A 69,526-nucleotide genomic window follows, 5' to 3' on the forward strand; every position below is an offset into this window, starting at 1 on the left:
CATGGGCAGGGAAACCTCCCAGATGTGAGGATAATATGAGATGTTATTATAGTGATATGACAATAGATGTGAGGAAAATAGAAATATCAGAGTCAGTTTAAACTGCAGTCCACATGCAGCACATCTTTTTAAACACCCACTGAGGGTGCAGTAACAGTGCAGCACTGCAAAGTCCTTCAAGTGGAGAAGAGCATCCTGTGGCAACGTCCCCCCTGCCATGGATTACCTGGGGCTCAAAGCCCATGTCGAACATCCTGTCGGCTTCATCCAGCACAACGTACGTGACCCTGCGCAGGTTCGTCACCCGGCCTGGGAAAGGAGAGGAGAAAACACATGGGAAACAAAATCAAACGGAAATCTAGTTTCCCTCAGGAATATTTTTTTAAATGTTACATAGTCTCACTATCTTCTAACACAGACATTAATTAATCTCTTTAAAAATTCACTAAATGTGAATTTTAACGTTCACACTTTAATCACACGTACATTCTGGGAAATGTGTAAGTATGCACAAGGCCCTTTTATTTTGTCAAACTCTTCTCTTGCATACCATCATAGGGCCAGAAGAACCTGTAAAATTCAGAAAACTGCCCTCGCCAAAACACATCATAAAACTAAGACTGAGCTGAAGCAAGGAGCCACATCAGCCAGTATCTGACAGCGGCACCTAGGAAAGAACATATTAGAGATTACAGCGCATGTGTGGAAGGCAAAGCCCACTGCTAACTGCTGCAGCCTCAGAAAATTCCTTCATACACATTCTGCAATGCCTCCTTGGAGCCAGGAGTGACCACTGGGGCATAACCACACCAGTTCTATGTCACTGCTAATAAATGCACAAAACAGGGTGAGCAGTTGTTTCAAAATTAATATATAAAGATTAAAACCTACCCAGTAACTACTGAATTTAAAATCAAGAACCACCCCAAACTCTGGGACAGCTGGAAATAAAATAAGCAAGTTGTGGATCTGTGACTACTTTGAAATGATGATGGACAGGATAATTATCACCCTTCCCAAACAAACAGCCAAGAGATTCCCTTTCATGAGGAGGATTTAACTCAAGGACTTAAGAATCATATTGTGGAACGATATAAAGGCACCAGTTCCACACAACTGTGCAGTGACACTGTCAAATGCTCTCAGAACAGAACAGACTTGTCACATTTCCTACAACTATCACTCAGACTGTGCCTGTCAAACTACAGCAGAATTTGGTCCTCTCAGCTTCAGCAAATTGTAGCTGAATCCTCAAATTATCATACAGACATTTAGCACTGCATTTTTTAAGGCATGGAGTTCATACTTAAGGAATAAAATAAGTATTTCCTAAAATCTACATATCTATTTAACATCTTAACACTTCCATCCCCAAATAATAACTTTGTAAAATTACTTGGGAACAGCATTAATGTACCTACCTTTGACGATTTAAGTCTTGGAAGCCCAGTTCTATATGTCTTGAAGGTACTTTTTCCACAGAAGTTAAATAATGTCAACAGTTTAGTAGAGGTTTTGATGTGGAATAATAATAAAACTTTATCTAATAAGCATGCAATGGTTACACTAGGACAAAACCTCTTAAAGCTGCAGTGGCTCAGTTTAATCAACCTGAATATCTGATACAAGGTCAGTCCTCTCACTTTTGGGCAGGTACTCAGGGAGGGCTTCTTTGTTTTTAAAGCCAACAGATAAAGGCAGAGCCAGATGCTCTGATGGAAAAGTGGGAAACTGCTGAGCTACACTGAGACAAATAATGGATCAAAGGGCAGACAGAATAACCAACTGTTACACAACCTTTACCTAAACGACTTCTAGTTAAAAATTTGGACCAGCACATTTTAAGTTTAGCAATGATAAATATTCTCAGAAACTCTTCAAGAATGTGGTATTTCCTGTCCTCCCAGAAAAGTCAAACCAATAATGCTTAAACCTATGATTAGTGCTATATATTCTCAACAACTAGGCAGTGCAGCCTGAAGAGATATAAGAAAATTTCATAAGACCATTTATCAAAATACATGATCTTTTGAATTTGTTAGAATTACACAAAAAATACAAAAAAATTCTCCATAGGAAAAGGTTTTCTACTCACCATTGTTAGCTGCTAACATGTCAATCATACGTCCAGGTGTGCAAACAATAATTTCAGCACCTCTTTTGAGTTCAGCTATCTGATTTTAAAACACAGTAAACAAACCATTAATTTTTTGCTTTGTGATCTGTTCTCATTTTTTCAAACATGTATCACCTTGCCAAAAAGAAAACAACCAAGACTGTAACACAGCTGCCCTACTAATGTGAATTATGTGAAGGTTTTACTTTGCACTTTCTTTAAGTCTTTGGAAAATTTTGCTTCCCAGAAGAGTCACCTCTGACAACCTGAGTTACCACCAGAATTGTTATAATGGGGATGTGACTTCTACACAGGTAAGGGCCTGAAAGAAATGTCATCTGTTCTATCAGGGACAAGTGGTAGTAAAAACACCCTGTTCCATCACACTCCTGTTGTTCCCATAGACAGGTGGGGGTGTGGAAACCCTCACATTAATCTCTAAGTTACTCTAAGAATAATGCAATAAACCAAAGATACCATTTTCTGGCTTTTGTTACCTTTAGGGGAACTCTCAGAAAAACAGCTTCTCAATGACTTCCAAACTATCACACCCCACTAACTGCTCAACCACTTCCCTGCTCAATACAGACATGAAAGCAAACAGTCTGAAACTTTAAGGATCATATCTGAGAACTCTGAAGCTCAGTATGTTTAAGGTTAATTCACTTGCAAATGCTTCAGCTTTTGCCTTACTACCATTCACAACAAAATAATCCACAATGAAGGCTGCAAATAGGACAAGGGGGCACAGGGGCTCAAGTTCTTTCCAGAGAGAGTGCTCAGACATTGGAATGGGCTGCCCAGAGAGGGGGTGGATTCCCCATCCCTGGAGGTTTTTCAACTGAGCTTGGCCGTGGCACTGAGTGCCATGATCTGGTAAAGGGACTGGAGTTGGACCAAGGGTTGGACTTGATGATCTCAGAGGTCTTTTCCAACCCAGTCCATTCTGTGATTCTGTGGATGTGGCACTGAGGGAGAATCCACCACATCTTGATCCAACCCTACTGTGATCACCAGCCCAGGGCACGGAGTGCCCTGGGCTGGTGATCACAGTAGGGTTGGATCAAGGGTTGGACTTGATGATCTCAGAGGTCTCTTCCAACCCAATAAATTCTATGATTCTATGAAATATACTGGATTTATGGAAAAGAACAAGACCCTAAATTCAGTGCAAAAGTAACATTAACCGCTAAAGTCCAAGAACTCTGACAAGGAAGGCAGGTGTTTTGTGTACCTGTTCACTGATTCCTGTTCCTCCATAAACACAGACAACTCGAAGCCCAAGGGTCTTTGAGAATTTCTTGCACTCCTTGGTAATCTGCAAAGCCAACTCACGAGTGGGGGTCATAATGACAGCTGAAACCCAAAGCAAAGAGCTGTTACAATTTACACAATAAAAGTGAATCCTTTGTAATGGTGTTTACAGCCATTTCCTTCCTATTTTTGAGAATGTAATTGACAGAAAAAAACCAATCGAGACAGTAAGAGGATGGGGTGGAAATCTGGTCCAAGTGTGACAATCAAGGGAGGTTTGCAGATCCATGGACATGGGAGTGCTCTTGAAACATCAGCACAGTGATCATTAACTAAAATAAGCCAGTCATTAATGGACATCAGTAAGTATTTCTCCCTATAACCAAGAGGAGAACTGAAGACCATCTAAAGCATACACTTGACGTTATATTTATTTAAATACTGACTTTGGAAGTAAAATCTTTGTACCTATGGGACCTTCTCCTTCTTCTAATGCTCTCTGATCCATAATGTGTCTGAACATGGGCAACAGAAATGCAATGGTTTTCCCACTTCCTGTTTTAGCAATGCCAATCAAATCCCGTCCGTTCATGATTGCTGGGATAGCCTGGGTCTGGATGGGAGTGGGCTTTTCATAGCCATGTCTTAAAGAAAGGGAAAAAAGAGATTTTAAGAACAAAATAGAATTTGACAGATGTGAATCACAAAATCATGCAAAAATATTTTTTTGCATATCCATATTTACATATATATACACACATATCAGTGCCATTCAAAAAATACAGATTAAAATGAGCAGCAAAACTATGACATAAATGGCAGAGAATATTTAATAACAGTTCAACACTCAGTGATAAACACTCTGATGACAGTACATGTAACATCTACAAACGTGGACATGTGGCATTCTGCAACAAAGGAAAGGTTCTTCTCATGAATGTGGAGCACAGTGAGCAAAATAAAACATAACACAGTTCATAAAGTGCCTGCTTACTTTTTGAGGGCAGTGAGAATCTTCATGGAAATGCCACACTGTACCCAGGTCTTTATTGGCTTGGGGCAGCCTTTTCCCTTGACTGTAATTCCCTCCAGCTCCAGCCTGTACACATTCACCTCTGAAACAGAGTTTGCAGCACAGTCACACTTGACACTTCTCTACTACCTTGATCAAAAAACTCCTGCTTTGTCCTTTAACATGAAATACTAATTTTATCACCACCAGAAAAATAGTTTTTTGCCTGATACATGTAAATACAGAAGGTGGGTGGAAAGGACTCAGGTAAATTTTCCTCCAATTAAAGGATTATAGATAAGAAGTTATTAACAACAGTGATGCAACTGATTCAGTATTTTTCTGTGTCAAGTTGCTCCAAATGTTCTCTATATGCCAAAACCATCTGCTGCTCCTTTGCACATTCAAATCCACCACTGTTTTCTTTAACCCTACCCAGGGTGTTCTGGTATTTGCCTTTACCTTCCTGAGTCATTTTAGCCAGTTCTGGTACTTCAACATAGAAGTTTTTCCTGAAAGGTTCATATTCAATCTTCCCATGATCCACTGGTTCCAGCAGCTTCCTCTGCTTGGTCTGGTAGCCAGTCAGGGCAGTCTGGAGGTCAACCTCCTCCTCCTCTGAGGAATACTGTGGGGATCACAGTTTGGGTGTACATCAGTAAGAATTAATAGTTTTCATTTCTATTTAAACTTTACACAGCAGCAAGAGGTATCCTCACTGCACTGCCAGTGCCCACACCCTGAACTCTGCAGCCCACACACCCCTCAGGAAGCACAAAGAGGGTCACTGTGTTCTCACAGCAGAAATACAGGACATTTCTATTACCTCCATTGCATCTTGGTCATTCTCCATGAGCTCCCCTTTCTTCTTCTCTGACTCCACAGCTGCCTTTTTGGTTGTCACCACAGTTACCACCTTGGTAACAGTTGGTCCAGACTTCTGCAGAACAGGTAAGAAAAATTACTGCATTTTACACAAAACACGCTCTATAAAATACACAGAATATTTGTACTTCTGAAGGCATCATGCTGAGCTTTTTTCTCCATTTCCTTAGCAGAATAATGCTCGATGAAACAACCTTCACAAAAACACCAGGAGATGAAATTTAAGGCAAACAGGCGTTAAGTGGATTCTCACTTCTTGCTTTTTTGCATTTCCCCCCATTTTTCCCAAGCCATTTTACTATTAAAACACAAAGTTATCTTTGTCTTTTAAAAATAAGAACTTTTATATGTGATTTTACCTTTTCACTTCCACCTCCACCTTTCACACTTGTCATATTGAACTTCTTGACCTCTTCTTTTACTTCTTCCATATAAGCATCCAATGGATCTAATTCCTCATCTACAGCCTCATTGCCTTCTTTTTCTCCTTCTGCAGTTTCCTCTTCATCATCTGATATGAGCAAGAAAGATGAGGATACAACACAGGCAAAGTGCCCACATGTGCCAAAATATCTGTCTACCCAAATAATTAGTTCAGTGTTATTACTATATAATTTTTCCTCACACAAATCTCTCCAGTTGTTTACTCAAAAATGTATCTTAAACCATCTGAAGCCACAACCAGATTTAGGCTTTGTTATTTTATAGTTTACATTCTGAAGAGTAATTTAATAAAGATAATGTAATAAAAATATTTTAGGAACTAAAGTATTCTAAGTGCTATATGTAAAAATTTAAATACCATCATCATCTTCCAAACTCCACTTTTTCCCCTGTTTCATCTCTTCAATTTCCTTTTTCAGCTCCCCGATGTTTTCCATCGCCTTCTTGCGTTGTTCTTCCCTCCACTTCTCCACTCTTTCTTTTCGTTTCCTCATTTCTTCTTCAAGTTTGTTCTGATCAAAATTCTGCAATGAAACCCAACCAAACAGTGAAAATTAATGGCCATTGGCTTCAGCCTGTGCTTCCTCAATCAAATACAACCATTTCAGGAGCATGTTGTAGCAGACTGGACACCCACAAACTCCCTGGTTTAAATTCTTTATCTTCTAAATTCATAAGTGTTACAGGTCTCTACCTCAGTGGCCACGGCATTTGTGGTGGCATCTTTATCCTTCTCTTCTTCTTTGTCATCTTTGTCTTTTTTCTTTTCTTTGGAAACTTCTACACCTTCTGTCTTTTCTTTAGATCTTGATCTGAAAGGGAAGGGCAAAGGTTTCTCAGGACATTCCAGGTTTTCTCAGGGGGAGGATACACTGTGCTGGACAGAAACAGAATTAGGAACAACCTGTACAGGTTTATGTTTTCAAACCCCTCAAAAAACACACAGGCAACCTTTGCATGTCAGGGAATTATTTCCTCCAACTACCAGAAATTGCAATTCATGTGCCTTGACTCTGTTCTTCTCATTTCTTCATTTCCAGAACACTGGAACGACTCATATGCCATTGGTTCTGCAGTTTATTTTACACCTCCTTGAAGTCAGCATTTAGAAAGGAGATACTGGAATGTTCCTGTTTGTGGAATTTCTAGAGAAAGGTAAAGGGATCTGGGATCTTGCACAGAAGTGTGAACACCCCCTGAGCCCACAGTGCTGAGAGACAGAAACACCCCTCCCTGGGAAAAGCTACTCATGTAATGCAAACGTAACATGCAGACTTGCACTGAGTACAAAACTCATTTATCACAGGTTTTAGTGTCCTTTCTTGCTTCCAATTTAAAAGAAAAAATGCATCTAAACCTCCTATGTGCTAACAAGAAATGTAAAAATAACATTAGCCAATTACATCTCTTTATGTCTTTTTCTTTGGGCTGTTCTAATACAAAACACACACTTACTCCAAAAGGCTTGTGATTCCAACCTCTCACTGTTTCTGGGGTGCCATCAACCTGCTCATTCTGTGCACAGACTGCTGGTACCACTCACGGACCTCCCGCTCACTCTGCAGCACAGCGGGATTGTAACGCTGCTTGCAATTATGTCTGAAGACTCCACTAGGATACACTTATAAGAACACAACCTGCAGTTTCCACACATTTCTGAAGTCAAGAACACAAGAATACCTGTTCTCTGCTTTCCTGTTCTTGCTTGGACTGGAGGACCGAGACCGTCTCCCTCTGCTCCTGCTCCTGGAGCGCCTCCTCTCCCTGCTCCGGGATCGCCTCCTCTCCCGGCTCCGCTCCCTTTCCCGGCTCCGGGAACGCCTGACAGGGAACAAATGTGTATTTACTTGGCATGTGATCGTGGTACAATGTCAGAACAGGGTAAAAGGAATCCACCAATCATCAGAAAGGAGGTTGTACCCAGGTGGGGACTGGTCTCCTCTCTCAGGCAACCAACAGTAGAACAAGAGGGGCTGAAGCTCTGCCAGGGGAGGTTTAGGTCGGATATCAGGAAGAAATTCCTTACAGAGGGAGTGGTCAGGCATTGGAACGGGCTGCCCAGAGAGGGGGTGGATTCTCCAACCCTGGAGTAATCAAAGTGGGGTTGGATTAGGGGCTGGACTTGATGATCTCGGAGGTCTCTTCCAACCCAGCTGATTCTGTGATTCTGCAATCAAGACCACCAAGACCCTACAAACTCCAGCACCAGCAGCCAGAAATGACTAATAAGCACAAAGCCTCAAGCACAGTGGAATCCATCACAGACATCAGCAAAGGGACTAACGAGGGTGGAGGAACATCCACATTCAGCCCACACGCGTTTCCATCCGCTCCCCCTGAAGGGATGTCCTACCTTTGGCGCTTCCTGTCCCGCGACCGAGACCTCCTCTTGTCCCTGCTGCGGGACCTCTCGCGCCGGCGGTCCCGGTCCCTGCTCCTGGAGCGCCTGTCCTCGCGCTTGCCCCGCTTGTCCGACGGGGAGCGGCTGCGGGAGCGGCTGCCGGAGCGCCCGCGGGACGCGGAGCGCTTGCGATAGTGCCTGGGTGGGTGACAGAGTCACGACACAGAGAACGTGAGCACAACAACCACTGCAGTCAGAGGGCACTGGGCATGGTCAGTGAACAAGCAAAAAATAATTGCTTATCTTAATTTCCTGAACTTTTGAAATTTCTCAACATTTGCAATCATCTCGTCAAACTGATTAACATACACACATTCCCAATGATGCTGAAATTAGAGGGATTATTTGGCCATACTTTTATTTTACAGTACTACTATAAATAGGCCCATCTGAGAACACCAGAACACCAAGAGCAATTTTCTATTCAGAAATCAACTGATTTCCATTGTATAGAGGAAAGGCTGAAGGCTCTTTGAAGCTCCCTCTAAATCTGTCAAACAAACAAACTGCTCTTTGTTGCTTTTTCTACAATGTAGAATGTTTGTCCAGGTAAGGATTTCCCAAGTGCTCCATGGGCAAGCTGTCTAACTGGAATTAAGGAAACACAACCCCCTGAGGATGTGACACTCTGTGGCCAATGCCTTTAGCACACTGACATCAAAAGAAATGCTGTACTATCATCAAGCACCACGGCAGAAGGTGAAGAAGCCAGCAAGGCTGGAGGGGTGTGATGGAGATGGGTGTGATGGAGATGATGGGTGTGATGGAGATGATGGGTGTGATGGGGATGATGGGTGTGATGGGGATGATGGGTGTGATGGAGATGGGTGTGATGGAGATGATGGGTGTGATGGGGAGGGGTGTGATGGGGATGATGGGTGTGATGGGGATGATGGGTGTGATGGGGATGATGGGTGTGATGGAGATGATGGGTGTGATGGAGATGGGGATGGGTGTGATGGAGATGGGGAGGGGTGTGATGGAGATGGGGATGATGGGTGTGATGGAGATGATGGGTGTGATGGAGATGATGGGTGTGATGGAGATGATGGGTGTGATGGAGATGATGGGTGTGATGGGGATGATGGGTGTGATGGAGATGATGGGTGTGATGGAGATGATGGGTGTGATGGGGATGATGGGTGTGATGGGGATGATGGGTGTGATGGGGATGATGGGTGTGATGGAGATGATGGGTGTGATGGGGATGATGGGTGTGATGGGGATGATGGGTGTGATGGAATTGGGTGTCTCCCTCTCCCCTCACTGATGCTCTGTTATCCCAACCACACCACAGGACAGAGCAGGGCTAGGAATCTTCTGGGCAACTCTTCAGCTGAGTGTACAGGTCACAGATGGACCTTGACTGTGACCATCTCCTCTCCCTGCAATTCCTGATTTTTGGCCACCTTGCCATAATAATTGCCTTGTTTACCCTCCTGTGTCCCAGGACCCTCAGCCCTTTCTCCTGACAGGCCCAGCACTCTGGCTTGGGAAAACAGGAAGGAGCAGAAAAGGCAGGACTTTAAGCCCCCCAACTCCTTTCCCTTTCATCACCACCACACTGAGCTCTATTTAAACAGTTCAGCACTGAAAATAACAGTTTATTTCAGTGCATTTATATTCAGCCTATACAATGCAGTGTATTTTGGTACCATGTGCACTTGGTGCCCACACGGTGCCCACACGGAGCCCGCCAGGGGTGCAGCCCAGGGCAAGGACCATCTGTCAGCACCGAGATTTCTGCTTCTTTCCCACCTCTGCCACTAAATGCCAAGGGATCTGCTCCACACTTCATCCCCTTCTAATATTTTAGCTTTAGAGAACTAACTTTTCGTTTATTTTTCCCTCTACAGTGTGCAATAAAAAGAGATGATTTCAGGCTGCAGAACCCCCAGACTGATGAACGTTTCTTTGCACACACAGCCCCCACCCATCTCCACCCACCATTCACTTTCACCCTGTGCAGTCAATACATTCCTTCACTTTTAAAACCTTTTTACGAGTTAAAATAGAAAATAATGCAAGTCTAAAAACACTGTTTACATTATTTTTAGCCCAAACAGTAAATCCTTGTCATTATCAGCCGAGCAGCTGCACTGGGACAGGCAAAGGAGTCCTGCAGGCTGGAGTGGCCTCCGAGTTCAGTTCGGGAGGTTCCAACAGTGCCCTGTCCCACCCACCGCTGCCCAGCTCGGTTGGAGCCAATTAGATGGACCTGCGGGAGCGCCCAGCTCTGCACGGAATCGCTAATTCGAGTCCAAAGTGGTTGATAAAATTCCAACTCATCCGCCCGCCTGGGTGTAACTCCCGTTGCGGACCCGGGGGCTGCAGCGCCCGCTCTGCTGTTCAAACCCGCTGGTTTGCCGGACCAGGGACAGCCCGGGAGGCGGCGGCAGCCCCGGGACAGCGGCGCGGGCGCTCCGGGGCGGGCACGGCGCCCAGGGGGGCTCACACCGCGGCCAGGGGCACGGCCCCGGCCACGCTGCTGCCCCAGCTCCGGGAGCGCCCGAGCAGCGCCCGGCCCCAGCCCCAGCCCCGGGCCTGCCCCCAGCCCCGCCGCGGGCCCGGCCCCGCCGCGCCGCCCCCGCCGCGCTCTGTCCCCGCCGCCCCGTTCCCTCCGTCCCCTCCCCGCGGTGCCCGCCCGGCCCGGCCCTTACCGGGACTCGCGGCCCATGGCGGTGGCAGCAGCGATCCCGCTACAAGGCGGCCGCCATTCCGCGCCCGCTCGGCGATCCCCCGGGAGCGCCGCCCCTTCCGGCCGCGCCCGCCGCAGCGCCCCCCGGCGGCCCGGAGGACTCACCGCCCGCAGGGTCCGGGCGGGTCTAACGGGACACGAGTCTGGAAATTCACCTTACACAGAAACAAGAACGGAACAGGGGAGGCAAGAACGGCATTAAAGGGGGTCACTTCTTGGCCAAAGGGCCTTCCCTGATGGCCATTTCTCCATCACGGTCTCACCAAGCCCCGCCCCTGCCGGAGCTGAGCAGAGTCACTTTCCATCATTAAACATTCATTGCTTTTCCAGGTTTGGTACACGGTGTTTTTGCATTTTATTGTTATCAGGTTTGGGCATATAAATAGAGAATCAGAACACGTGTAGGTTTTGAACAAACTCATTATTTACATGTATCAACCTTAATTTAAATGACCTTAACTTCAATTTGCTGAAATTCCTGTCTAATATAAACAAATAGCCCTAAGTCAGAATCCTCTGCAGCCCTGCACACCTGGAACAGAATACTCACTGTAACACACTCAGTTAAAAAAAACCCGAAAATGGTCAAATCAAGACACAAAATCTTGTTTTCGGATACATACAAACATGTATCTAATTTAGGAGTCACAAATGAGGCACCAGAATTAACAGGACAGAATGGGCAGGAAGCAGGGCCAGTTACTTTGGAGAGGGATCATCAAACAATTCTGCTCCCTAAGGAAGTTCTGCAGAGACCAAGTTAAATAAGTGCCCTGTTATACTAAGAAAAGGCATCAGCCTGGATCACCTGCAAGTCCAGATTCTAAACAGAAAACTACAAGAGGAAAACACTACTCAATTTAGCTTCAATAGATATTCTTAGAAATTATTGGAATGACATTTCCTTCCTCTCACTCTGCAAAATTCATAAGACATTGAAACAAAACGTTTCCCTTTCAAGTGTTACAAACACCAGAGCAAAGACCTGATGCTGCAGGTTGGGTGCCAATATACACAATTTCTCCCCCATGAGATGAAAACATAAAGACAAGGCATCAGAAAGCACAGGAATGAGCTGCACCAGGGTTAGGTCGCTGGAAACTCATCAACAGATGAGATTAATTTTGTTTCTTCTTACTTTTTGATTAATGACCTTTGTAAGCACCGGGACTTTCTTGCTGTTGGTGTTGCCTGGCTCAATAACCATCACATGAAATGAATCACAATCACAACAAACCATGTACAGCAAGGCAAGGATCAGCACAACAAAGTGGGAAGTTTCACCAACACTCTCCAGAAGCAGCTACTTGGTCCAACACTCTGAATTGGAACATGTGAACAGAGCACGGGGCTTTGTTTTATTCAGAGCTTTCTTTAAGAAATGGGAACACCACAAAACGAGCAGGTCTTGTTAGATATGGTCATACAGGATATACACACACGGTGCTGCTGAAGGGAACTCTCCTCTTGTTCCCCATGAAAAGAACAAAGGCAGCTTCGTAAATATTTATGGAGGAGGCTGAGAAGGGCACCATTAACAAATAAATCATCCACTGACACTTGCCCCCTACTCTTCACATGGTATTTAAATAAACTGAACCAACACAACTGGCAGCCTGGGACCCTGCTCTTCCTTTCCCAAAATGTCTGCATTTAAGGCTCTTTTCAAGCATTTGAACAGGTAGGAATTCTAAGGAAGGTTTAGACCTGTCTGCACAGTCAGACGTTAAAGGAACAGTCCGGAAAGGTTTATGTGGCTGCTGTGTGGGACTCCACAGCCATCACGGGGCTTCAGAGCCAAAAACCAAGGCAAGTTCATGGCAGAAGATGAAAGTAAAGAAATAGACACAGAGGTCTGTGAAAACATCTCCCATTTTGCTGTAGGTGTCCATGGAGCGGCTGATCACCTCCGCAGGGATCCCAGAGAGCAGCAGGGCAGCAGTCAGCACCGTGGTCTTCACCTTCTTCTCACTCTGAAGGGGCAAAAAACACAGGATCCTGTCAGTCCCTCTAACCCAGTTCTGCTTTACATGTCCCCAGGATGTGCCAATTTCCCACATTCCCAATTCCCTGCTAAGGGCAGCTGGTTGGGTTCATTTCCCACATTCCCAATTCCCTGCTAAGGGCAGCTGGTTGGGTTCATTTCCCACATTCCCAATTCCCTGCTCAGGGCAGCTGGTTGGGTTCATTACCCACATTCCCAATTCCCTGCTAAGGGCAGCTGGTTGGGTTCATTTCCCACATTCCCAATTCCTTGCTAAGGGCAGCTGGTTGGGTTCATTTCCCACATTCCCAATTCCTCGCTAAGGGCAGCTGGTTGGGTTCATTTCCCACATTCCCAATTCCCTGCTAAGGGCAGCTGGTTGGGTTGATTTCCCACATTCCCAATTCCCTGCTAAGGGCAGCTGGTTGGGTTGATTTCCCACATTCCCAATTCCCTGCTAAGGGCAGCTGGTTGGGTTGATTTCCCACATTCCCAATTCCCTGCTAAGGGCAGCTGGTTGGGTTGATTTCCCACATTCCCAATTCCCTGCTAAGGGCAGCTGGTTGGGTTGATTTCCCACATTCCCAATTCCCTGCTAAGGGCAGCTGGTTGGGTTGATTTCCCACATTCCCAATTCCCTGCTAAGGGAGCTGGTTGGGTTGATTTCCCACATTCCCAATTCCCTGCTAAGGGCAGCTGGTTGGGTTGATTTCCCACATTCCCAATTCCCTGCTAAGGGCAGCTGGTTGGGTTGAGTCTCTCCAGACAGGATTCCCAGCCCTTATCCCAGACACGGATTCCTGCTGGGCTGGACCCCCTGGAGCTGAGCAAATAAAATTCATCCCAGCTACTCTGCTGAGGCTGGGGCTGAGCAGCTGCTCCTGCAGCAGGGGGAGGATTCCCAGACAGGGCAATCCGGGTGTCACAAGCCAGGCCTGGCATCTCCACTGGATTAATCTCATTACACTAAGTGGCAGAAACTACAATCACAGAATGGTTTGGGTTGGAAGGGACCTTAAAGCCCATCCAGCCCCACCCTCTGCCATGGGCAGGGACCCTCCCACCAAGCCCCATAAATACTGATAGTTTTCTAACAAAAATTATTTAGAATTGAAAACTGTTTCTATTTTAGTACAAATTCATTTGGAAGTTTTATCCTCTGTGCTCAGAAATGCCCCAAAACCTTTTGAAAGCTGTTCCACCCTTAGGATGAGGAATCCCAGGCTGGGAAAGGTGACAGGGGCTAAAAACTCTGGTGATTTGACCACACTTGCTGGATATCTTCATTTAACACAATCTAAATGAAGCTTTCAAGAATATTTCTAAATTTCATGAGAGGAAAATGAAGGATTACAAACAGATTGACCTGACCCAAGTAAGTGCAGTCAAGGCATGTTGAAATGTGAAAATTCTGAAACTGAAGAGCTGATTTTAAACACAGCAGAAACAAGATCAAGAAGAGCAGAGGAGCTGGTGCAAATCTAAGGCTAATTCTGCTGGTTTGTGCTGTGACATATCAGCTTAGAATGACTATCAGGATACACTTAACTACAAAAGCACTGCTGATTTATTCTGATTTTCTACAGGTGATGTATTATTCCTTCTAAAATGCAAATTTTCCCTTTTAACTATGGATTGAACATCATTCAATCCCACTTGGCACCACAGACCTGACAAACTCATCAGCCTAACAAACACCTCAGCACAATTACCTGATGTAAATACATCAAGCAAGTGATAGAGCAAATCTGGCTAATAAGCAGCAAGTTTCACACACAAATTAATGTCTCATTTCAAGCTGCCACTCAAACTGGTACCAGCAATGCAAAGCAGAGCCCTTAAAACCCACGTTCTGCCTCATTTTTTAGCAAAGACTCCCAAATTTCCTCCAGATCTCACATGTAGAGGAGCTGCTGACAGAGCAAACAGTAACCAGAGAAGAGCATGGTCTGGAAAAAAGCAAATTTCCTGGAGAACTACCTGGATTTGCTGGTCAGGTGCTTTTAATGAGGCTACAGCTAAACAAGCTGCTAGTCCAGGTTTTCACAACAACCTTAAAAAAGATTTGGACTAAATCTGCAAAGATTAAAAATTAAACTATCAGTTTAAACCCAACTCTACATTTAAAACAAGAGAATACTCCACATGCATTGGTCCTAAAACAAGACAGTCTAAACAAAAGTTTAAATTTCTGCAAATTAATCTAATTCTGAAAAAAATATATTACCTTTGGAAAGTACTTGGACAGTCCCATGTAAGCAAGTTGTAGAGTAAGAAATGGTGCAAATATTGACTGAAGGAACAGAAAAGAATATACAAAAATTAACTTGGGTCAGAAGGAACAGCTAAGAAATACAGAAATTTAATGCTTCCTAAGACATGACAGAAAATGAGCAGGTAAAAATTCATTTGTGGAACACAGCAAGAGTATTCTTGAACACTACAAACCTAAGTAGACAAGTTATGTGTGAAAAATAAGGTTCTGCCCTGTTTGAAGCCCCAAACCCTGACTGACATCACAGCAGTGTGTGGAACTGAGCCCAGGGATCCAGGAGTGGCAGGTTGTACCTCACACCTTGTGCTGTTCTGGAAAGAACCAGCAATGCTGAGATCTGCTTTCCTCAGACTGATAAATGAGTGGGATCTACTTACCTTGGGAGAACTATCACTGTTCCTGGAATCACTCAATGGTTGGTGCTGGAAGGGACCTTAGAGATCATCCCATCCCACCCCCTGCCATGGGCAGGGACACCTCCCACTGTCCCAGGTTGCTCCAAGCCCTGTCCAACCTGGCCTGGGACACTCCCAGGTGTGAGGAGTCTACTCTTACTCTATTGTTGTTTTGTACACCCCAAGCTGAAGGAGCAGGTGACTCCCATGCTCACAAAGATGGGAAGAAACCTGCAGGGGACTTAAGCTACAACAACCATTCCAGTGCATCTGCCCCTCAAACACTGTGGACCAAACCTGTGCTGCTCTCAGGGCTTACACAGTGGCTGTGTGGAAACCACACACAGAATGGATTGGGTTGGAAGAGACCTCTGAGATCAGCAAGTCCAACTCTTGATCCAACCCCACTGTGATCACCAGCCCAGGGCACTCTGTGCCCTGGGCTGGTGATCACAGTAGGGTTGGATCAAGATGTGGTGGATTCTCACTCAAGTGCCACATCCAGTCTCCTCTTGAACACCTCCAGGGATGGAGAATCCACCCATTCCATGCCTGAGCACTCTCTCTGCAAAGAATATTTTTCTGCTCTCCAACTTCAATTTCCCCTGGCAAAGCTTGAGCCCATCGTGCCCCCTTGTCCTATTGCTGAGTGCCTGGGAGAAGAGACCAACCCCCACCTGGCCAGAACTTCCCTTCAGGCAGTTCCAGACAGTGCTGAGGTCACCTCTGAGCCTCCTCTTCTCCAGGCTGAACACCCCCAGCTCCCTCAGCCTCTCCCCACAGCACTTGTGCTCCAGTCCCTTCTCCAGCCTTGTTGCTCTTCTCAGACTTGACTTCAGCCCCAGACAAAGGGGATTTCACCCTAAATTTGCACCACCCAGCACAGCAGAGCAGGAGCTGCCCCTGAACTCACCAGATACTTGCACACAAAAGCCCTGACGGCGACTGCAAGCAGAGCACACCCCACCAATCTGAAGATACGGAAAGAATCAAACTCCTCCCCGGCATTCCCGTTCTCCTGGCTCGGCTTCTCACTCATCAGCTGGTTCCTCAACTTCAGGGCTTCATCAAACCTGGCCAAGTACTGCTCCAACCTGGGGGGCCTCGGGGCAGCCTCGGGATGGGGCAGATCCCCCCTGTGCCGGGGGACACCCTCGGGGGTTGTGCCAAACAAGTCCTGGTCCCCCCGGAGCTCTGCCAGGCTGGCCGAGTGCTCGGCGGGGCCGGGAACGCCACACACGGAGTCCCCCAGCACGATGCGCTTGGACACGCAGGGAAGGGACACAGAGCTGGCCTTGTCCTGCTCGAGCTGCAGCTTTGGCTCGGTGTGACCATCATCATCTGAGGGAGAGAATAAAGAGAACACAGGGTCAGGCATGGCTTGATCCACCACGTCTTGATCCAACCCCACTGTGATCAACAGCCCAGGGCACGGAGTGATCACAGTAGGGTTGGATCAAGGGTTGGTTTGCTGATCTCAGAGATCTCTTCCAATCCAACTGAGAAGAGAAGAGCAACGAGGCTGGAGAAGGCACTGGATGTGGCTCTGAGTCTCCTCTTAAACACCTCCAGGGACAGAGAATCCAACATGTCTTGATCCAACCCCACTGTGATCACCAGCCCAGGGCACGGAGCCAAGGGGCATCACCGCAGCGTGAGACAGCCCAGCTCGAAGCCCAGGAGAAGGGCTGGGAGTGCGGGGGAGGCTCATCCCTGCTCAGCCATCCCGGTGCGGGGCCAGGCCCGCCGTGCGGGGACAGCGCGGGCCCGGCCCTGGGGCACACAGCGGGTCCCCCCGCAGGCCGTGCCGCTCCCGGAGCGTCCCTGCTCGGGCCGGCGTCGCTGCGGGACCCGCGGGGCCTGTCCCCGCCATCCACCGCCCTCACGGCGCGGGGACCCCGCAGCCCTCCCGCGGCCCCGCTCACCCTTGCCGGCCGCGGGGCGGTGGAAGCCCATGATGCGGTTGATGCGCTCCTCCGAGTTCATGAGCAGCTTCCTGCGGCGCAGCTCGGCGCGGCGCTGGGACGCCGAGAGCGGCCCGGTCGGGGTGTCTGCCCCGCCGTCCGCCATGGCCGCACCGCGGCCCCCCAGCCCGCCGCGCGCAGGCGCCGCCGCTCCGCCCGCTGAAGGGGGCGCCGCCATTTTGAGTGAGGGCGAGAGGGCGGGGAGGCGCGCTGGGAGAGCGCCCCGGCCCCGTGCGCTGTAACGGCGCGGCGCCCGCACTAAACATGGCGGGCCCGGCCTCGGAAGTGGCGTCACGGCGGGGAGAGGACGGGAAGGGGTGATGGCGGCGCTGACGGGTGATGGTGAAGGGACCAGGCTGGGAACAAACGGGGGCACAAACACGGCCGTGAGGGGCACAAATACACCTGGGAGGGGCACAAACACGGCCGGGAGGGGCACAAACACGGCCGGGAGGGGCACAAACACGGCCGGGAGGGGCACAAACACGGCCGGGAGGGGCACAAACACACACACAGAGACCTGTGATAGCAACAACGCTTCCAAATAACTGCTAAGAAGCTTTTTATCTTTTTAGCAGCAAAGGTGTTTATCGACAGCCCTGGAGGCAAAGGCAGTTCATACTGGGCAAAAACCTGTGTAAAATAAGCCATTTATACAGCCCTGAGTTTATAGTTACACTTTCTAGTTTCCATATTAATGACTGGGTGAAATCTTGGGTGGAGCTTTTTTGTTTGGAATTTGGGTGGTGCTCTCCTGCCTTCACCCCTCGGCTGCTCTTGAAGCATCTTCATCACTGTTGGACTTTGCCTTTTCTTTGTTCAATGACATGACCTGTCAAACTTGTAAAACCTTGGCTGTAACTCTCCCAAATCTTGCATCTTTGCTATTTCATCCCATTGAAGTGTCTGACTTACCCTAATTTATGACTCCCAATCCACGGCACGCTGGTCTGGAAGTGCCAGGCAGGACCAGAACAAAGTGGCTCCAGCACCTCACGCTGCATTTCATGGATTTGCTGTGCAAAAAAAAAATCACTTTGCAAAGCAGGATTAGAAATTTCACAAAATTCGGATTTTCACACAGAATCCCAAACTATTCTGAGCTGGAAGGACCCACAAGGACCAGCAAGTCCAACTCCTCAGTCAGTGGCCCACACAGGGGATTGACCCATGACCTTGGTGTTATTACAGCCAAGTTTAACCAACTCAGCTAATTAATCTCAGGGTCATTTTTTCCCCCTTTTTCTCTTTCAACCCACCCCCCAGCCCCAAACCTGCCCCAAGGACAAGGTGATGTTTACTGAGCAAAACCCCAGTGCTGACCAGTCCAACCAGTGTTCCCACAGTGCCCAGTAACAATTCTGCACTCAGAAATGGTTCTGAGGGCCAAGCTCAGCCAAACTCCCCCACCATGAACCAGAAGCAAAAAACTGGCAAGTGCAAAATGGAATGGCTTTTACAAAAAGGTGCTGAAAGAATGGGATGTTAAATGGAGATACAGGATCAGCTGCAATAAAACTGCTCCCCATCTTGGAATGCTGAATTCCAACCATCACTGGCAGCTGGCTCTGAGACCAGCTTGGTTATACACACATGGCATTTATCTCAGCTGCTCAAACACATTATTCTGTTTTGATTGATAAGAAAGGAGTGATGGACTTGCCTGAGTTCTTTCAATTAATTTTATTGAGTAGCCAAATTTGATAAATTAGCACAGATAAAATAAGCATTTGCATGTGTTACAAATGACTTTTTACAGGAATAAAACAGTGAAAATTACAAACTGTAAAAAGGAGGACAAGTAAATCCTGTCTCAAATTCAGAAGGGGGAAGATTTATAACTTCATCCTGAAGATCAAATGTTTTGAGTTCAGAAAACAAAGATTTAATTTTACAATATTATACACTACTTTACAAAATTAAATTTACTATCAGGATTACATCCATCATAGTAAACATAACCTTAAAATCACATTTAATGGTCCCTTAACAGCCATTCTGCATCTTTGATTAAAGAATTAATTCTACATAAAAGTGACTCATTCTGGTTATTGCAACACAGTCTGTGTGGACTTGGACTCAAATATATTAAATTAAAGACAATAATGAAGCAAAGAAAAATGGATGGTAACAATGTTGGCTGAACACCAATGTGTCAAATAGAGAAATAGCTTAAAAAAAGGGTTCAATTAGAAAACCAGACACATCTGCCACCCCCTGCAGTGGTGGGTTGTCTTGCTGAGATCTCAGCACCAGAGAGAGCCACTCCTGCAGCTCATCTTCAGTGTCCTCAGTGTTCAGTTGTGTGTGACAATGAGCCATCCCAGGCAGTGTGTGTGTTCCTGTGCTGCCCTTACAGCAGGACAAGTGACCCAGCAGCCCTTCCCCACTGCCAGGGAATACACCAGGAATGCAGAATTCCTCCCAGAGGGTTCATCTGCCTCCTTTACCGTGTTCTGCTCTGTAGAAACTCAGGGGGTCTAATGCAAAGTTGTTAATTGCCACAAGGACAGACACAAAGCCATTAGTCTGGTGGAGATAAAGCAATGAGGCATCTCCAACATTTATGTTTCTTTTAAAAAAAATAAGGGATAAGTAGCAAAACACACTCAGGAACAAACAGACTTTGGGTGGGCTGTTGGATGCAAGGATGGTTTTCAACATCTGAGTGATATTATACCCAAAATACCAAGTTTCATTCAGAACCCATCCAAGTGCAGAGGTTCCATTTATGATTTAAATGAAGAGACCCCTTTCCCCTCTGGAAAAAAAAAATCAGACTGTCAAAACTTAAAAAACCTCTTCACTATGACTAGAAACTGTGCAATTCTCTGAAAAGCTGTTCAAGTAAATACACTCCTGTTTGCCACAGAGGCAGCAGACAGGGAAGCTTAAACTGGTTCTGTAATAGGCTTTTCATGCTCTTTTAGCCATTGTTGGGAACTTCAGCTTCTTGTGCTCAAGCAACAAGAACAATTTCCCCCCAGGAACTCCTCCTCTGAAATAAGGCAACTCCTGACAGACAATCCTGTGCAGCCACAGCCTGGAATGGCAGCAAATGGTCACCCCAGTGTTGCCCCCAGTGACATTTGTGTCACCAAAGTGAACCAAGCACAGCACGTTTGACCACTCACAAGTGTTTTACCTCTTCAAGTTACTTGCCCCTAAGGAAGGAGGTTTTGCAAGACCTTCAAGTTTACCTTATTAAACAAAAAGGCTCACCAGGATTTCTCCATCTGCAGCACTCCTGTGGGCACAGGGATACAGTGACTTTAAATCTCTTTCTGTTGGCAGCTATCAATGACAGCTTAACCTTCAAAACACAACAGTTACCAATACACTGCTATAAAGTTATTTAAATACTTTTTGTATATAAATTTTCACTTCAAGTCTGATGGCAGCTTCAATCTGACATTCTGGCAGGATCTGAGGGTATATTTAAAGCTTTTATTTGGTGCACACTGGCTTTGCACCTGGGCTCATTACACAGCTGCAGTAAAAAAACCCTTTTTTGAAAACTTCAGCCATGTTTGTAACAACACACAAATCTTCAACTGCAATATAATAATTTTGTTCTTGGAAAAATAATTTCCAATTTTAACACCAGAATAGTCAATGTTGTCTCTAAACCTTCAGCCTGAAGTGCTGCCATAAAACACACCAGAGCTGAGGGGCCCAACATTCAGTTAATGTAAACAAGAGCCAAAGTCTACTGAACATAAACCAAATCTGAGATAACCCTCCTTGCCCTTCCCCTCCCTCACCATTCACAGACTGAAATTAAAACTATTCCTTTCACTGAAAAAAGCTTTTTTTTCCTACCTACATCTACTCCTGCTGCTCACTCAGCCACCTCATGTAGGGCCCCCTCCTCCCCAGTGTTTTAAATTAGAATACTGACTTATGAAAAGCTTTACAAATCCAGCCATCTCTGCAGGCTAAGCTTACCTTGAGTCCTATCAGCCATAATCCAATCCAAGCACTGGATTCTACACTTCACAAGGATTTGTTCACTTCACAATGAACACTCATTTCATTGCTACTTTAAGCATGAAGGTGAACATTGAGATGCTCTTTCTGCAATCACTGGATGCACTTAGAAAGAATCTCCCTGCAAATCATGATCAGTATTGTGAGGTTTTATATCTAGCAGCAAAAAAAAAAAGGCAAAAAGTTACAGAAATATACATTTTGAACAACAAAGAACTCTTTATTTTACAAAATGTATTTCACCTTTTCAGTATTGCCTTTGTAAATGTACTTCATGCTGCAACTACTTACAGTAAAAACACCATTTGCAGCAAATTAAAGGTGCTCAACCAGTTCCAACAGTTTGATTTTTTTAAGGTACAATATCACGTAGTTGCACATTTGATTCTCAGGTGTGGTCCTTTATTTGCTTTAGTTCGTTGAAATCACAGTGAGAACTTCTCATCAACTGCCCCAGGCCACAGATTTAATGAAGATATTACAAGCACAATCATTCTCTACTGCAAAATCTTTCCTTAAAGAAGTCAGCCAAAGGCCAGTGTTTCATTTATTCACTTGCTGCTGTATATGGAGGAGGAATTCATAGTATGATAAGGCTGATTCTGTTCTGTCTTCGATCATATTTTGCAGAAAACTTGATTTCAATGGACTCTCATCCCTTAAAAATGAAAATATAAGTGTTTGAGTGAAATAAACATTTGCCAAGAGCTACAGTGCAATACATTAATAAAGTTACAGGTTAAGTGGCAAGACATTTTAAGGGCATATGAGAAGAGGATCTCAAAGAACCCTTAACAGTGATTAAACCCAGTAATTGCACTTACCAGCATTTACTTCATTTGTATGACATTAACTAAAGAATGCTCTGAGACATTTTGGTCTTTTTTAGTCTGGGGAAATTCTAATTTGAGACAATTCACAACAAGTTGTCAAATCTGCCAAGCACAGCACACACCACCAGTAAAACTTCCACTCAGGAAGTTCAGTGTATGTATCCAAATATGTATTGTCAGCAGGTTCCTAAAGAAGCACAAGGACTGTTAAAAACCACTTACTTTATTATATAGAGTATGGGGAAGAAAGGTCTCTGTTCCCTCAGCCAGGAAATGAAAGCTCGTGTCCTGATGGATTCTGCAGTTTCAAGTTCTGGGAGATGGGTCTAAAATGCAAAGGGTCTCATTAATACAAACAGGGTATTTTTCAGAAAAACAGTAGGTGAACACTTAAAACTAATTAGGCATAAAGAAACCCAGACAGAAAGGTTTTGTGATGTACAGTTTTAGTCTTGTCATCTTTGAAAGGGCCTGAAACAGTCAAGAGCATTAAACTGCTACAGCAATTAGCTATTAAATGGTGATGACTGAGCTGTGACTGATGCCTGTTTTACTGCAGAGACTAAAGGATTTCCCACCAACCTCTGTGCTCACTATTTGTAAGTATTTTTAGTCTGCTCCCACAGGTCTGAGAAACTGTCAGTCTCTCCTTACTGTGTTTCCATGAGAATCTATTTTATAAAGCTTTAGAGGGGAAAAACTCAGAGTTAATAGGAATTATTTATTTCCTTGAATCTGGATTTACACAACTAAAGGGCCAACCTTTGAGTAGTGGCATTTTAGTTCTCATGACAACATTCTGGCAGCACTGGTGGACAGCAAAGCAAGCACATACCATGTTCTGTGGTATTGAGCCATAATTTGGAACTCCAAGGACTTGGCTGATAAAACCCTGCCCACAGTTCTTCCCAATCCACAGAAACATCACCTGAAAGATAAACATCATCAACAACAACATTAATGCAATGCAAAACACACCTCAGCAGTCCCCTACATATTATGAGTTCTCAAGAAGGAAATCTGGATAGTTTTTAGTCTCCACACACTTACAGAGCCAGCATCCATAAGGTAAGCACCATCCCTGCTCAGCTTCTCCACTGACAGCTGCAGAAGGGGTGGCTGAGGTATCGTTCTGTCACTTATGTTGAGAGCCCCCTGAGAGAAGCAAGAAGGAAAACAGCAGTTCACATCTTGATGCAGTAAAACAAACAGAAGGTTAAATAAGAGCAGGATGTATTACACTGAACACTGAAGCTGGACCCTTTTTCTCAGTTCAGCTCAAGTCATACTTCATAATTTACTAATAAATGCCAGTGTTTTGTTTAGAGAGGGTGCATTTCACCAACTTCATCTTAGCTAATTAGTTCTAGAACTGGAATATTTGATATGTACGAAATATGTGATTTCTAAAGTTATTCAGGGTTTTACATAAACATTCACTGTTTATAGAACTGCTTGACCTTTTAAAATAAACTGCAGAGGGACAAAAAGTTCAAGCATGTCTTTTTGTACATGTGATTTATGGTGCAAGATAATGACAAAAGGCAAAGAGTGAAATAAGTTAGAAAAAACCCTTGCCCATCCATCCCAAGGCAGAGAAGCTTCTGTCCAGAATTCACCCATCCAGCCCCAAGTAACAAATCCATAAATGCAACAGAATAGGAAACATTACATTTTAGCTATGCAGCTTTAATGTGGAAAACTTGAGAGATTTTTAACACAAATTTGTTTTCACATCCTACAAATCTTTGCAATCAAACACATCATGTAGCAGTGCAAAGACTCACCTCATCTGTGAGATTATCGACTCTGTACAGGCTGGGATGTGTCATGAGCATGAGGTAAACAAGGGGCTGGTTTTTCACTTGACACATGGTGAAGATTCGTTCATCCAGACGAGTGTTCGTCCCAGTTTGAAATGCTTTCTGCAAACAATCAGCTATTTAGTTTAACCCCTCCAGCAAAGCAAGAGAAGCTGAATTTCACACACCATCTATTGGTTATTTCTAACTTAAGGCTCAGAGATGTGCTGTAAGTATTTTCTCACAGTGTTTCACTGCTGCTGTTTTATTTCTCCATAGTTATTGCCGGTGTTTCACACACACACACACCATACAAGTCTGAGTGTTCCCATCTCTGGGTTCTGGAATTAACCATGACCTGGCACCACCAACCCTGTCTAGTGAGCTCTGCAGCTGAGATGCAAGCACCCTGCAATGTGTCTCTTTAACATACACCCCAAAAATGCTACTTGATAGAATTTAAAAGAATATTGGAGCATGTTACAATTGGCTTCAGTGTTCAGAATCTTAGGTCTGGATTGACAAGAGATAGCCCTGGCTTGCTGGGGCAAAAAAACACCTATAAATTAAACAGGGGCTCACTCCTCCCACTTGATTGGGTCTAATACTTATAAAGTCTTTTACATGAACAAGCTTGGTGTGAACTTGCTGGTTAATTCCTAACAAAGAGGTGCAATTCCAAAAATACTCTCTAGAAGAGAAAGTCAGTTCGTTCAACACTTCTAGTATGAGTTCACAGAAATTCCATTAAAAATACATTGAGAAAATACTGTCAAATGCTTTAAACCTGTTGCAAGAACAGCCAGCCAACTCCCTGTCAGCCAGCTAGCTGCTCTCTTCTGATCCACCCTGAACTGCTGGTGGATCCACATTTCCAGAAATGCACAAAAATCAGACTCCTGATAAAACACTGACACTCCCTGTCACATTCTCTGTACTCGTCAGTGTCTTTAATATTTTGCTGCTCTCTTGCTTTTAGTTTTACACACAGTTCTGAACTCCCAGTTCTGAACTAAATCATTCTCCAGCACAGAACTGTCCCTTTGCTGGAGGCTGACCTGCCAATCATGTTCTCACCTGTCTGAGCAGTGCCACCAATGCTGCTCTCACCTGTTTGAGGAGTGCCAGCCAATGCTGCTCTCACCTGTCTGAGCAGTGCCAGCCAATGCTGCTCTCACCTGTCTGAGCAGTGCCAGCCAATGCTGCTCTCACCTGTCTGAGCAGTGCCAGCCAATGCTGCTCTCACCTGTCTGAGCAGTGCCGGCCAATGCTGCTCTCACCTGTCTGAGCAGTGCCGGCCAATGCTGCTCTCACCTGTTTGAGCAGTGCCAGGATGTAGAGGGGGAAGAGCCTCAGGGAGTGGGGTGCTGTGAGGCCTGGCTGCTGGATGCTGAGCACGGAGGAGCGATAGGCACACAGCGAGTCGATCACGGCGTTCACCAGCGCGTCCCGAGCGTCGCTCAACGTGGCACTCACCGACCGGTCCACGGCTGGGACAGGGCAGAGCTCAGCTCAGAGAGAGGCCTTCCCTCCCTTGGCAATCACACAGTCACATACCAAACACTTTTCTTATTTTATCACATACTTTGGTGCATCTCACTAAGCTTTTCCTACGTTCTAGAGGGAGTCAAGACAAGTGATTCAAAGAAAAGGCTGGGGGTCCCTGATGATGCACCAGACTAACCCTAAGTTCAGGAGACTACATACAGATCTAATGTACAATCACAGAATGGATTGGGTTGGAAAAGACCTCCGAGATCAGCAAGTCCAACCCTTGATCCAACCTCACTGTGATCACCAGCCCAGGGCATTCTGTGCCCTGGGCTGGTGATCACAGTGGGGTTGGATCAAGACGTGGTGGATCAAGACATGGAGGATTCTCACTCAGTGCCACATCCATAGAATCACAGAATCAACTGGGTTGGAAAAGACCTCCAAGATCATCGAGTCCAACCCTTGGGCCAACTGCAGTCCCTTTACCAGATCATGGCACTCAGTGCCACGGCCAAGCTCAGTTTAAAAACCTCCAGGGATGGGGAATCCACCCCCTCTCTGGGCAGCCCATTCCAATGCCCGAGCACTCTCTCTGCAAAGAACTTTTTTCTGCTCTCCAACTTCAGTTTCCCCTGGCAGAGCTTGAGCCCATCGTGCCCCCTTGTCCTATTGCTGAGTGCCTGGGAGAAGATACTTTACCTAAGCCAAGCATTAAAAACAAAGCTCAGGTTTGTAACACAGAAAGCACTCTGAGACAGAATATTATTCTAAAGCTACATTCCAGAGGATTATTGCTCTGAGCTTGGAGGATGTGACCCATGATACCCAGCCAAGGCCTGGGCACACTCACCCATGTTGGCCAGGAGCCCAGTGATGGCCTGCACATCTGCCCCCAGGTACACATCACTCAGTGTGCTCACAACAGGCAAGCACATGGTGTGCACACGAATCCGCCTTTCACCTGCAAGGAAAGAGAACTGTTGTCTCCCAGCAGACTTGTTTTTTGAAACACTGAAATGCCACTGTTTGCTCGACCTAATTTATCATACAAATGGTGAATCAGGCCAGTTCTAGTAGCTTTTAAAAATGATTAGTTCTCAGTTTCTGGGTTAAGTCTACCTACTTTCAGACCAAAACCAAGTTTCTCAAAAAACTTTGTCTGGAAGAATCATAGAATCGATTGGGTTGGAAAAGACCTCCGAGATCATCAAGTCCAACCCTTGGTCCAACTCCAGTCCCTTTACCAGATCATGGCACTCAGTGCCACGGCCAAGCTCAGCTTAAAAACCTCCAGGGATGGGGAATCCACCCCCTCTCTGGGCAGCCCATTCCAATGCCTGAGCACTCTCTCTGCAAAGGATTTTTTTCTGATCTCCAACTTCAATTTCCCCATCAAGGACAGGCAGCAGCACATCACAGCTGTGGTCCTGATATTAAATTAAGCAGTTTGGATCAAAGTTACTGCAGCTGAGTCGCAGCTGATAAATGGATATAAAGACTCCTCTGAACACTGCAGGTACCACCCCCTGTGCATCTTACCCTTGCTGGATGTGTACAGGAGAGCTGACTGGAAAGAAACCACCTGTGTGTCAGTCAGACTCTCCTCCACGGACATCTGCACGGCGTATCCCGCGTCCGGGTTTACGTTGGGCAGCGACAGCAGGTCCGTGGACCTCACAAAGAAGTTCCCATGGAAGGTGTGGATGGAAAGCCCTATGAGATAAACATGTTTGGGTTTCACAGCTGGGAAATACAGGCACTGTCACACATCTGCCACCACTGCAGATGGCTCTGCATGAGAATGTTCCCTCTCGAGGAAATACTGTCTCTTTAGAAAAAGTAAAGATCCCAAACAGACAATGAATCCAAAGAAGCCACAAAGCCTAACAGAAAGCAGGAATTAGCAAGGCAAATCAACACAGAATAGCAGAAAGTCTCTAGATTATAAAAAGTCCATATGGAAATAGAAGTCCAACAAAATTTCCAGTTTTAACCATCATAAAATGGAACCTGAATAGCAGAAAAGATACTGCAAATACAGTCCTTAATAAACTGTCTGATTCCTGGTACTGAATTTTACTTTTCTAATCTTTGCCTTTTAATCATTTAAGCTTACAAAACAGCTAAAATACCAATCAAAACATTCCCAAACAGCAGCAAACACCCACTTCCTCTCTGCTCCACCCCCCCAAAAATCCAAGAAAGTGACTTCAAACCTTTGGTGCATCGTATCCTCATGACAGCCTCAAACCCAATTTTTCTAGTTAGGTATCGTTTCAGTTCCTTCTGCAATTTCTCCACCTGGACAGGGTTGTGTTTGTGATGGTAAGATTGGTAGTAAAAGACACTGCCTGCAGAATACCTTGATATACAACCTGAAATAAAACCAGCACACATTGGAGAGTGCAGACAGTTGCTGCCAGTCTTTAAACACACCAGTTGAATGCAACATTCCCTTAATCATTAAACTCTTCACACCTGCAAATTGCTCTGATACAGTTACAAACCTGCATATAGACACACAGATATAACACAACTGTATCTTCCAGTATGTGTGTAGTTTCAGGTGTGAAACATTCCATTGACCTGAAATTGCAGGTACCTGGTCACTTGAAAGTTTAGTTAAATGGAGGAAAATAATTAAAATGCTAACAAAACTTACTCTAAAGACACTGATGGTTAAAAGGCATAAAAAGGATGAAAGAATTTCGGCCACTTACACCAGTGTCACAAGAATCCTGACTCACTAAGGGAGGATATGAAAATAACTAAGTAAAATCAGGACTGAAAGATTACATTCTATTCACTGTGACTGCTCAGCAAGGGTGACTTTGCATCTTGACACAGCAGATTAGTTCAGATCAGGCTCACACACTCAACATTAATGTAGATTCAGCTTTACAGGACTTACCTAGAGAAGCCAAGTCAGAATACTGCCCACTAAGAAGAAATAAATCCACTGCCACCTGTTGCCCTGAGCAGTCCAAGGCTAACTTCTTGTAAAAATCAGTCGATGGTGTCAGGTGTATGTCCTGTTAATACAGGGCAGAATTACAAAAGACACAGGAAACTCAAACAGTGCCTATTTTCAGAGACACAAATAATTGATTTGCCATCACTGACTACAGAGATATCTTTAAAAAATCAGATAATTAATCTGTGTTTATATTGCCTGGTTGGATTTTCTTTTGTTCTTTCTATGACTTTAAAACAAAGGAGCAAGAAAGCCAAAAAATCACCCCAGAACAGGCAATCCCAGAAGCACCTACATGCACAGAACACAGGGCTGTCAGTTCCCTCAACCTTTTGGCTTTCCTAACCTTTGCAGTTGCTCTTTGGTTTGGCTCTTCTCGTGACTTCAGTGCTCCCATTCCCACAGTGGGAAGCTGCGTTTGGAAGACAGTGATTCTCCCTCCAGTGGGGGACATCAGTTTAAAGGCAGCCTGTAATGCAGGCCCCAGAGCACTCTGAGTTTCCAGGGACTTGGTAAACATCTGTGGCAGGGTCTTCAACAGGTCTTGAATTAGCTACAAGTGAGGAAACACAAGTATTAAGTCTCGGAGTCTTCATATTTTTCAACTTGCCAGAGCTGATTGATGAACATACATTTGTGTATGTTGAAAAAATAATCATATTAACATTTAAATATAAAGGTAGTAAAGAAAAAGTCATAGAAAAATTGTAGTCTTGTTTCAGGTTAGCAAAAGTTTACAGTGACATAGATACAAGACCTCTTTTTTTCTTCCTCAGCCCTGGTATTTGAGCTGTAAGTGTTCAAGAGCATTAAGAAATTCAAAAATTACCAAACTATGTGGATATCACCAGTTATTTAAAATAGTTCTTAGCTCTTACCTCCTTATTTTCATTTAAATTTACTAATAAGTTTTCTGGCATTGGTATAAATATATCTGGAAAGAAAAGAAAAAGTATTTCAGTTAACTTTAAAAAACACTTTCCCCCACCATTATTTCATTATGTACTTGCCAACCATTATCCCTATTGAGAAAAGCAAAGAGTATTTGTGTATAAACTCATGTAAACATAATTCTGGGGATTTCTTGTTTTCTCATAAGCATTCCTGAGGCTAGAATGCCATGTCAAGAGTGGCAATCAACAGGCCTGAAGCATAATCAAGACTATTAAATAAAACCACATGGCAAATATTTCCAGTGTTCATTCTACTCTGCCCCATCACATGCAGTGAAAGGTGACCTGGAATGAAAGGCAGAAGGACAAGCACTGAGCACCAGTCACCAGGAAATCTCTGGGAATGTGCCCAGCATCAGCACTTGGGATCTCAAAAGGAACCCAGATAACTGTCCAACTGAGCCAGGAAAGCTGCCTGCATGTTTTGAGTCACGAGCAGCCCCACTGCTCAGGGAGACATCAGGGAAATGACTTCATATGGAACACACACATGTGCCACTTCCAAAGGCATTACTAGAGAGACTGATGATCTGATCTACAAACTCCCACCAGATACATTTATTTTTAAAGCTTGTCACAACCAGCAGTCATTAGTAGATACTAATCACAGAATTTATTTCTGCATACCTTCAATATCTGAAACTATGAGCATCTGAGGCTGAGAGAGACCTTCCTGAAGGCTGTAGAAATGGATTGTGCTGTCAAATGTTATGAAGCCTATTTTTGTTCTAGTGTTCCCAGGAAGCCTGAAAATGAGACATATGGTGTTCAACAAGATGAAATTTCAGTTCTGCAGGCTTTCTTTTTTTTTTTTTTTTGAACATCCACTGCATCTCTCCATGGTTATTACCAAGCAGCTTAACAACTACACTGCAAGAGCTTGACTAAGTCATTTTGGAGAGGGGAAAAAACCAAACAAACCAACAAAAATGTAGCTCATAGTAGAGTCACCTACCAGAGATGCAGAAACCTTAAGAGGATAACCAGAAATGGAAAAGGAAGAAATAAACTACAAAATACCAAGTAGCATTTCTCTAAGTTCAAAGAGCATGTATTTTATGAAAAGTTTATTAGCTGTGTGACTCCTTTCAGCAATTGCTCATCTAAATTGCAGCTTCTAAAAAATACAGTTCAAAAGACATCACAAACATGATGTTTATATTCTTTTGGGGATTGGTGAAGCAGATAGGAGAGAGTCAGACTGAAAAATAAACCTCAATTCTCTTTCATACTGGTGCTGATGTGATGGGAAAAGACAACAACTTCGTGGTACCTTTTAACACAACACCAGGAGATTTCTTAAGAGGAATGCAAATAAGAGATTTTAAGAAAAAAAAAGAACTTACAAGTCCAGATTGTCTAACAAGGTCTGGCAGACTGTATTCAAGTATCCTGTCTCTATTGCATTGTGAGAGACATCAAACACGAAGAGGTACACGGGTGGCTGAGGCGGGCGCAGCTGAGCAAAGGAAAGATTGCCTTCACTTTTCCAATAACATTTAGTACATTGGGTTTATTCATTCCACTGCACATTTGAACTGTTAAAACAGCACCCAGATGACAGCTAAAACTTCTGACTGCATTTGCCTCTGACTTGGTAATACCCAGAATTTTAGTTTTCCTCCAGAAGACCAATAAACACCTACATATTCTAAACACAGAACAACTCTGACATCATAAATGATTAGAAATGAACTATCTGTAGTTCTCCCCAAGAGTTCTCAAATTCACTGCTTGAAGCAACAGCTGTTCTACTGAGCTGGAAAGCATCCTCTGTAACAGTTTGTTCTGACTTCCCTCTGAAAATAAAGAAAAGGGAGAGAATAACTAAAAGTAAATAAAGCCTTACCATGTATTCAGATGGAGCCATAAACTCAATAGTAGCATTCTGGACTTCAGGTCTTTTATGAGGTTCTCCATAAACTCTTGTCACAGGATTATACAGGAATTCTTCAGGAACTATGCAGGTAAGTTTATATATTAGTATTTCACACTGGTGCTGGCTGTGCTGCATTTTAAAACAAATACATCAACTCTTCTGTAGCTGCTGGGAAACACTTCTTGGAGAACCAGACAGGGCAGCTATTTTGTCACCTGCCAGGCCACCCTGGGGGCCACTTGGGCTTCCTGTGCTTTTCCAGGGTCACCAGTGCCCTTGGGAAACCCTTCTGAGGACCCACAGCCCCAGCAGGACCCACAACAACCCCAGCACTGACCTGGCCAACAACGTTACAGCCTCAAAGGCCAAGAGGGGAAAGGTTAAGGCAACCAGCACATTTAAAACCTACCATCATTCACTCTATAGCACAAGTTGCATTTCCATCTCCTTTGGTCTAGAAAGCTGACAAAAGGGTTGATGTACGTCCGGCAGGAGCGGCATCTCACGATAATACTGGAAGTGACCACTGGCAATTGCTGCAAAAGAAAAGCTTCCTGTTTTAAAGCAGCACCACCCTCAGCTGTTCACCCACAGCAACACCACCACCTACACTGTGCTTCCTGGGGAGCTGCTCAGAGCACTCCTGTGCAAGGAAGGAGCACTTCTGCATCCCAACAATTCCTAAGCATGACAGGGAGGAACTGAGCTCTAACGAATCTGACTCTGTAGGTTCCCTTTCCAAGCCTCTGAAGTCTTGAGTTTATACTGATGGTTTAACATCAAATCCTACACCCACCACAGATCAAAAATCAGGAGAGGAAAAGCCCACATCTTTCAAAAGTTAATTAAATTGTGAAAAAATAACAGTGTTTAAAGAGGCACTGCTAAATTAGAAAGTCTTCTGTCTATCTGAGGACATCCAAACCCTTTCAGCTTTGTCAAGTCTTAGCTGAGCTCAGAATTAGTGCTAGGCTTGGTATAGGAAATCAATAACTACAACTGATATGTGACAAGATAAACTGGAAATTAGGTGTGTTGCCTTCTGTCACAGTTTGAGTGCTGTGCTGTCTCTAAGCTTTCACTTTAAGGTTTGGGAGTTGTGTTTTTTTATTAAAAAGTGAAGACTTGAAGGTTTAAAAATGGCAGGGAGAAATAATTCAGAAGAATTACAGTGATCTGGATGGAACAGGGAAATGTCAGTTATTCTGGCAATTTTTCTGGGCCAAGACACCTGCCCTTGTTTTATAATTCACTGTCCAGCTGTGGGCTCTAGGAAAGGCACAGTTGATATTTCAGCATTTGAAGTTGTGAATATTTGTCATACCGATAAGTCTTTGAAAGGATGAAGCAGGAGCCCCAAAGGAAGTTTGGCTTTATTCAATAAGGCCTGAGTTTGAGGAATGTTAGTCAGGGTACAGCGGAACAACCTACATGGAGGACAAAGGGTTATTTTCAGAGGCTTTCAGAGAATAAATTATGACTTCAGTAGTACAGTTTATTTTTCTAGAGCTGGTGATGGTGAATTTCCATTTCCAGATAAAGGATCTTCTCCATCTCTGTCACATCACTTTGTTTCTGTCTGAGCTTCACTCAAGACATACTTGGAGTTCTTGTTTTAAAGAAATGCTCTTTGCACAAAGCTGAGTGTCATTTTAGTCACTCAAATCAAAGTTAAGCCAAACAACGTTCAAGGTTGCACCAAATAAGTGTTATTTTGGAACAAATAAGAACCAGCAAAATTTTAAAGTTGTTTTAAAACTTACTAACTATAACCAACCCCCCAGTCATTTCCTGAGGGTTCAGCACTCAGTGGCTTCTGCAAAGTGCAGATGTGCGTGGCAGGTTTGCAAATCCAGTCCAGCTTGTTTGCATGAACAGTGGCACAAAGACACTGTTATTTGCTTCATCCCTCATAGAAAGATTTGCAAAGCAGGAAGACCTGGCTACACACAGTTTGGTTGTTCTCCTCAGGGAGATTACCTGAACAACCAACTGCCACAGCCTCTGGTCTGACATTTCCTTTACTCCTTTGTTTTAAAAGGTTATGTTCAATACAGAGGTCACCCACGTTCCTGCACTCAGTTTTTTGGTGTACCTCACTTGAATGAGTTGATTCCTATTTTGTATCTTTTCTCAGTCATACTCACTGCCAGCTATAAAGTTTCATATTTTTCCTCATACTTTGTACACAAGTAACTTTCCCCACTTCAAAAATCAAACCCACCACTCACCACCTTCATCTTAACAAACTGAAGCCCAATTTCAACGTTTGCTACTCACAAAATTAAGGAAATAGTTTGTGAAGTTATGTTTCTAAGCAGAAATTTCTACCTCTGTTTATTTTGATGAATTATAGCACACAGATAATCTTACTCAGGATTACAGTTGAGCTTCTGGATCTCTTCATGCAAGTTGGGAACAGGAGCCTTCAAAAGGGTTGGGGGAAGGATATTTCTTTCTTGAAGAAGATTCACAGGTCTCAACCCCTCCTGCTGTAGACTCAGGCCACCCATTGATGCATTTAAGTGATTGGTGCCCAGGGCAGGCTAAAGACAAATAAAATTTCAGAAATTAACACCAATGATTTGGATGAAACCCACAGGTCACTTCAAAAGCAAACACATTTCCCTTCCATTCTGTTTTGTTCATGTATTATCAATATATTGATATATTCAGAAATACCACTTGTTACACAAACTTTGCCTTAGGCATGTAACACAGCAGAGGTAAAAATTTACTACATTTCCTATAAGGCTCTTGAAATACAAAGGCTCAGCTGGCAAAAGGGTTGCTCAGTTCAGTTTGAAAGTCCAGGAAACAAACCCCAAGCACTTCAGCTAACAGTGAGAACACAAGGGGAGGGAAACATGCCAAAAGCAGCTGAAAGTTTCAAAAGGAACATCCTGGGCAGATCTGAGGACAGAACACTTTCAGAAAGAGCTGGCACACAGCTTTTCCAGCAGAAACATTAATTCAGGCTATGCCCATCCTCTTTGAACAAATGCTGCCCAAACTGGGAAGCACAGAAGCAGCACCCCAGACATGCACAGCACACACCAACCATCACTTTTCTTTGCCCACACACACCCCACAAGGTGTACTGGGATAAAAAACAGACAGGATTTACCTGGTGGAAATGTTTTGCTCCATCTGGATATTGCAAAGCAGATCCATGCATTCCTGGTGCTCCAGGAGGGGAAGGATGTTGGTAGCCTGGAGGTAAGGCAGGGTAAGAATACCCAACACTTCTGTTCATCTTAAGATTCGGGGCAGCAGGAGAATGGTGGGGAGTTGCTGGAAGCAGAGCAGAAGAAAACACTTAATTGCTGAAGAACTGTCTCACTCAAGGCATTAGTACATTGTTCAGTCCCTCAGTGTAAATATTACTGTCAATTTTCACAGTGCTCTGACCTGCTTCACATATTACAGGCAAAGTCATTCAAATTCTCAATGCTTCACATTTCATATTCAGCTTCAACACAGTCCAAGAACCAAGTACACATGTCTGTACATAAATGTTTAAACTTTTATCTTTCCCAGACTCTTAAATAACCATTTTCACTCCCAAGGCCTTACCCATGAGGCCACCACCTTCTATGGCATCGTAGCTGTTTTGCACCACTGACCCATCACTGGCACCAGATGTGGCATCACCTTTTAAAGAAAACAATCACAGAAAGAAAAATTCACAAGTCACAAGGGTGTTTTAATGAAGGAAATGCAAAAAAAAAATCCTACTTGCTGGATGAATATTTAGATGAGCATAATTTGGATCTACTTTGCTTTTGTCCCAGGACAAAACTGAATTAAATACACACTTTGGCCTCTTTCTCACCCACGACCTCAACAAAGGACAGTCACAAAACCTCACACTCTTTTTTCAAGGTTGAATCACCTTTTGAGGTTCCTTTAGATTAGGTATTTGCCATAACTTTACATGCAGCAAAGGGCAGGGGACAGCTTAGTTCACCCATAGGATTTCTCCACTGATGATTCTCAAATACACCAAATTCCCTTCACTTAGTCCAGTACTGGTCACCAAACAGCAACAGGTCTGATATGGGCACACACCAGTCAAGATAGAAATTCCATCTGAGGTAAGAAAACCTTGAAACTGAGAGAGTGCTCCCAAAGGACAGTTTTTGGTAAACTAACAGTCTAAATACACAAACACAATTACCTATTGCTAAGGACAAGCAGGTTCTCAAATTATTTTTATTATTTAAAATCTTCAATGATGACCCAGTAAAAGGAATTTACATTACTCACTGAACCTTCACAGAATGCAGCAGTCAACCTGCTTCCTAGACTGAACATTTTTATCTCTCCAGGGCTATGGAAATGTTTCTCTTAATTACGAAGAAAACATTTCCTAAGCAAAAGCTGTTTCTAATGCACTCAATACATTCACAACTAAGCTAAATCTGAATATACTATTCTTGTACTCACACAGCTACCACACACAAGAAACTGTCAATCTGAACATGCAGGGGAACCAACAGCTTTGACAGAACAAACTCTGTATGTAAAAATAAAGCTGCTGACTGGCACGTGGCCCTGTCTGGAACGGGCACTGAATGCCACCCCACTGCAGTCTGTGTCACACACAGCCCCAGGGGGGTCCTGGGCAATGCCACGTTTGTGCAGAGCCCACAGCAGGCACAGAAAGGCAGGTATGTGTCTTCAACAGCTGCCACTCAACAGCCTCCAGCAACTTCCTTCAGAAAATTAACAAATCCAGGCTGTGTTTCGGTGATTTTACACAGAGGGGAGGAAGAAGGGACAGCTACAGAAACAGGCAAGGGATTGCAGGACCACATCCCAGCTCTCCCTGCAGAAGGAACACTATGGGAAGTCATCCAGAGATTTTGTCCTCACAGCAGTCAGGGATGCAGAGAAATCAGAATTCCACTATCAGCTTAGAACACAAAAAACTAAAAATGCAAGGCCAACTACAGGAGACATGGTCATGTTAAACAGCACTTGGAAATCTATTCTGAAGTGCAAGTTTTTAAAATTTTATTAACATGTGTCTACAAGAATTATTTTACTTCCTTTCAGGTCCCTACCTGCTCCTTTCAGATTCAATTATTAGCTGTATTAGGATCAATTTTACAACTAGAGTCTCTAATAGAACAATGTGCTTGACTTTAAAGGTTGCCTATTACAGCAAGTTGCCACACTGGAATTCAAAGTAAAGTGACAATTATTTCTTACCTTCTCTATTTGCAACTGAATTTAGCAGAGGCTGTGCATGAGGGGGCCCTGCAACAGCTGCTGGTGGCCTTGAGGGACCACCAACTGGGGGAGGTCCCAAAGGTGGCCTTGGAGGGTGAAGTGGAGTTAAAGGCTGAGTCACTGCTGGAGGTGCAGATCCTGCAAAGAAATGAACTTTTAGGAAGGTTTTAACCCAGCTGAAAAAGCCACAAAAGTCTTGTTAGGAAAACACACAGGCTGAACTCTAAATATTCCTCTTATTCAGAGAATATACAGCATGAGATACATAAATCCTGAAATCCAGGGTGTCACACAACTTCGGGTTGTTCCTGTCATGCCTTTCTCATACTGTAGGGACATGGGTTCCTGCAGCTGCTGGTCTGTCAGTTTGTTGTTGGCAAGAATTTCAAGAGGTACAGAAAGCATCCAAACTTCATAACTAAGTCTGGGGTGATCACCAAATGAGCTGAATTAATTTTAAAAGTGATCATTGCTCTACAAAAGAAACACCAGGAAAATCGCTCAGGAGGATTCACCATTGAATGGATATAAAAATAAGCTTATCCCAAACACTTCCTCTCATTTCATGTGCCATTTTCCAAAATCTCTCAGCATTTTCCTCACTAACTCCAAAGCACTAACTCTTCATTGCAATTCAGTGCCAGAAATAGTTTCATAAATTTTGAGAGCTTAAGACGTTTTGAACAGTGTAACAAAATTAGTCAGGAGTGTAACAAAAACCACCAGCACCAAGAAGACTCTCTAATGAGGCTAAAAGCACTTCACAGAAAAATTGTTTGCTTTTACATGGAAAATATTTCTGTACTTAATTCCTGTTTGCATGCTCAGTCAGAAAAACCTCAGCAACAACAGAGGCAAAGAGAAACTTGAGTATTAACTGTGTTTCCATAATAATCACAAGTTGCACAATAAAGCTGTTTAGTGCTAGAAGAGCTTTTACCACTGCATGTACCAGCAGTCAAGCAGCAGGAACAAAGTTTCCTACTTTTAGACTGACCATTATCATGAAATGTGAAAATTACAAGTTTGGAGGAAGGAACCTTTCCATTGAACTTTCCATTGAACAGCACAGAATGCTTTTCAGTTTTCTTTCCAGGCTGTGCTCCAGTTTTGCTGCATCAACCTGGCTGAGGCTGTTCAGAAAACAACCTGAATCAAGGGATTACAGAACAGCTGACAAGGAGACCATGCTCACTGAGCAGAAACACAGTTTGTGATTGTGAAGTCCTGGACTGAAACATGTTAATGCTCCAAGAGCCACCCCAAGGAATGGTGCAGGTCACAGAACCAGCATCACCCACACAGAGTGTCCCAAAACAATGAGATTCAGGGTTTACCTGCTCCAGCCAAGTGCAACACCCAACCTGTGCACACAACTCCCATTTCTAACCCAAGGAAAGCCCTCCAGTGTTTGATGGGCATATCTGCTTTGAGTCTTGTTCCACAAGCAAAGTGTGGCTGCAGAGCCCACTCTAAATTCTTTATTTTAACAGGACACTGAGAAAAGGCCATGGGCAAGACAATCCCAAGGTAATGGTTACCTGGCTTCATGTAGCTGTTCTGCAGTGGGGGAGCTCCTGGAGAAGCAGCATATTGGTAACTCCCGGGGGGGTTTGTACCTCCCGGCAGCGACGACGGTGGCTGAGCTGTCCCTGTCCCTGTGCCGTGGGCCAAAGGGCCGGGCTGAGCCCCAGGTGGGGGACCCACAGCACTCTGGCTGTACTGCCAGGGTGAAAGCACCGGGGGGCTGGCTCCAGGGGCAAAGCTTCCAGCAGGGGATGGAGCAGCCGAGTTCTGTAGCGCAGGCGGCGGCAGCACGTGTGGGACGGGACCCGTCTGTTGTGCTGGTGACCCGGGGAAAGCTGACACTGGTGGTCTGTTCAGAGTCTGGCCAGGTCCTTGATAGTTGTTTAACTGAGACACATTCTGAGAGCCACTGTAGTTATACTGTCCAGGAGGCTGATGTGGAGGAACCTTGGGCGGCGCCTGATGGGAGAAGGGCCCTGGCACTGCAGGGCTGTACCCCTGGCCATTGGGTGAATGCAGCAGCTGGTTCTGAACAGGCCCTGCAAGAGAGAAAAACACTCTTTAGGAAGTCAGTGTGGTGTATCACTTCTGAAAACAAGAGATTCTCCTTAGGGTTTTATTAGTCTCCAAGCCATCTTTTCTTTCAATAACCAGGTGTGACAGAAGTGCTGCTGCAGGGCCAGGAATCTGGCAGGATTTTCCTATCAACACTGTTCTGTTTTACAGTAGCCCTGCAAACACTAAACATTCCAGCACCATCCATGCTCCTGGACTGCAATTCACACAGGACACCATTTCAATCTTCAGAAACAGCCAAAAGCATCAGGCTGAGCACAGAGGAGCACTCTCACACAGCAGACCCAAAGTGGAAGACCCATTGCATAATAACTCCATTTCACATGACGACTGACACCCACTTAAACTTCAGCTGACCACAAAGACACCACCAGCCACTCCAGCATAGGTCACCATCCTGCTTCTCAAGTGACAGAGTTAATCTATGAAAGTTTCTGCAGTTAATTTTAGTAAGAGAACTCTCCATGCACACACTGCTCATGTGAGTGGCCAACTGTCACCAACATGGAACGAAGGGTAAGTTTATCATAAAATAACTCACCAGTCAGGAAAATAAAACTTGAGAGGTTAATGATGCTCTTTATTTGTGGGTTGGTATAGCTAAACTAAGTTTTGCTCATTTGAAGAAAATAATTGAAAAAAAAGGTTAATAACTCTCCAAACAGCAAGAGCATCATCAGGTTTCTGCTTTACAGGTGAACACAGAGAAAGAATTCCATGAGATTTCATAGAATGGATTGGGTTGGAAAAGACCTCCGAGATCAGCAAGTCCAACCCTTGATCCAACCCCACTGTGATCACCAGCCGAGGGCACAGAGTGCCCTGGGCTGGTGATCACAGTAGGGTTGGATCAAGATGTGGTGGATTCTCACTCAGTGCCACATCCATAGAAACATAGAATCAGAAAAGACCTCTGAAATCTTCAAGTCCAACCCTTGCTCCAACTCCAGTCCCTTTACCAGATCATGGCACTCAGTGCCACGGCCAAGCTCAGTTGAAAAACCTCCAGGGATGGAGAATCCACCCCCTCTCTGGGCAGCCCATTCCAATGCCTGAGCACTCTCTCTGCAAAGAATTTTTTTCTGCTCTCCACTGCAATAAGGGCTCCATTAAGAAAATTATTACTACAGGTTTTTCATACCATTGCCACAAAATGGACATCAGGAAGAGAGACTGTAAACTGTCATGTGAAATCCTCCTGAGCAAAATACACCAGATACTCCTGGTCAGGCAGCCACAACTCCTTCAAAATTCCCAAACCACTGTCCAGTGTATCATCACACTGTGGCCCTCCCTGTCCTCTAAACACACAGCTGGAACACTGGAGACATTCCACACACAGTTATACATGTGAGAGCAGAAAAGAACCTCTTCATGGTTCAGAGTTAAGGTTCTTTTCTTTGCAAGCCTGTACTGTTTTCCAGATTTCCAGATCTAGTTAACATTTGAACAACTGTTTTGAACCTAGATAAACAAAAGCACTTAATTCTCCAGAAATGCCTGCAGGATTCAACACTTAAATTTGAACAAACATGCCAGAGATATTGACTTGTACAGTGGAGATTAGATAGACAGATGAGTCTAGATGAGTCTACATGAGTGAGTCTAGATGAGTCTAGATGAGTCTACATGAGTCTAGATGAGTCTACATGAGTGAGTCTAGATGAGTCTACATGAGTGAGTCTAGATGAGTCTACATGAGTGAGTCTAGATGAGTCTAGATGAGTCTAGATGAGTCTAGATGAGTCTAGATGAGTCTAGATGAGTCTAGATGAGTCTAGATGAGTCTAGATGAGTCTACATGAGTCTACATGAGTCTACATGAGTCTACATGAGTCTACATGAGTCTACATGAGTCTACATGAGTCTACATGAGTCTACATGAGTCTACATGAGTCTACATGAGTCTACATGAGTCTACATGAGTCTACATGAGTCTACATGAGTCTACATGAGTCTACATGAGTCTACATGAGTACTGGAAACAGCTGTCACGAGAATGAAGTCAGAGAATTTCATTTCACATTCAAAGACAGCTGGTTTCCTATTGAAACATTCTAGTTAAGTTCTGAAAGGTGAGCAAGTTCACCTTTCCAAGTTAAACTAACTTTGAACTCAGGCTTTCTGACAATAAATTAGGCCAAATGCAGAACACACTGAAATGCTCAGTTAGGACAAACACTGCACTGGTCATGCAGCTCCTCATTCCCTGGGAAGCCTCAGGCAGCTGTTAATGCTGGAGTAACACACAGATCCTCACTAACTACTACGGTGCCAGTGATCTCATCCTCACCCCTCTGTTATTTGTGCATCAGAAGGACACCCTGTACAGTCTCCACCCATTACTTTCAACATGCAATTTATGATCCAGTTAGGAAATCCAGTTATAACCTACTGTCCTTACGATGCTGCTCATAAATCTTTGCAATCAGTAATTCCCTACAGTCAGTGGTGTCCAAAGGAAAAGCTCACAAAGATGAACATGCCAAGTTATGACTCACCTTCAGAAATTACCCTGCAGTGTTTCAGGTGGGTTTTCCACAATTGATTTACAAACCTCACTGTCAATTAAACTTGTTGAGTTTAGAAATGATGAAGGATTCCTGCACGATGCCAAAGCTCCTGCCTGCATCCACACACTCACTGAGAGAACAACACCACTATAAGCTGCATGAGAAACACAGCACAAGTAAAAATTAATTTCCTAACTTGATTATTCACCTTAAGGCACGACTTTCTAGCCCAGACAGGAATCAGGTACTTGGGTTGCTCTCCTATGCACTGTTTTCCTGCTTGAGGATGAAACAGTAGAAGTGAAGTGATACTCAAAACTGACCAACTTGATATTTTCTATAGCACCTTATTAAAAAAAGAAAAACCAAATTCAAACCGCAGGACAGTATTTCAAATTTCAATTTTTATTTTTAAAGTCAGAAGGGCCACGAATAGTCCTGATACTCTCATGCAGTTCATGTTTCCAAGACAAGCCTGCATAAAGCTGCCAACAAAGCTAAAGAAACAGCACTGAGGGGCAAAACCCCTTTGTAAAAGGTTTCCCAGTGCACAAAAACTTCTCAGGACTCACTGTTTTGTTGCTCCCAGGCTTCCATCTTGACTGACCTCTTTACTGAGGCCTGTCAAAGAACACCTAGGCCCTCCAGCTTTCCCAAAAACTGCTGGTTTTCTGTGAGGCCAAGAAGAAACAAGGAATTCTGTGTAGACTGAAGAGCTACTTCAACTTCACAGCAGCAAAACAGCCAACACTCAGGAGACCAGAGAGAGGAGCTGGTGATGGAAGAAAGGCCAGCTGGTTAACAGCAAGACACCTCTACAGCAACACAGGTCATTTAACATTTCTAAGAGCTCAGGAAAGGCACCAGAATACACATGGATGTTGCCTGATGGTCAAATGGTCAAAGTACTAATGCAGAAGATCAGGGTCCAAGTTATTTTTTCTGCCACACACAATTTCAGTGCCTTCTACTCCAAGCAGTTCTTTAGCACATCATTTTCACCAGCCACAGGCTCTCCAACCTCCAGGGAGATGCAAGGAAAAGTCACATCCCAACAGATGCCATGGGATCAGGCACCAGCACTGCCTCCTTCAGCTGACTCTGACTCACGGGTTTCCAAACCCAACACCACCTCCTGACCTCAAAGTGCCACCACATAAGAAAAGCAAAACAGTGCTAAAAGAATTGTTCCTCCTTCCTGCTTTGACTTTAGACCTATCAAATGGAAAGCAAATCAGGAACCTGCAGTTAAATGAGTGCAGAATGAACAGCCCAACAGGAATGAAGGGGAGGAAGGTTGTTGCCAAGCAACACGATGCTCCCTGTTAAACAATTCCCGGGCAGCACATGGTGCTGCTCTGACAATCCCCTGCCTTGCTGGGCACGGGGAGTTACCTGCAAACAGGAAGGGCTGGCAGGTCTGTAACAATCTCCATTCTGCTGACAGAAACCTTTCCTCACACACCAGCACCACAGCACTCTCAGTACCCTTGACACTATTTCATAAAGCTTTGCTTTTACTGCAAAGGTCAAGGATCACAGAACCTTCTTAAAATGCATTTCATAGAATCACAGAATGGACTGGGTTGGAAAAGACCTCCAAGAACAGCAAGTCCAACCCTTGATCCAACCCCACTGTGATCACCAGCCCAGGGCACAGAGTGCCCTGGGCTGGTGATCACAGTAGGGTTGGATCAAGATGTGGTGGATCAAGACATGGTGGATTCTCACTCAGTGCCACATCCAGAGAATCACAGAATCAGAAAAGAGCTCTGAGATCATCAAGTCCAACCCTTGGTCCAACTCCAGTCCCTTTACCAGATCATGGCACTCAGTGCCACGGCCAATCTCAGTTTAAAAACCTCCAGGGATGGGGAATCCACCCCCTCTCTGGGCAGCCCATTCCTTATTACTCTCTCTATAAAGAACTTTAAGCAATGCTCAGAGCAGTCCATGCTTGAACAATCTGATTTATTTCAAAGGCCAGCAACCAGCCTTACCTCTAACACACTCCAACAACTATTGTGGTTTTTTACCTATCATTTGCATAACTCCACATTTCAGTTCTTTATTTTTCACACACCTGCCAACTGGGCAGCCTGAAATTCCTCTCCCTCTGACTGTCTCTCCAGAGATTCCATTATGTGCTTCATCTGACACCAGGAAAATCAGCAAACAGAAAGCACTGCCAGGCTGTAAATCGTCCCACTCAGTGGCTCCATTTGTGCAGGCTCAGCTCAGACCAGGAGCCCTCCAGAACGGAGCCCTCCCTCCCTCCACGCTGCACCCACTGCCCTGACCCCAGAGGCAGCTCCACAGTTATTTGTAAAATGTCATGTTGCTGATGGCTTTGAGGAAAGGCTGTGAAGGAGGAGGGGGGAAGAGAAATCAAAAGATCTCATTCTAACTGAGCTGCTTATGATGCAGCAGAGCACTGAGACACACAAGTGTGTCATTAGGGAAGCGAGTGCAGAGGATGTGGGGGGTGTGTGTGTGTGAAATCAGGAGGCCCTTTCAACAGCACAGATTTGCACACAATGCAAGAAACAGATAAATCACAGAATCAGTTGGGTTGGAAGAGACCTCTGAGACCATCAAGTCCAACCCTTGATCCAACCCCACTTTGATCAGTGCCACGTCCAATCTCATCTTAAAATCCTCCAGGGATGGGGAATCCACCCCCTCTCTGGGCAGCCCATTCCAAAGCCTGAGCACCCTCTTTGGAAAGAATTTCTTCCTGCTATCCAACCTAAACCTCCCCTGGCAGAGCTTCAGCCCCTCTTGTTCTACTGCTGGTTGCCTGGGAGAAGAGACCTACCCCCACCTGGCCAGAACTTCCCTTCAGGCAGTTCCAGACAGTGCTGAGGTCACCTCTGAGCCTCCTCTTCTCCAGGCTGAACACCCCCAGCTCCCTCAGCCTCTCCCCACAGCACTTGTGCTCCAGTCCCTTCTCCAGCCTCGTTGCTCTTCTCTTCTCAGTTGGGTTGGAAGAGACCTCTGAGATCATCAACCCTTGATCCAACCCCACTGTGATCACCAGCCCAGGGCACAGAGCCCTGGGCTGGTGATCACAGTGGGGTTGGATCAAGACATGGTGGATTCTCTGTCCCTGGAGGTGTTTAAGAGGACACTCAGTGCCACATCCAGTCCCTTCTCCAGCCTCGTTGCTCTTCTCTGGCCCCACTCCAGCCCCTCAATCTCTTTCCAAACTGAGGGGCCCAGAACTCACAAGCCTGGCCTTGTGTTTCTTTATTCCCAGCTTAAAGCACTGCCTGTAGGTTGTTCGCTTCCACCTTTTACACCTCGTTTTAAACAGGTCTATTTTGCGACGAGGAAACTCAGCAGGACTTTCTCGGCTCGCAGCCCGCGGGGACGCCAAGACGAGGGAGCCCCAGAGCCACCCGCACCGTCCGAGGGGCCACATCCCGGCCCGGTGTGCTGCGGGCGTCCCGGCAGGGAGGGCTCAGAGCGGGGAGTTACCGGGGAGCCGCTCGGTGTTTGTCGGACAGGGCCGGGTCACCCCCGGCCTGGCCCCGCCGCTGCCGCTCCTGCTCCCTCCCCGCGGCCCCCCAGCCCCGCCGCGCTCAGCGGGGAGGCCCCCCCGGGCCCGGAGCCCCCTCGGCAGGCCGGGCCGGGGCGCTGCCCGCACTCACCGTTGGCGTAAGGCCGTGCCCCGGGCTGGGCCATGTCCGCCGCTCCGCCGGGACCTCCGGGCCGTGCCCCGGGCTGGGCCATGTCCGCCGCTCCCGCACCGCCCCCGGGCCGTGCCCCGGGCTGGGCCATGTCCGCCGCTCCGCTGGGGCCCCCGGGCCGTGCCCCGGGCTGGGCCATGTCCGCCGCTCCCGCACCGCCCCCGGGCCGTGCCCCGGGCTGGGCCATGTCCGCCGCTCCCGCACCGCCCCCGGGCCGTGCCCCGGGCTGGGCCATGTCCGCCGCTCCCGCACCGCCCCCGGGCCGTGCCCCGGGCTGGGCCATGTCCGCCGCTCCCGCACCGCCCCCGGGCCGTGCCCCGGGCTGGGCCATGTCCGCCGCTCCCGCACCGCCCCCGGGCCCGGCGGGGCACCCGCACCCGGAACTGCCGCCGCGCGCAGCCGCACTGCCGACACGTGGCACTTCCGGGACGGCGCTGCGGCCGAGGGGGCGGGCCCGGGGCGGGGCCGAACGAGCCCGAAAACTGCCGGAAATCACCGAGCACAGCCGAACACATCCGAATATATCCGAACAGAGCCGAGCACAGCCGAACAGAGGCGAGCCCCGCCGAGACTTGCCGAACCCAGCCCGGCCGAACAGAGCCGAGCGGGGCCGAACAGAGCCGAGCGGGGCCGAACAAAGCCGAGCGGGGCCGAACAGAGCCGAGCGCGGCCGAACAGAGCCGAGCGGGGCCGAACAAAGCCGAGCGGGGCCGAACAGAGCCGAGCGCGGCCGAGCCCGCCGAGTGCGCGCGCCGCGGGCGCCGGTGGCGGAAGGAGCGGCGGGGGCGGAGCGGGCGCAGCCGCGGGTGAGTGTCCGGGAGTGCCGGGGGGTGCCCGTGCGTGTCCAGGGGTGTCCGGGGGTGCCGGTGCGTGTCCGGGAGTGCCGGTGGGTACCGGCGGATGTCCGTGAGTGCCGGTCGGTGCCGGCGGGTGCCGCGGTCTGTCCGTGCCGTGCCGCTCTCTGTGTCGGTGCCTGTCGGTGTTGGGTCCCGGGGTGCCCCAGGCTCGGCGCGGGGTGAGCACTGCGCGGTGTGTCCGCCCCGGCCGGGCCGCTCCGGGCCCTGCCTGTGTCCTACCGGCAGCGGCCTCGGCGCCGGCCTGGGCCGGGGGTCCCTGAGGGCCCCGGGGGGCCGCGGCCTGCGCGGGGCGAGAGGCTGGGGCGGCTCCCTCCTGCCCTCCCTTCCTTCCTTCCGTTCTCTCCTTCCCTGCTTTCCTTCGCTCCTTCCCGGCCTCTCCTCCTCTCCCCGGGCAGCCCCGGGACCGGTGGGGGCCCTGCCATGTGACAGTGTATGTGCAGTGTCAGTGTGTGTGCAGTGACTGTGACTGTGTGTGTGCAGTGACTGTGTGTGTGTGTGTGTGTGTGTGTGTGTGTGTGTACAGTGACTGTGACTGTGTGTGTGCAGTGACTGTGACTGTGTGTGTTCAGTGTCAGTGTGTGTGTGTGTGTGTGTGCAGTGACAGTGTGTGTGTGCAATAACAGAGTGTGTGTGCAGTGACTGTGTGTGTGTGTGTGCAATGACAGTGACAGTGTGTGTGCAATGACAGTGTGTGTGTGCAATGACAGTGACAGTGTGTGTGCAATGACAGTGTGTGTGTGCGATGACAGTGACAGTGTGTGTGCAGTGACTGTGTGTGTGCAGTGACTCTGTGTGTGTGTGCAATGACAGTGACAGTGTGTGTGCAGTGACTCTGTGTGTGTGTGTGTGTGTGTGTGTGCAATGACAGTGACTGTGTGTGTGTGTGCAGTGTGTGTGCAGTGTCAGTGACAGTGTGTGTGCAATGACAGTTTGTTCGTGTGTGTGTTCAATGACTGTGTGTGTGTGTGTTCAATGACTGTGTGTGTGTGTGTTCAATGACTGTGTGTGTGTGTGTGTGTGTGTGTGTGTGTGTGTGTGTGTGTGTGTGTACAATGACAGTGTGTGCTCGGTGGCCCCACAGCCTCCCAGGGCAGCCTGTGCCACGCTGTACCAACCTGGCAGTGCCAGTCTGAGGGTGGTTGTTTCTCCAGAGGTTGTTACTGGTGAGGTTTTTCCCTAAGGATGTGCTGTGCCAGCTGGGCTTTGGGCCCGCTGCCCTGAGCAGTGTGTGTGTGGCAGTGCTGCCTTCACAGGTAAACTCTTTGCTGTCTCAAAGAGAACTTGCTTTCAATACTCATTAAAATACCCAGAGAAAGTCTATCCCATCACCTCATTTTCTATCTCTGTCCCTTTCTTCACCCTCTAAAATACAACATCCCAGGGCAGTGTCACAGAATAAGCTGTGCTGTAGAAGGCACCAGTTTATTCTCTGAGTTTCTTGGGCATTCTGGGTTTTGTTGGCTGTGGTAACATCTCACGTGTGAAATTGTAACTTTGGAGTGATCATATTTAGATCCTACTTGAAAAACTAAAAATACACCCTTGGCAGTAGACTTTGAGCTGTTTCTTGCAGGTTGTGTTTTGGGTCTGAGCTGCTTCTGGGGTGCAGGTTTGGAGCAGTCAGGCTGGCCAGAGGTTTCTTCCTGACAGTCCCCACACAGGCACAGCACAGTGTGTTCCCAGTTCCTGCAAGAGCTGTTCAGCTTGGGTGTCACTGCTTTCTGTTACCTGATTGTCCCATAAAGGCATTTAAAACTGTCTTTAAAATTTTTCTATCCACTCCTAACTAAACTTTACAGGCTTGGGTAGTAATGCTGTCCTAAGGTTTGGAAGTGAAATGATGAATTTTTACCTAGAAAAAATGCGAGTTGAGAGTAGGAGAAAAAACTTCCTAGTTTTCAGAATATAGAAGAAGTGTGAGTTTGCTTGCTGGTCCGTGCTGTCAGCAGCATTCCCTTGGGGAGGCTGGCTCAGGGTGTTGCCACAGCCACTGTGTGGGAATTCCTCACTCCCCATAGCCAGAAATAGTCTCCAGTAAGTCCTTGACTATGGGGTGGTGGACAGGGCTCCACAGGAGGTACTGGGTGATACTTTGCTGATGAAATAACACTCACCAGGGTTGTTGGGGACATTTTTCTGTGGCAGCCCATCTGTCATTGATGCTGGGAAGTGAACCTTGGTATCTTTATGGAGGAGGCACAGAGAGTTGGTGATGTCTGTAAAAGTAGGTGGTATCAGAGACTGACTTGGTCCAGCACAGTTTTTAATTCAAAGCTTCTGTCTGCTTGCAGCAGATTATTTACAAGTGAACCCTTGAAATGACCTTTAAATAGTATCTTTGGCTTCGTGGTGAGTTGTGAACAGTGACTGCTGCAGTCATCATTGTTCTGCTTTTATGGTGCTTTTAACATGAGCCTGAGAGTTTGAGGCCATGTCTATTCAACAGCCTCAGCCCTCCCAAAATTGTCACAGCTCTGGCTGGGACCTGCTTGCAGTGTAACACCTCTGGGTACCAGTGCAGAGCCACTGCAGTGCTTGGGTTTGACACGGCTGTGAATTATGTGGTTACTTTTCCTGTGTGATAAGAGTAGATTTAATATCTCTATTCAAATATTGCCTGTGTGCCTGTGCAATTAGCTGGCCATTTTTTCCCCATTTGGAAGGTGTTTTCCTGTAACTGCTGCCAGCTGATACGGAGGCTGTTCTGGGAGGATTTGGGTAGCTGTGTTTCTAACACCACTTTCCTCATGCTGATGGAAATTGAACCCATGTTAAGGCCACTTAACATGTTTGTGGAATAATCCTATTCTCACGTTACTCATTTAAATCTCACCCCTTCAAGATTTTTCTCTAATGCACGGAGGTTGTTTTGGTTGATGTTTTTTGTAAACACAAGTTCAATAGATGGAAAAGCTTAATACAGCTGAAGTTACTGTCACCCCAGAAAGCTGAGCACTTCTCTTCCCTCATGCTGTTTGCCCTGATTTGCAGGTTACTTGAGTCGATGCTTTTCCTAAGCCCCACAGAGGCTTTTCTCCATTGGTATTTTGCTCAAGCAATAAATAAATCTGCTGACGTGTGTCTCCTGCCATGTTTACTTACTCTTGACCTTTGCTTTTTAGCCAGGCAAGGGACAGTGTCAGTCATGACGTTGTGTAACTGGGTGTTTGTGCATTGACAAGCAGATTTGATTTGTATTCTCACAGCCTGTGCCTGTAGCAGCTGATGAGTTGTTCAGGGTAATGTAGACGTGGGTAAAGGTTTCAGGGTTAGTTGTGGCGAAACCAAGACACCTGGTGCTTCGTCATCTGAACAGATTCTGTTCCTGTGCAAGCAAACATCATTTGAATACTCTCTCCTCCTCCTTCCACGTTATCTTCGTGTGAGGTACCTGTTGTTGTGTCGCAGAGAAACTCTTCCTTGTCACGAGTTTGATTGCTCTGGCAGATGCCTGGATTTTGGCCTGGGTCAGCCCTGTGTTTTGGCTCCCGTGTGCTGTTCTCCGGGCTCAGAGCTGCCCTGAGCTCCTCTTGGGATGCCCCAGAGCAGCCCTGCAGTTTCCAGGCAGTGTGGCAGGAGCTGTGCCCGGCAGTGCAGAGCAGCTTCCCCAGCACAGTCGGACTCCGGTGTCTGCAGGGTCACACATTCCAGCAGGAATTAGCTGGCTAAACACTTCCAAGGATGGTGCCCTTTAGTCTTTCCAGAGGTTTTTATGCTAGATACTAGTTCAGTGTGTCAAACTGATGCTTTCAATGTGGTTTGGAGCACGAGTCTAATGAGGAGCACCTCGAGGGGCTCAGCCTGGAGAAGAGGAGGCTCAGGGGGACCTTCTCACTCTGTGCAACTCCCTGCCAGAAGGAAGGAGCCAGGTGGGATCGGGCTCTGCTCCAGGGAACAGGGACAGGAGGAGAGGAAACAGCCTCAGGTTGTGCCAGGGGAGGTTCTGATTAGATACTGGGAAAAATGTCTTCCCTGAAAGGGTGGTCAGGCCCTGGCACAGCTGCCCAGTGCAGTGGTGGAGTCGCCATCCCTGGAAGTGTCCCATCCCAAAGCTGTGTGGCCCACAGGGTTTGTGTTGAACATGCTGGTGCTGGGCTAACAGTTGGACTCAATGAGTTTAGAGGTCTTCTTCAACTATAATGATTCTGTGATTATCCTCACTTTAGATAATGAGGAAATTAAGATGAAAGCTGGGAAATTAATTGCTCATGGCTATGCAGTGACCCTGGTGATGGCTCTCAGCTCAGCCTTCTGTTCTTGAGTCTGAGCTGAAGGAATTCAGGGGCAATCATGGTGTCCTAGTGGGGTTTTTCACACAGAAGTTCTGCATGTGAGGTTTCAATTCTGGCAGCCTGTGCAGGTCAATACAGAAGGTGACCACCTTTGAATTGCAATTCCAGAGCTTTGTGCTTAGGTAGTGGTTTCCCATCACAAGCCAAACAAACAGGTTCTCTGTGGACAACAGGAATTTATTTAGCATTGAACTTCTCTGGAGTCAACTCTACAAAACTTCTTCGTCCTTATTGCCTCTGCTTTGAACCCCAGCAGCTCCCAGGGGTGCCTGGAGCACTGACCCTGCAGTGATGTCCCTCCAGTGCCCTCTCCAAAGTGCCACTTTTTCCCAGTTGCAAACTGGATGTGAAGATCCAGTTTGAAATCTTCAGTGGGTCATCACACACCTCCACCAAATCATACCTAGAGTAAAACTATATTTACTTCTTGCCAAAACTTCAGTTCACATCATGTTTTCCCAAGGCAGGAGAAAGTCTTTGATATTGAATAACAAGGTCTGGATTCTGTTTTCCATTTCTACACTAATTTTTAATGGGTTTGGGGGTCACTTTATTGGTCCATGACAGTTTACCAAGACTAAATTGCTTTTTAACCCAGAACTTTGAATTACTTTTGTTACCTATAAATATTTTACTATGCTTAATGTGCTGTTCTGGCAGATCTTAAATGCATTATATTTTCTGTTTATTTCAGACTATAAGATTCAGATATGTTCCTGTTTGATTGGATTTACAGTGGTTTCAGCAGCGTGTTACAGTTTTTAGGTAAGTCTTTATTGTTTGGGACTTTTCCTTTCTTCTATTCTCTATAAATGTCTGTTCACCTCTGTTATCTTCAAAGGAGGCCGTTGGTTAAATAATAATATTTTCTTTGGTGTACAGTCAGTAACATTCAAACAAAAGTTTCACTTATCAATACTGAGCATTTCCAGAGTTTGTGCTCCACTCAATCCTGCATTAATCCTTCACTTCTTGAAAAAAATATATTTTTCTTTCATGATCATAATATGTTGGACTTTTCTACTCATACTACATATAAAGTGGTGTAATTCACTTGGCTTTTATGAACCTTCTGATTTTTCTCTGCTGTAAAGACCTGAACTCAGTTATTTTAGTTCAGTTCTTTTGCACATGAGGATATTCCTTCAGAATCCAATTAGGAGGGACTGTCTACAAAAAGCCAGTGACAGATATTGAAGCCCTTTCTCGTGTTCAGCAGTGCATTGCTCTGTGACTGGTGTCACACAGATCAGCATGAAACTCCCCTGGCATCTGCTCAGGGACCTCAGAAAATTATTCCCTGGCCCAAAGAGTCTGCAATCCCCATCAGTCCAAGGTGAAATATTGGCTTGTGATTAACAGGGAGGGAAAAGGAACCCACAACCAGGAGGATACTAAAGGAAGGAATGGAGGTTGCAGATCTTAGAGGTGAAAGGCACAATTTCCAAGTTCGAAGGATTTTATTGAAGTGGTCAGAAAGCATTTGAGGCTGAGGAATCATGGCAGGCTGTGCCACCTCCCTTTATCAGTTGAAAGTTTAAAGCTTTTGAATGCTAGACCCTTGGCCTGCTATTGAAATCTTAGCCAGTGAAATTTTAACTAAGTTGACTAATCTTTCTTATCTGCTCCTCCTGAGCTGTGCAGTGATCACTGCACACTGCCCTGCCCTTCCATTCCCCTGCAGGCAGAGGCTGATTCTGGGGAAAGATGTGGAGCTTCAAGCAGGAAGGAGAATTACTTTCAATATGTCTCTCTTTTTGGAAAAGAAACACTTTTCATTCTCAGTTGTATTCACAGTTGAAGGAGGCTGATCATAACCCTTGGGAAGCTCCCCACAGTTCCCTGTGCTGTCCTGTGCTTTTGGAAGTGCATCTTTGCTCACATGTACTTTGGAATACACAGAGAATATCTTTTTATGTATATATAAAAGCTCCAGTCTTGGTGTAGCAAATGGCTGAATTCTTGCTGCTTGTCACTCTTATGTTTCTCTGAAAGACACTTGGGAAGCATGAAATGTCTTGGAGAAAGCAGCAACATCTCACTGGGGAGCAAAGACTCCTGGATGTGTTGGCTGAGAGTGGCAAAAGTATTATTGTTTTACTGTAGGTGAATAGGATTTTGTTTAACTTGTAAGTTTTTACTCTGATATAAGTTAATATATGAAAATGTTGTTTCTTTCTCTGTAAACATTAATACTTTCTCCTCCACTCTGTAGTTCCACAGTTAATATCCATATGTGAGAAAGGTGAGTTTGGGAAGTAAGAGCTGTTGTATTGAAACAACTGTGAGGACATTCTATGGGACCTGGAGTAATAAAGATCATTAATTAAATAAACTGAGGAATATGAGAGCACGTTCATTTGTGGAAGTTACACAAATCCCTCTGGAATGTGATCCCAGAGATTAGCTGAGAGGCAGAGGTGAGCAAACAGCAGTGGTGTAAAGGTCTTCTGGGCAGAGGCACCTGTGCCCCTGGAATGCTGTGCCCCTGGAATGCTGTGCCCCTGGAATGCTGTGCCCCTGGAATGCTGTGCCATCATCAAGCCTGGCTTAAAATCCCACCACAGAAAACACACATGAGGATAACACATTAGACAGGGCAGGTTTTGTCACTACAGAACAGGACTGATTTTTTGGTTTTAAGTTTGATTTATCTTAATGTTTTACTTTGAATATCAATCAGTTTGAAGCAGTGAAAAGTAATTCTGGCAGAGGATGTAGTGTTGACAAGTTATAAGAGAATTGCCCTTTGATAATCTCCAGTATTAGGAAAATATGGTGTTCGTGTTTTAAACATCTTTCCTCTCCTTCACAACAACTGTTGCATTTCTGGGTTTACAAGTAGAGGGGAGGAGGAGGGGAAAAGTCCTTTTTATAAAGATGACAATCGATGGAAATGAAATTTCTTTTTCCTTTTATGAAAGCATTGTCACATGGCAGCAAGTGTGCCAGAGGTGCCCTGATGATGCCATTTGGGATGTAACCAACAGTTTTCCTGGGAGTATGGGTGAAAGTTACTTTTTGCCCAAATAATGTATGGCCCAGCATTACAGGATTCATACCTACACTAATTATGACTTTTGACATTGAAACCAATTTCTCTGTAATATTCTGATTGAAGTCTGAATTTTCTTCTTGCCTTAGACAAGTGTTTTGCTGTAGTTGGAGCAGCTGAGCAAAGCACCCTCTGTGCAGGGTCAGGTTAGTGCTGGACCTGCACACCCACCTTTCAGCTCCTGGGAGCAGAACTGGCCTTTTGGTGGGGCAGAGCAAACTACACTGGCAATGTCAGTGCTGTTCAGGAGTGCTTTTCCTAAGATATTGTGAATGCATTTCCATGAGTGACACATTAGAATCACAGAATCATAGAATGGATTGGGGTGGAAAAGACCTCTGAGATCATCAAGCCCAACGCTTGGTCCAACTCCAGTCCCTTTACCAGATCATGGCACTCAGTGCCACAGCCAAGCTCACCTTAAAAACCTCCAGGGATGGGGAATCCACCCCCTCTCTGGGCAGCCCATTCCAATCCCTGAGCACTCTCTCTGCAAAGAATTTTTTTCTGCTCTCCAACTTCAATTTCCCCTGGCAGAGCTTGAGCCCATCATGCCCCCTTGTCCTATTGCTGAGTGCCTGGGAGAAGAGACCAACCCCCACCTGGCCAGAACTTCCCTTCAGGGAGTTCCAGACAGTGCTGAGGTCACCTCTGAGCCTCCTCTTCTCCAGGCTGAACACCCCCAGCTCCCTCAGCCTCTCCCCACAGCACTTGTGCTCCAGTCCCTTCTCCAGCCTCGTTGCTCTTCTCTTCTCAGTTGGGTTGGAAGAGACCTCTGAGATCATCAACCCTTGATCCAACCCTACTGTGATCACCAGCCCAGGGCACAGAGTGGGGCACTCTGTGCCCTGGGCTGGTGATCACAGTGGGGTTGGATCAAGACATGGTGGATTCTCTGTCCCTGGAGGTGTTTCAGAGGACACTCAGAGCCACATCCAGTCCCTTCTCCAGCCTCGTTGCTCTTCTCTGGCCCCGCTCCAGCCCCTCAATCTCTTTCCTGAACTGAGGGGCCCAGAACTGAACACAACACTCAAGGTGTGGCCTCACCACTGCTGGGTACAGGGGAAGGGTCCCTGCCTGGGCCTGCTGGCCACACTATTTCTGATACAGGACATTTGCATCAGTTTTGTGCCTCTCCCCCTCCTGCCAAGCTGTACATGGTGCCTGGTCCAGCAGGCACGTGGCAAGTGGGAATGTAGTTTGTCCAAGGAGGAGAACATGGATAAAGGGCACTGATAAAGTGTGTGCTGGAGCTTGGCTGACCTGTATTTTGTACTGTGACTGTAACACTTTGTTCCTGGGAGCAAACTCATCTCTGGTGCTGGAAATGAGCTCCCACCAGTGGAACTGATTATTCACTAGATCCTTCTTTGTTCTAGGACTGTACAAGAAATCAGGCAAACTAGTGTTTCTTGGACTGGACAATGCTGGAAAAACTACACTGCTGCACATGCTCAAAGATGACAGACTGGGGCAACACGTCCCCACGTTACACCCCAGTGAGTTTCCATTGCTGGGAAGTGTTGGAAGGGTTGCAGGAAAAGTGGGATCTGATTATGCATCATAAGGCCAACAGTGCAGTGGGAGAAACAAAGAGATTTGGGGATTGCAATCTGTAGATAGTTCAAGTAAATATTAGAAAAGAAATGTGTGTAGGATAGTTCAGTGTGTTACATTTAAATTTAAGAGGTGAGTAACAAGCAGAATGATGAAGTTGAGAGTTTATATTACAGAAGCTGTGGGGAAGAAGGACTTGCAATTTTTGGGAACAGCTTCTCTGTGTAGCTGGAAAATTAGAGTTTGTCTCAAAGGTTGCTGTGTAATTGTTATCCTGGTAACCTTGCAGGAGAAAAAGTTCAGCACAGGTTGAAAATGTGGATTGGAGGTGAGCAATTGGGAAAGGATGTGAAGAGGAGAAACCTTGCACAGTATTGGACACAAAATGCCATCTTTTTGGCAAACCAGATGCCAGAGCCAACTGTTGTTTGTGTGATATGTAGGGATAAATAATGTATGAACACTGTCTGCTGTTCTTAGTGTTGTAGATACTTTATTTCACACGTGCTTTAATGGTTAATAACATTGTGGTGTGACACAAACGTGTCGTTGATTTTGAGAGAGTGTATTACTCTCATTTGCTTCTTGAATAACAAAATACTGGAAAGAACCAAGATAAAAAGTAAAGTCTATGTGCTAGAAGGTCAGACTGTTCCACTGCACTGCACAATCTTCACATAAATCACGTAATTCTGTGTTTGCAGCTTCAGAAGAGCTGACAATTGCTGGCATGACTTTCACTACCTTCGATCTGGGTGGACATGCTCAAGGTAACTTAACTTTATTGGCACAATTCTTGGGGAAACAAAAGAAGTTTCTATGCATCAGTGTCTTGTGGGATAGAGCAGTGATAACAGTAAAGAGAGTGATACTTTTGCTGTGTTATTTCAAGCTTTCTAGAACACAAATTTGCATGGCAAAGACTGGCAACATAAGCTAAAACTTTAAAAAGAAATTAAATAACCTTCCCACACACCTGTTGTTTCTTAATTACCAATGTGCATCACTGAATTTGGGTATAATTCCCTTTTATTTTTAATTCCCATTTTCCCTGCAGCTCGCAGAGTGTGGAAGAACTACCTGCCTGCTATTAATGGCATTGTGTTCCTGGTGGACTGTGCAGACCATGAAAGGTTGCTTGAGTCAAAAGAAGAACTTGATGTAAGTTTAAATAAGCTTTTGAAAGTTTGACCTTTCACTTCTCAGAGCTCAGCTCAAACACCCATATCCAACAGAGCTCTGCTGTCACCTGCACATGAGTAGCAGGGATCTGACCTGTATTCTGAACTCATCACTCCTTCTTTCTGCTTCCCTCTGTAGTCACTAATGACAGATGAAACTATTGCTAATGTGCCTATCCTAATTCTTGGTAACAAGATTGACAGACCAGAAGCCATCAGTGAAGAAAGGCTACGAGAGACATTTGGTCTGTATGGCCAGACAACAGGAAAGGTATTGCTTCTTTTTTATTTTTCTTTTTTTTTTCGTGGGTTTTTTGTTAGGGAGTTTGTTTGCCTTATTTGTGTGTTGACCCTGGTTCACTCCAGCAACACAAAATAAGTGGGTTTTTTAATTTATAGAATACTTAGCACATAATAACAGTATATGGAATGAGTTCTGGGGTCTCTTGGAGTGTGTAGAAGCATCTCTGCTCCAACTTAATTACATGATATTCAGCTTGCAACATACAAGATTAGGAGGGCCTGCCCTGGTCTCCGTGAGGGTGCCCAGAGCAGCTGTGGCTGCCCCATCCCTGGGAGTGTCCCAGGCAAGGTTGGACAGGGCTTGGAGCAACCTGGGCTGGTGGGAGGTGTCCCTGTCCATGGCAGGGGGTGGAACTCGATGGGCTTTAATGTCCCTTCCAACCCCTTCTATGCTTTTAGATGAATTTATTTTCTAAATCTCAGTATCCAACACAAGTTGAGTGCCAGCATTGCACAGAAACAAACGTCCGTGCACTGCGGGTGTTGTTCTGTTGGGGAGCTGTAACTGGGGGTGTCTGTGTGTCCCTGCAGGGCAGCACCCCCCTGAAGGAGCTGAATGCCAGGCCCCTGGAGGTGTTCATGTGCAGTGTGCTGAAGAGACAAGGCTACGGGGAGGGGTTCCGCTGGATGGCCCAGTACATGAACTGAGGGTGCCCAGCACCCCTGCCCTCCGATGGGTCTGCTCCTCCCTCATCACTCAGTGTCCATAACTTGAATTCATTTGACTGTTCACTATAAAAATACACATTTTTAGCTAATTATGCCATTGATGCTGAATTATAAGCGTGAGGATTGAAAAATTATTTCAAGTTTAAATACCACGACCTGTGAGCTTTCTAATCCCCTGCAACATCCTTTTGCAGCTTTTAATTTAATGAGTCTCCAGCACCATTGTTGGTCAGAGCAACTTTCCAGTATGTTTGAATGCACTTTTTAACAGCTGAAAACGATGAACATGTGAAAAAATATTTAATGCTTATGTTAAATTTTTTTATGTACTTTTTTGAAAACTGGTTTTATAACTTTAGAGTATATAACCATCTTTCAAGGAATAATAAATAATTAGCTGATGGGTAATTGCATGATGCCTTACAGTTTTCAATAATACACTTTCTTATGCAACGTCATGCAATAAATTTAAATCCAGTTTTTGGCAACTTTAATGGGAAATGTTTCATTTTAATGTGTCTTAACTAGTGAGGCTGCCTGGTGATCTGAATATGTGGGATATTTTCCTGAAACACAGCAGACCACAAAGTAGTTTTGTTGTAGGTTAGAATAAGGTGGGGGTTTTCAGGCTACAAAATTGCATTTATTTTAGGGTTTTTCATTAAAAAGGAAAAATATAATATGATGTCCTTATAATCACCAAAAATACAAATAATGTGAATTAGATATGCCAAAGCAAATCTTGAACTAATATCAAAAGTGGTTTTAAATCTACTGGTCTCTTGAATTAAACCCCCAATTTGGCACAAGAAATAGAGGGTTTTTTCTGAAGAAATTAAGAATACCACTGCACTAAATAACCTGTTTCCAATTTCATTCATTTTTGGGTCTGCCACAAGATTTGCCCAGAAAAAAAAGGTGCTTGTGAAAATTTATCAGCTCACACCAATTGGCCAGTTTTGTGTTTGGTATTTTAAACTGGGACAAGATGGATTCTTCTATGTGGTGTTGCCCTGACCTGGCCAGTGGGGCAGCTGCTGCCTGCCCAGGGGACTCATTTCTGGGTAAAAGTCACTTTTCTGCAGTCCCTATTTCCAGTCTTTGACTGTTTTTCCCTGTCTTTGAGTGTGTTGGTTTCCCCAGGAGAAAGCAGGTTCTCTTTGAGGAAAGGGTGATGTCTGTCAGCATTTCATTGGTGCTGGCTGAGAGCTGTGGTTGGTGCTTCCATGTGCTGGGGATCTTTTCTTTCAATTTGCCAAATGAAGGTGGTGGTTTCAGCCCTGGAGTCACCATTTCACAGGGATGGGTTTGAGTTTCTCTGTGTACTTTGTTCTCCCCTTGTACAGGTACAAACTGCTGCAAGTTTTACTGAATCCCTTTTACTTCTTGTTGTAGGTCTCCAAAATACTTTAGGCCTTACATTTCCAGTAATGGCAGAAAATATTTCTAACTGGTTTGATTGCATTAATAACTTTCTCTGGGATGGAATCTCAGATTTAAAGCCTGTAGGCTCACAGCAAATAGATGAGACTTATTCCTTGCCCAAACCTGAACTGATATGATTGAATATTGATGATCAGTTCCCCACAGTCCCAGACTGTGCATCTGAGTGAGGTGAATAATTCAGAAGCTATCTGATGTAAATTGTAAATGAAGTTTATTACTGCAGAAGCATATGCAGAGCATTAAGCCCAGTTTGTGCACAGTGAAGTTCAGTGTGATGGCATCAGATGGCTTTTCCAACTGACCAACTCAGGAGAATTCTGCATTTCCAGCAGAGCTCAGCTGTGATGTCTCTGCTGCACAAATCAGAACTGGAGGTAAGAAGTGGCCTCTCACCATCCTGTGGACAGAGTGTGAGTCTTCACTCCCTACAGCCATGAGGCAGAGGAAGTGCCTCTTGGTTTGTTCTCTGGCTTTTTCTGATGGTGGTTATAATGCAGAGGACAGCAGCTGAATCACTAGATGGTGCAAATATTAAAGGTACTACTTGCAGAGTCACATTGTGGTGTTGATGGGAGAGACTGTGTTGCCTGTGCTTATGGAAATGAAGCTGGAGGTGGGGATGTTCTGCTGCACTTCCACAGGCTGAGCCATTGCATGGGCATGGAGGGTCCTCTTCAGCTGCTCTGCCCCCCAACCGTGTCCAACAGCAGTAAAGAAAGGGGTAATCCTGTTAGAGACTGAAAAAGGTGATAGTGCTTTAAAAGTGTGTGTTAAGAGTGACTCCCAGAGTTATGGAAAGGCTCAGATTTCCTGGTTCCTGCTGTAGGATGCTGTGGTTGCAGTAAGGGCTTGGAGAAATCTGGACCTTGTGTTTATCCACCTGGGTTTTGGAGTGGTTCCCATTGTGGGAGCAGCTGATCAACACTCAGAAATACACAGGTTCTCTTGCTCTGTTTCATTTCATTCAGCACAGGAAGGACCTTTCTTCTGTAGTTTACCTTCTGTTGTGCACATAAATGTGAATGAGTGTTGTGTGTCTTTGTGTGAAGATTTCATTGACAGACAAATGTACTACTGAGTTTTCCTGGTGGGTCTCATCCCCACTGCCCCCCACAGCTCCCTGGCCATTTATTTCTATCTTACTCCTATGACTGGCCAGTCTTTCTTAAACAAAAACAACATTCACATTTGTGTCTGACTTCTATGATTTTTTTTTGTTTTTGCACTCTTGACTATGCAGATTTTAATTAAACATCACTTTAAAGAATGTGAAAAAGAAAACTCATTAATAAAGATGTTATTTATGAAGTGTCTCATTTTGGTTTTACATTACAACAGTTCCTTAAGAGAAATGAATGGAGATTTCTAAGATCCTAATAACCACTTCTGACAGTGTCCTGTATGTCACTGCAGTGACCCCAGTTGGTGGCATCTCTGGGTTGAATAAGATTTATTTTCCTTGTATTTAATTAGAATTGGGATTTAGTGTGTGTTGTACAACTGAGAGGTGATTGCTGTATTTCAGTCTTGGTTAAATAAATTTTTCAGCAATTACTGGCATTGGAGTTGGGAAGGATCTCCAAGCTTTGTCATTTACCCTCGTGCCAGATCAAGATTATTTCATTAATATTTCTGTGTTTGGGTCCTGTCTGTGATGAGCCAAAGGTGACCTGTGGCATTCCCTGAGTACAACACCTGCATGCATGGGAGCTTTATTGCATTTTGGTAATTGGAATTGAACATCAAATAGAACACTTGACACCTGTTTATTTATAATAATGTCAGTTCAGAAAAAATGATGGAGTGGTCCCCAATCCCAGTGAATTCACAGGTCTGCTGAGGTTGAATTATTCTCCTTTTGTTTGTACTGTCAAAGTATTTGGTTGTTACCAGCCAAAGTCCAGGATTTCTGTCGACTACAACACGCTGAGATTTAGGTCACAAAATTGTTAGTTGTGGGCTGAGGAGTTCCATTAAACAGCCTCATCCTGACTGTCAGGGGGATGTGCAACTTCCTCACACCTACATAAACCACTCTCTGCACCAGTATCTGTGTGGAACCAATTGCTGTTCTGAAATGTGAGTGCTGTAAATGTTTAACAGCGTCATTGGTACAATAAACTGCAGAAGAGAAGCTAAAGAGGAAAGTGTTCTTCAACATGTTCTCAGTGTGTGTTTGTTATTATGTTATCCCATCCCATGCTGGAAATCTAATTATCAGACATAGAAAATAAAATTTTGCTTGGCAGTTGAAGGAGTTTTAAACAGGGAGTTCTTGTCAAGTTGTCAAAACCAGGGAAAAAAGTGTGCTCTGTACAAGGTCTGCTATTGAATTGAGGTTTTCTCAGGTGGGTATAGTAATAATTCAGTCTCTTTTTTGCTAGAGTTCTGCTCATGGGTGCATGAGAACAAATCCTCTACATGGGAAACCCTTTGAACATGATAAAAATGATATTTCCTTTGTTGCAATTCCCAAAGTGAGATGGGAGGGTCTGCTCTTACAGGCAGATGGTGGTGCCTGAGCATCCAGCTGCCCTCTGGGACTGGCACTGTTGCTGGGACTGTGTGGGGTGGGAATTGCTCATCAATCTGATAACTCAGCCCTGGCACAGCCCAAGGGGAGGTTTTAACCTACTGTGACAGAGAACAGCTTTCCAATCCTAAGTGTATGTTCTTGGTTTACATTTTTCAAATTATTTATTACTTGTCTGCACTTGAATTAGAAATTTGGTGAGCAGGTGTCATAAAATAATAATCAAAAAAATGTTTTTGTTTTTCTTATGACCCTTTTCCCTATTACAGATGTCTCATCATGGTAAGAGGTTCCATAGTAATGTTTTGGAGCCTTTGATACCTTTCATTGCAGGGTCTCAAAGCTTTCAGTGTCCTGTTTGCCCTGAGGTGGAGGTGATGGTGGAGGGATTAGGTCATGCTTGGGCCCTGCCTGATCAAGAAGAGCTCTCACAGCAGAGCAGCCTGGAAGGAAGCAGTGCCCCTTAACCTGGGCACCAGTGGGGTGACAGAAGCCCCTCTCACAGGCAAACTGCTGGAGATTCTTCTCAAAATGTGAGTGAACTGATGGCACCTCTGTGTTGATGGCACAACAGCTGCTCTAAGCATGAGCCATTCACTGTGTTGCACCCAACTGTGACAACATTTAGAAGGTAATGAAAAATAGCACAAAAACTTGCAATGTGTATGCTGGGGGCAAAGCTTGGACCTACTTGTAGCCTCGGATTCCCCTTCCTAAATAATTTATTTTTCTTTTCTTTTTCATGGGTTTTTTGTTTGGTGAGGGGTTTTTGTTAGGGAGTTTGTTTGCCTTATTTGTGTGTTGACCCTGATTGATTCCAGCCACACAAAACAAACGAGTTTTTTAATTTATAAAATACTTAAGCACATAACAGTATATGGAATGAGTTCTGGGGTCTCTTGGAGTGTGTAGATGCATCTCTGCTACAACTTATTTACATCATATTCAGTTTGCAGCATATGAGATTGGGAGGGCATGTCCTGGTCTCTGTGAGGGTCCCAGAGCAGCTGTGGCTGAGTGTAAATAAACCCTCTCCTCATCAAAGGAAGATGTAAAGGCACACCTTCTTTCAGTGTTTGGTCCAAACGCTTGGGTTTGGCTCAGGCAAGTAAGAATTTCTGTTGTTTGGTGAGATTTTCCCCCACAAAGGTGGTGCTGCAGAGTCAGACTGGTTTGATGAGCTCCCAGGGCAGCAGCAGCCGGAGCAAAGCCTTGGCAGTGGCTCGGGGTGGGATGAGCTGCCTGAGACCTGATCTTGGCCACTTGGTGATATTTGAGTGCCCGACCCCAGGGGTGGGCACAGCAGCTTTGGGGACAAGGGGTGTAGTGTGACAAGCTGCTTGGTCTGGCAGGGGTGGCACTGCCCTGGCAGCAGCCCAGGGGGAAGCTGAGCTGGGCAGAACCTGAGCTCAGCCTGGCAGAGGCTCTGGGGCAGTTCAGGGTTTGTAGCACATGAGGGTCTGAGCAAAGGGATTTGATTTTCAGTGCAAACGTGGCTCTCAAGAGAAGGGGCAGAATTTGTTTTTAGCTGGAGTTTGTTCAAATCTTTGCTAAAGGTTTGGTGACACCTGAAAGCTTTGCCAGAGGGCAGGGGCTCAGTGCTGGGGAAATGGGGCAGGAGCTCCTGTGACCAATTCGAGGAAATACTCGTCCCAGCTTCCACCATGCATTGGGGGAAATGAATTGAAAAATGTCCTCTTGCCAGCAAGGGAAAGAGGGAAAGGAGTCATGGACAGGGCTCCTGACTGCTCTGCCACAGCCTGTGTGTGGGCTGACCCCAGGGTTGGGAAAGGCTGGTGCTTGTGCAAGCAAAGGGCAGAGACACTCAGGTGGGCAGAGGAGCTGTGTTTGTCAGCCTGGGCACGCCGTGGTGGTGCCAGTTTGTCAGGAGATCTTGAAATCTCTCCAGCATCCAACAATTAAACTGGGCTTTGCCAAGTCACTGAAAACCGCTGGTTCTTGGTCGACTGTTCCCCAAGGACAAAGCTGAGATGGTTTGTTTAACACACTGAACTCCTGACCAGAGAATAAGCACAAGCTGCAGAACTTCAGCCACACTTTCAGCTCTCTCCTGCCCACTGGCACTCAGAGATGGGTGTTGAGCTCAGCCCAGGCTCTTGGTTCCAGCCCCCGTGCCCAAATGCTGTTTCCTCTCTGCATTCTTAAAGCAGATTTTTGTTTAGGTTCAAATAATCTGAAACTGTGAAAGGAAGACTCCTGTGTGTGCCACTTAACTCTTCTGTTCCTTGTTCTGTGTGTATGTAATCTATCTATAATATGTAAATATATATATACACAAATATACACACACAAGAGGTTTATTATGAACCTGACAAAATATTGTTGCTGAGATGCATTAGCTTGAAGTTACAGAGGACATTCAGTGAAAGTCTGTGCTCAGAGTAGGTTTTAAAGGGTAAAAAAATCAGGAGTTTACAGTACAGAAAATTAAAACCTTTTGCTTTCCTGGCAAATATTTAATTACAGGAGATAGTGTGGGAGAAATTCAGATGTGCAGCTACAGGAGGGCAGCTGGAGCTTGGTGCTGCCTGGACAAACAGCACTTAGGCAGAGCAGGGAATGTAGCTTTGCCTTTTTTAGGGCTTATGTTTTGTTTCTGGCATCAGAGCTGCTTTTAGCATTGGTGTAAAGAGGGTTGGGTGTTCTACAAAATGAGAGGTTTACTTGACCAGGTTTTTAGGATGTGTGTCCCATCCCCTTGCTCTGACTCACTGCTCTGTCCCCAAAAGAAAGTTCTGATGATTTGCCATTTGTAGCTGAAACTTTGTCAGTAAAGAGAACTTCTGTTTGATTTATAGTATTTTTTCAGTCCCCCTGTAGCCCTCCTATCTGCTATTGCCACTTCTGCAATAGCCTTTTGTTTCCTAATCTGTATTTTGAATTGCTTCCCAAGTTTAAAAAACAACATGATTCTGTTTCTCCCAGGCTATTTTTGAGGGAGCTTCTTTCCAACACTTTGATGCTTAAAATTCTGGGGAAGAAATTTGTAAAGAGTCCTCTATCAAAGAAGAAATTCTGCTTGTGTTTTCAGAGCTGTTGTCAGGCAGAATGCAAGAGAGAATCAGAACAAGGTTTACATGTGTTGTTTGCCATTAGTATTTTGGGAGAAACAAGGAAAACCCAACAAGTTCCAGTCTCTGTGGTTATTGAAGTTAACAGAGCTGGTGCAAGTCTGACTGCAGCAAAGAATGTGTAACAGATCCTCCTGCATGTGACTGTGGGATGAGGCTATTTCTGTCTCAGTAAACATGAAATTATGGAATACATGCCATGGAGATGGGGCTGGTGGAGTCCTTGGCTGACCTGGTCAACTGACACTGCACTTGCACCTCTCTGGGACTACAAAGTGAGTTTGAACTTACTGCAGAATGTTGTGAGGCTGGAAGATGTTTAGTGGAAGGAAAGTGGGTTCAAGCAATATTGCCAAGAAACCACCCAGGTAAGAGGAAAAGTGCTGTGAGTTTCTGTAATATCTTACATACCTTGTGGACATAAAAGCACTTCACAAAGACAACAGCTTGGAAAAAAACAATCCCCAAAAAACAAGTTTTCTTGTGTACATTCCAGATTTGAAAATCTTCTTAAAACTGATGTGTGGCTGAGACTTGGATCCTTTCTCCTTTGGCTTAGATTTCAGAAAGATATTCTTAGGATCTGTGTAAGAGCTTCAGTCAGGTGGATAATTTGGATGGTGGCCCTTTCCCCAGTGAATTCCAGTGTGTGAGAGGTGTCTCAGTAACCAACAGTCGTGTTCTCTGCGTCGTGGCAGGTTCTGGAAACTCGAGACTTCCAGGTCTTTAGATACTTGTCTCTCCTTCCAGCGATCTGTATTTAAACAGCAGACAGACTGTCAGCAAATCATGGGTCATGTGGATGCTCTTCATGAAAGCTGATTAAAAAAGCAGAAGGAATGATCACTCCAGGTTCACCACTGGAAGTAGGAACAAACTCAGGCTTAACCAGCCATGAGTCAAGGCAGAAACGAAGTGCCTGTTTATTGATAAATAAGGGCTGGCTGCCATCCCCTGCTGCGGAGCCCTTGTGCCCCCCAGGGTTTGGAAAGTGGTGATGCAAACTGATGAGTCACAGTTTAGAACAATAGTTGCTTCATTCGAAATGACTCAGGATAAAAGACAAACAGGTTTTTCAAGAAGCTGATGAAATTACTTAAAAAAAAAAGGAATAAAACAATAGGACATCTTTAACCCTGTGCTGAAAGAATTATCTCTCTTTCTGAAGAGTAAGGATGCCTGAGAGCAGGAGATTAAGCTGTGCCTGCTTTCAGCTCACTTGCCACTTCCAGAGAGTGCAGGTGGATAACCAGAGCACAACCTGATGTGTGTAACAACACCTCCTGTAACACTCAGCTGTGCTAATTGGCCTGCATGGAGCTCCCTGCCCGCCCCTCTTTGCCCCGTTTAGGGTAAAGGTTGGTCCTGTTGGGCACAGAGGGCAGCCTGGCTCCCTGTGAGCTCTGGCAGGATGCTCTGGGGCTGAGAACTGTCCCTGCCATGGACCAAAGAGCCTCTTCCTGAGGCAAGAGCTCTGCTGTGTACAGTGCAATAAAAATAACACATCCATTCTGTAGATGTGTTATTCTCTATAACATTGCATTATAGATATCCCTGTTTCCTGCAGTGGGGGTGGAATTTGCTGCCCTGCAGTTCTCATGGCCCCACAAATACCCATTTCAGGTATCCTGCAGAGTTTTACTGCAGAAATTATCACCTGAGCAATCTGAAAGCAAACATGCACGATTTTTTTATTTTAAGGATTTAATTACATCAGAACAATTAGGTAAAGGGGAGGGCAAGCCACGGTCTGTCAGTGAAAACACTGTAATGGGATTAATCCAGCAAGCCAAAAACCAGGCTTATTTCCTTCCTTGTACTGCATGTACTCACACGAGGGGGAGCAAATTTCCCAACACCCTCGCTCAGCCCTTTGTGTCCTGCACTTGGTTGGGTTTGCCTGAAGAAGGAGAAAGCTCCGGTCTTGCCCAGGGCTGCTGGCACCTCCCTCTGCCAGGGGCTTTATCCAGAGTTCAGGTCTCCCTCCAGCCAGGCGTGGTCCCCGGAGGATTCCTGCTCTCACTGCTTGCCTTCCATCCATAGGTGGCAGCAGGCTTTGCAATCTTTAACCTCTCAACATCGATGTTTTTTAAGAGCTCAGGGAGTTGTGCAACGATCTGCAGAACTTCGGTGCACAGGGCTGGTGTAAGAGCAATGGATTATTTTCAAGGAATGGAACGCCCTTTGCAGCTGTTCCATGAACTCAAACAGCAAGAGTCAAACTCGAGGGAGAGGAAGGGCAGATGGGCACCCATTTGGGGCCAACACAGCCTTGCAAGGAGCAGCAATTTTGTCAGATAAATAACTCAGGAAGAATAATGTGGTTAACAGCTTTCCCGTGCAGGAGCACGTGGGTGCAAATTCAGGCAGCTTTGCTCAGATTTGCTGTTGGTGCCTCTGCCTGCAGGTGGGATCTGTCCTCCCTGTGCCCTGGTCCTGCCTGACCCTGCCTGGGTCAGCTGCAGGTGGGATCACTGGGAGCAACGGCTCAGGACACTGGGGACACTGGGATGGCTGGGGACAGTTGGCTGCTCGAGCTCCAGCAGCACATGGAGTCCAATCTGCTCCATGGTGCTGACAGCCCCAGCTCCAAAGGGTGCTCAGGATCTCCAGGGCTTGGCATCTCCATGCTGAGACCTCCAGCTGCAGCAGGACCACAGATTGGCTGCCCTGGGCTGGGCTGTGAGCCAGAGCTCCTCCAACGCCCCATCCCAACCCCCTTCTGAGGATGGAGCAGGTGGGGAGAGATCAGTATCGTGGTGTTTCTACTCACATTGATTTTGGGTTGTGGGTCCCTGCTAGAACTGCTTGGCACATCCTGAGGAGTTTGGTGCCACGTGCCAGGCACACTCCAGTGACTCTCTCCCTGGTCTGCCTTTTATTTTCCTGTGTGTCATGCCAGGCTCACATAAACTAATCAACAGTGTTGACAAGGGCAGCCAAAAGCCACAGTGGCTGCAGGCAGGGCTGGGAGGTCAGAGGGCTCCTGGGCAGGCAGGATGGGGCAGCACTTCCTTGGAGGAGCCAATGAGTCACAGCCACCTCCCAGGGTGATTAATTGGGAATTTATTAAAGCATGGGGAAAGAAAAGCTCCACAGCAGGTGCACCAGCCAAGGGTGAGGGAAACCCTCCACAGAAGTCATTATACTTGTCCTGCAAAAATTAATCACTGCTTTAATTGAACAAGATATCCTTCTCCACCTGCCCAGTAGCTCATGGGGTGTTGCTGAAGGAATGGTAATGACTCACTTGGAAGGTGAGAGGAATTTTGACAGGCAACAGAGCAATGCTAAGGAAGACCTTTCAAGCTGTGCATTGTGCTGTAAGATTAAATAATGGTAAAATGGTAGTTACAGTAGTGCCTGCATGCACAGGGAGCTCTGTGACTTGGCCCAGAGGGTGAGGCATCCAAAGGGGAAGGAGAAACCCTGGGTTTGTGTAGGGATGTCCTGGGGCTATGAGGAAGCAGATCAGGCCTGGTGGGCAGAGGAGCTGGGAGAGGACATGGTGCCCTCACTGCCTCCTCCAGCAGAGACATCCAGCTCTCAGCTGTGCTCAGCTGCACCTCAGGGAAAGGCCCCTTCCCTGCATCTCCATCCTCAGCCTCACTGTCTGATCCTGTCAGGAAAAGCACACACTGCCTTATATTTAACTTCCCAGTAACAGGATCAAACATGTCTCACATGTCTCTCTTACACACCAGCCTCGCACCAGGCAAGGAGGTGACTCCACGTGGGCTGCAGTGCCAGTGCCACCCCTGGGACATGGGCACCGAGGCTGCTGCACACCCTGGGCATCATCCCACACCACTGGCCAGCAGGACTTCCATCTCCACAGCCCCTGCTCTGGAGGGAAGTACAACCACTTGTTTACAGCCAGGAGCTGGCTCTGCAGGCAGAATTACCCCTATTTTGACACCTCTCAGAAGCTCTGAGTGACAGCTCTTGGAGAGGAGCAGCAGCTCAGCCCAGGCTGCTGCTGCCAGTTCCAGATGACAGGAATATGAGGGCTTAATGATGGTATAATTAAGTTGAAGCAATCATCTTATGTCTGTTTAGTGTCTAACATAAAATGAGCTGGTGATCCTGGTCTAGTTTGCAGTGGCCTTTGGTGAGAAAGGTGGGATGGGAGTGGGTGCTGGGATCCCAGAAGGAAAAGGGGGTCAGAGAGAGGGGTCCTGCCTGGGCAGTGAAGGCCATGGAGGGAAACTTCTGCAGTGTTCAGTCAGTATTTGAGTAGCTTTTCACCTTCCCTGCTTCAGGAAATTCCCACAGAATGATCTCCATGTCAGACAGCTGTGAGAACAGTGGTTCCTCCTCTGCTGCAGCACAAAATGCCAGTTTGTGCATGGCACAGGCAGGGGCTGTGCTCGCTGGGCTCCTGCCTGGCCCGAGGGGGAAGGGGATGCCCTCAACCTCCATCACCCTCCATCACCCTCCATCACCCTCACCAGTCCTGAGCACCCACCTGGACTGCTCCCAGCACTCAGGAACAGCAGAAAAAGCAAAAATATCTGCAGAAAGGCACTATTCAGACCACTAATATACATCCCAGCTTCTTGGTGGCTGCCAGTGTCATGTTTCCTTGTGCAGAGTTCAGAGGATGCTCCCTGCCCAGGATGAGCACCTGCCACAGGGGTGCAGGGACCCCCTGCACTGTGAGCACCCCAAGGCTGAGCCTTGGTGGGGGCTGGTGCCACACAGAATCACACACAATCACAGAATCTTCTGAGTTGGAAGGCACCCAGCAGGATCCTGGAATCCAGCTCAGGGTACAAGTCAATGCCTCTCTCTCTCTTCCCATGTGGAATTGAATTTTTCAACCTTAAATTCCAGGAATGTAGCTTTTCTTCTATAGATATTCAAGATATCTTGAATATCTGCAGATGAAAACCTATATCTACAGCTATATAGCTATATATAGATAGCTATATATAGATAGCTATCTATATCTATATAGATAGTCATATGTAGATATTTCAAGATGTTCAAGACAGGCATTCATGTCAGATACTTTTATAAGAGTAAACCCCTTTTTAATTCCAGGTGAATGTGGATTCTGGCATTGATGGGATGCTCAGCTGTAGTGCCTGAGCAGTTTCTGTGCCTGCATAGGGAGATGCTCTTTAACCCAACAGCTTCACTACAGCTTTGCTTTTTGGGTGGTTGTTGGTGCCACCAGGCCTGGTTTGGTTGGTTTTTTCTCAGCAGGAACTGGGTAGGAAATGTCAGAACAGGTGTTAGGCCATGTTTGTGTTTTAAAGGCATTTCCCACTGGGGTCCACATGTGTTTTGGAAAAGCCAGAGAGGGATTGCAGGTGGTGGGAGACATTTACAGTTTAAGCATCACACTCAGTAGAACCCCCTCCTGCTCAGGCTGGGCTCCTTCATTCTGCCTGTGTAATTCCCAGGCTCCATCTGTGCCTGCTGCTCCGACACACCAAGGGGCTGCAATTACTTCCAGAAGATGTTCAGCCTCTGTTTGGAAACACCCATTTCCCTCTGGCTCAAGTGGGCCATGCCTTTATCCAAAAAAGATCTCCAAGTGCTTTTTGACTCTGAGCCAGGCGAGCAGCAGCTCCTGGGCAGCTGAAATGGGGGCTCTGTCTCCATCAGGCTGATTCTGCTCCATCTCTACAGCA

At 45.8% G+C, this 69,526-nt stretch overlaps 4 protein-coding genes across 6 annotated transcripts in view; 1 reads left to right on the forward strand and 3 right to left on the reverse strand.

Moving 5' to 3' along the window:
- DDX46 (DEAD-box helicase 46) overlaps nucleotides 1-10,861 on the reverse strand; it is a 20,082-nt gene extending 9,221 nt beyond the window's left edge. The window contains exons 1-13 of the mRNA XM_071570049.1: nucleotides 10,773-10,861; nucleotides 8,065-8,250; nucleotides 7,392-7,532; nucleotides 6,406-6,523; nucleotides 6,070-6,235; nucleotides 5,627-5,778; nucleotides 5,209-5,322; nucleotides 4,845-5,010; nucleotides 4,365-4,485; nucleotides 3,839-4,014; nucleotides 3,351-3,472; nucleotides 2,096-2,174; nucleotides 227-309 (exon numbers count right to left, since the gene is read on the reverse strand). Of these exons, the coding sequence (XP_071426150.1) occupies nucleotides 227-309; nucleotides 2,096-2,174; nucleotides 3,351-3,472; nucleotides 3,839-4,014; nucleotides 4,365-4,485; nucleotides 4,845-5,010; nucleotides 5,209-5,322; nucleotides 5,627-5,778; nucleotides 6,070-6,235; nucleotides 6,406-6,523; nucleotides 7,392-7,532; nucleotides 8,065-8,250; nucleotides 10,773-10,789 (1,641 nt within the window). The 5' untranslated portion in view covers nucleotides 10,790-10,861. The remainder of the gene's footprint in view (nucleotides 1-226; nucleotides 310-2,095; nucleotides 2,175-3,350; nucleotides 3,473-3,838; nucleotides 4,015-4,364; nucleotides 4,486-4,844; nucleotides 5,011-5,208; nucleotides 5,323-5,626; nucleotides 5,779-6,069; nucleotides 6,236-6,405; nucleotides 6,524-7,391; nucleotides 7,533-8,064; nucleotides 8,251-10,772) is intronic.
- A 1,284-nt stretch (nucleotides 10,862-12,145) lies between these two features.
- Nucleotides 12,146-17,616, reverse strand: CAMLG (calcium modulating ligand). Of its 2 annotated transcripts, XM_071570013.1 has the most exons (4): nucleotides 17,390-17,616; nucleotides 16,378-16,805; nucleotides 15,022-15,087; nucleotides 12,146-12,783 (listed from the first exon to the last, which is right to left on the reverse strand). In XM_071570013.1, the coding sequence occupies exons 1-4, from the start codon at nucleotides 17,604-17,606 to the stop codon at nucleotides 12,592-12,594; spliced, it is 903 nt and encodes a 300-aa protein (XP_071426114.1). In that variant the 5' UTR covers nucleotides 17,607-17,616; the 3' UTR covers nucleotides 12,146-12,591. The 2 variants fall into 2 exon arrangements, with proteins under 2 accessions (XP_071426114.1, XP_071426115.1); XM_071570014.1 differs by lacking the exon at nucleotides 15,022-15,087.
- Nucleotides 17,617-21,617: 4,001 nt separating this feature from the next.
- SEC24A (SEC24 homolog A, COPII coat complex component) lies at nucleotides 21,618-45,310 on the reverse strand. Its single transcript, XM_071569965.1, has 23 exons — nucleotides 44,861-45,310; nucleotides 38,133-38,657; nucleotides 36,571-36,729; nucleotides 34,930-35,007; nucleotides 34,481-34,647; nucleotides 33,727-33,899; nucleotides 32,678-32,780; nucleotides 31,763-31,889; nucleotides 31,324-31,433; nucleotides 30,821-30,933; nucleotides 30,102-30,220; nucleotides 29,400-29,455; nucleotides 28,868-29,074; nucleotides 28,459-28,579; nucleotides 27,764-27,922; nucleotides 27,087-27,260; nucleotides 26,398-26,508; nucleotides 25,368-25,543; nucleotides 24,039-24,176; nucleotides 23,302-23,406; nucleotides 23,087-23,179; nucleotides 22,474-22,577; nucleotides 21,618-22,076 (listed from the first exon to the last, which is right to left on the reverse strand). The coding sequence occupies exons 1-23, from the start codon at nucleotides 45,228-45,230 to the stop codon at nucleotides 21,962-21,964; spliced, it is 3,603 nt and encodes a 1,200-aa protein (XP_071426066.1). The 5' UTR covers nucleotides 45,231-45,310; the 3' UTR covers nucleotides 21,618-21,961.
- A 288-nt stretch (nucleotides 45,311-45,598) lies between these two features.
- On the forward strand, nucleotides 45,599-59,572 carry SAR1B (secretion associated Ras related GTPase 1B). 2 transcript variants are annotated; one of them, XM_071570214.1, is made up of 7 exons: nucleotides 45,599-45,705; nucleotides 50,743-50,813; nucleotides 54,483-54,602; nucleotides 55,365-55,430; nucleotides 55,718-55,821; nucleotides 55,981-56,112; nucleotides 56,676-59,572. In XM_071570214.1, the coding sequence occupies exons 2-7, from the start codon at nucleotides 50,759-50,761 to the stop codon at nucleotides 56,790-56,792; spliced, it is 594 nt and encodes a 197-aa protein (XP_071426315.1). In that variant the 5' UTR covers nucleotides 45,599-45,705; nucleotides 50,743-50,758; the 3' UTR covers nucleotides 56,793-59,572. The 2 variants fall into 2 exon arrangements, with proteins under 2 accessions (XP_071426315.1, XP_071426313.1); XM_071570212.1 differs by having other exon boundaries at nucleotides 45,700-45,785.
- Nucleotides 59,573-69,526: the final 9,954 nt, after the last annotated feature.

The sequence above is a fragment of the Pithys albifrons genome, chromosome 15, assembly GCF_047495875.1.
Source record: "Pithys albifrons albifrons isolate INPA30051 chromosome 15, PitAlb_v1, whole genome shotgun sequence".
In the NCBI taxonomy this organism is placed as follows: Eukaryota; Metazoa; Chordata; class Aves; order Passeriformes; family Thamnophilidae; genus Pithys; species Pithys albifrons.

Excerpts from the sequence above, each read along its gene's own strand:
- SEC24A (XM_071569965.1), bottom strand. The coding sequence starts at position 45,230 with ATGGCCCAGCCCGGGGCACGGCCCGGGGGCGGTGCGGGAGCGGCGGAC. Across the intron at positions 26,509-27,086 it reads CCTGTACACATCCAGCAAGG|GTGAAAGGCGGATTCGTGTG; the intron begins GTAAGATGCACA and ends CTTTCCTTGCAG. Across the intron at positions 22,077-22,473 it reads CCCATACTCTATATAATAAA|GGATGAGAGTCCATTGAAAT; the intron begins GTAAGTGGTTTT and ends TTCATTTTTAAG.
- CAMLG (XM_071570013.1), bottom strand. The coding sequence starts at position 17,606 with ATGGCGGCGCCCCCTTCAGCGGGCGGAGCGGCGGCGCCTGCGCGCGGC. Across the intron at positions 16,806-17,389 it reads CCGCCCCGCGGCCGGCAAGG|ATGATGATGGTCACACCGAG; the intron begins GTGAGCGGGGCC and ends TCTCTCCCTCAG. Across the intron at positions 15,088-16,377 it reads CTTTTGTGTGCAAGTATCTG|TCAATATTTGCACCATTTCT; the intron begins GTGAGTTCAGGG and ends CTGTTCCTTCAG.
- SAR1B (XM_071570214.1), top strand. The coding sequence starts at position 50,759 with ATGTTCCTGTTTGATTGGATTTACAGTGGTTTCAGCAGCGTGTTACAG. Across the intron at positions 50,814-54,482 it reads CAGCGTGTTACAGTTTTTAG|GACTGTACAAGAAATCAGGC; the intron begins GTAAGTCTTTAT and ends TCTTTGTTCTAG. Across the intron at positions 54,603-55,364 it reads CGTCCCCACGTTACACCCCA|CTTCAGAAGAGCTGACAATT; the intron begins GTGAGTTTCCAT and ends CTGTGTTTGCAG.